The 72089-nt window shown below is 38.1% G+C and overlaps 2 protein-coding genes across 2 annotated transcripts; one reads left to right on the plus strand and one right to left on the minus strand.

Annotated features, from left to right (window-relative positions):
* Positions 1-1542: 1542 nt before the first annotated feature.
* On the plus strand, positions 1543-6822 carry nme6 (NME/NM23 nucleoside diphosphate kinase 6). Its single transcript, XM_041804782.1, has 7 exons — positions 1543-1562; positions 1671-1768; positions 2035-2130; positions 3478-3580; positions 3842-3881; positions 4373-4533; positions 5780-6822. The coding sequence occupies exons 3-7, from the start codon at positions 2038-2040 to the stop codon at positions 5929-5931; spliced, it is 549 nt and encodes a 182-aa protein (XP_041660716.1). The 5' UTR covers positions 1543-1562; positions 1671-1768; positions 2035-2037; the 3' UTR covers positions 5932-6822.
* A 67-nt stretch (positions 6823-6889) lies between these two features.
* baalcb (BAALC binder of MAP3K1 and KLF4 b) lies at positions 6890-16712 on the minus strand. Its single transcript, XM_041804783.1, has 5 exons — positions 16509-16712; positions 13960-14156; positions 13160-13381; positions 9512-9711; positions 6890-7058 (listed from the first exon to the last, which is right to left on the minus strand). Exons 3-5 carry the CDS (start codon positions 13338-13340, stop codon positions 6894-6896), a joined length of 546 nt encoding a protein of 181 aa, XP_041660717.1. The 5' UTR covers positions 13341-13381; positions 13960-14156; positions 16509-16712; the 3' UTR covers positions 6890-6893.
* Between the last annotated feature and the right edge of the window lie 55377 nt (positions 16713-72089).

Genomic DNA, 72089 nt, shown 5'->3' on the forward strand with positions numbered 1-72089 from the left:
CCTGAGGGGAGAGTCTCAAAGGTCTGTCTCCAGGGTGGGAGATGTCAGCCACAATTTTATCTTTACACCTCAGGGTCCTGGAGGTGAAGAGGTAACGAAGAGGTGGTAGACTTAACCCTCTCTGTAACGGATGAACAAGTTAATTTCTCCTTTCAACATCTCATTCTAGTTACATTATTTCAGGATTTTAGAGCTGAATTTCCCCATGGTAACCATCTTATTTCAGTTGTTTGCGCAAACGTTCAAGAATATTAGTACCACTGTAACCAATGTTGTCATCTTGAGATAACATTTTAAAGGCGAGATCTTGAGGAAAAAAAACTGCTTACTTGTATTCAGAAAGTATTCAGACCCCATTCACTTTCTTCAGTTTTGTCATATTGCAGCCTAATGCTGCAGTAAAAAAAAGCATCAATTTCTCATTAATCTACACTCTGTACCCCACAATGACAAAGTGAAAACAGAATTTTAGAAATGTTTGCAAATGTATTCAAAATAAAGAATGGAAATCATGTCTATGACCAATTTACCACAGGTGGACAGGTCAATCAAAGAGTACAAACATCACAGCAAAGATCCAGAGAAATGGGAAGCATGTGAACCAAGTGTTTTTGTTAAGGGTCTGAACACTAATGTCAATTTTTTAACATTTATTTTATTATACATTTGCATACATTTCTAAAATTCTGTTTTCACCCCATAATGGGGTTCTGAGTGTAGATTAATGAAAATAAAAATGTCTTTTTTCAACTGCCACATCAGGCTGCTATATTATAAAATAGAAAAAAAGTGAAGGGGGTTGGTGAATACTTTCCAAATGTACTGAATGTCATATTTGGCCAGCCATGAAGGGCTGGTTTGCTCCAAAATTGCCAGGGCTAAATTCTCTGCTGCATCTGAATGAAAGTAACACACAAAAAACCCTTCAAATGTAAATGTGCAGATTGTTTTCGAGTAGCATAATTTGCTCTAAACACCTCCAGGGAGAGTGAGGATCCCCAGTCTCTGACACTGCATATTTGGGGGTCACAGGCTGAAAATCTGGGAACTATATTTGTCAGTGTTTTTTTTAAATCAGTTTTTATATCCATCTTAAAACTATATAAACTTTGAGACTGTTTCACAGGGAGAAACTCCAGGAGATAAATTCATGGGAAAAAATACGGTGAGGGTTTTGGGTGGAAAATGAAGGCATTTCCTTACTTTAAAATGGCAGAGAATGACACCACAATCACTATTTATCAAGTTAATGATATGTTAAAGCACACTATCGGAATTTACTTATAGAGCCACAAGAATGTCTGAGACTGTCACTGTAAACATAGAGTAAATTAGCACAACATAAACAGCTTCATTCATTCACAGCTTAATTTTAGCTGAAATGAATTCTAGTAATAATCTGTTCACTATGGTGAAAATTGTATTAACAAATGTTTTTCTGCTGTGACAATTAGCATATTAACTTTACATCTATAAAGCTTTTCTCTGTGTTTTTAAAGTTGTGTAGGAACACAATGCGCTGCTTTAGTTTCTGGGGACACTATTTAGGAACGGACCGAGTGGTACGAGAAGTCATTCAGCAAATATTTGCACATAACGTGAAAATTATGTCCAATATTTATCATACAGCTATTTACATCCATTTACTTTAACGTGCACTCTCATACAAGGTTTAATGACGTAATGTCACCGTGACGTATGTGTGTTTTCGGCATGGCGTCGCTGTCCTAAGAATTGACCAGTATTTCGGAAACAATTTAAAGCAAAGGTCTGTATATTAAAAAAATAACCCTAAAGTAAATGTTTCTGTGCCTTACATTGTTTATCTTTCTTAGGGTCAAGCAGTAGCAGCGATGTTTTCGGGTTGTTAACGATCCTCTATTTAACATAAAGTGCCATGAAAAACTAGCTAGCGACACCTTTGTCCTCGTTAGTTAGCATTAATTTCCATAGCTGGATGTACTTTTAGAATTAAGCAAGTATGTTTTATCTAGTTTGTTATTCTGTGATGTGAGATTTGTGTCTTTCCTTTAGGAAATGTTGCTCACAGCTCGCCGTCTGTCCAAAGTGCTGCAGCTCACCCTGGCGGTCATTAAACCAGATGCTGTCGCTAATCCTATCATGTTGGAGGTGAGATCATGGCAGTCCACCTCTGTCAGAGTCGTATTCATCCTTCATCTTAAACACACAGAACAACCCAGACTATATTATTCTGATATGTAGTCTGAGCCACACTGCTGAACTTCTCATTAACAGAAATATAATCAACTAATCACATGGCAGAAACCAGTGCAGAATAAAGGTGATTCAAGTAGTGCTGCACTATTGATCTGCAATATCAGGCTGTGCGATTACATCGTTGCAAAAAAGGCTGCTTTTTCTATGAAGTAATGCTTGAAAGGTCTACAAAAAAGCCTGCACAAAGGATTTCAAGTTTACAATAGTGCCACTATTGCAGTTTGAATGAGTGACTTTATTTTAAAAAGGGAAAGACCTTTTTTGAGGGGAAAATATGAAGTTATTTGGAAAGCAGTAGTGTAAAAACTCCAGGTTTTGCATTTTTATGCTGCTTAATATTTGTATGTTTAGAGTTGGAAATAAACACGTATAAACTATCATTATTATGTAATTTTCCTTGATAATTAAGCATTTAGACTCATGATACCATTCATGTATTGCAGGGGTCAACAACTACATTTGTACAAGGGCCAGTTTTTCCCTAAACAGGCCCTCTTGGGGCCAAACTTACACATAAACTAAAGAACTTTTTAAAATGGTTTAATAAACATTTTTGTCTAGATATTTTTTATCTTTCCAATATTTGTAATTTTTAGGCTCTATCAGTGAGATCAGTCCGATCAGCCACAGGGGGGCGACTGATATTTTAGCTTAATATTTGTATGGCTGTCATGCTGTCTGTTAACTGGTTTGATGCTGATGTACTGTGAAGTGATGCGTGAAAAACCCCAGCAGGAAAATTGCACTCCCAAAACACCTGAAGCCAAAAGTTTCCACAAAAAGTGTCATTTTGTATCAAGAATGGCCTGATAAATAACATGAACTGTAAATGCTAACAGGTGGATTTCTGAAAAATGGATGAATCATACAGTAATTCCTGATGGAACGGTTTCCCAGATAGAACAACACTTAAACACAACACATACAGGGGTTGTCACAGTATGATATATTAATCGCAACGGCTAATTGCAATAGTGTACACATTATTACCAAATCATGTGGCACTAGTTTAAGTGACTTTAGAGACCTTGGCTGTTGGTGGTTATACTTAGAGGAACTCCTATATGAGCGTAAGTTACTGTTATGTCTGATCAAACAATCCAGTTAAGAGAACTTGATGTGGCGTTCAGTTCTGCAGCTGGGGTGGGTACTGCCTCCTGCATTCCTGCCTCTTTTGTTTATTGGTTATAATTATTTACAGTCATAAAAAGCTAGATGCAATATTTGTTTCTCTGTCAGGCTCTTCACCAGAGAATCCTGGACGACAACTTTTTGATTGTTCGATGCAGAGAAATTGTGTGGAGGAGACAAGACTCTGAGAGATTCTATGCTGAACACTCAGGTGAAGAAAGTAAAAATCTCTATTTTTGTGATCCTGACTAGCCGAACAAGTGAGTCAGCTGCCCATTTTAAATGAGCCAATCCTGCTTGTGTTATGTAATCAGTCTTTGAAAAGGAAAACAGACTGTTGAGGTCAGAAAGATGCAGTATTTCTCATTGGATCATTCATTCTTCTTTAGTTGCTGGGGAGTAGAGTATTTTAATCAATCAGGAATATATATAAAAGTGGTCATTTTGATCTTATCTTTTGTTTGGATTATAGGTCGATTCTTCTACCAAAGACTTGTTGAATTCATGTCAAGGTAAGCTGCAGACGAGGGTGTGAAATGAAGGAATTGTCCTTTGATGGATTTGGTTCTTTGGTTAGTATTTGCAAGGATATAACAAATCAACTTCACCATTAACCTGCCTGGATTGACCCAAAAAGACATGCCTCATTACATAGTGCTCAAATTTCCTGGCAATCATGTTATCAAAGTTTGCTTTCAGGTCCATCAAGAGAGAGCCTGAAATTATCAGTAGCCCTCTAAATGCAGCAACAGTATTGACAGTGAAGCCTGCTCAACAATAGCTGAGCTGCAGCTCCATTCTGCCGCTGAAGATTACAAAGAGTGCTATTGTTATAGGTGTTGATTTCATCTCCTTACAACTGTGAATCAGCAGTTGCCACGACAACCTTTGTGTGGATGTTCTAAGTGTTTGAAAGGATCCAATTTGAAAACATATCTGTAACAGCCACACACACAAGCTTACCAGGTTTATCCCTGTTGAAGTTGTTGAATTTCTCCCACAGTGGTCCCATGAGAGCGTATGTTTTAGCCAAAGAGGATGCCATACGTAACTGGAGGGAGCTGATGGGACCGACCAAAGTGTTCAGAGCCAGATATACCTCGCCTGCCTCCATCAGAGCTCAGTTTGGACTCACAGACACAAGAAACACCACTCATGGTTCAGGTAGAAAGTGTGGTCAATGTCTACTTTTACTCATCTAAAAGGTTAACATCTAAACGAAAAACATCTACGTGCATTATCACTGAGGCTGTGCAGTCATAAATCAAAAAAATGCAAATGACAGTACATTTAAACCTCATTTGAGAAGTTGAATAGACTGAATTTTAAAGCTGACACTGAGCTGACATCAGAGCCTTATGTTGGAAGAAAGTCATGGGGCAGATGTTAAACCCTGACATTTTAAGGCCCTCCAAACCTGATATTAACCTTGCAAAGCAAATGGACTGGCCAGATTCCATGTCTGTCATCAGGCAGGTCTGTCCTATACAGCTTCAATCTTAAATGCTTTACCAGTCAACACAACCGCACCAATGAGCATCATTTAAGGAGAATGAGGAGCTAGCTACGGCCGTGGTTTAGTTAAAGCCTGAAATTGCAAGCCTGTTAACAGCTGATTAAGAGTGGATGTAGCTAAAGCAGTAGTTTTATCAGAAGTGGGCATTTCTTTATAAGAAGTGGAACGAAGAACTGCACTGACAGCTTTTCCTGGTGGAAAAGTTGTTTTTTCTCTTCTCCTGACTGGCTTCAGCAAGAGTTTAGTTTACCAGTTGGCTCTACAGAAAGCAGAGAATCTCATATTGACATGTAAATGACTGTCAAGCTTGCGCTGTGTAGTTTACTCCTTGATAGCATTGCACGCCTACTATGTTGGATGTTTTGTTGATCTGATTGGCTTGTATTAAATCCAGTCACCCTCCACAGTCCATCTGACTTTAGGCCAGATTTGCTGACCCCCATCCCACATAAAAACCAGATGTTGGGCTTATGTCAAAACTTTACATAAGGAGGATCCCAAAACATGATGTGAGGAAAGTCAAAACCTTAAGTTGCAGTGATGTCAAGACTAGGCGTTTTGATGATTTAAAATCTTGTATTGCATTAAGAAAAAAATTGAAGAGAATAACTAAAACTACTTTCAAATGGCCAGTCTTCACTTTAGTGCATTGCAAAATTTTCTATAATTTATCTCGTCATTCTGTATTAACCTCCTGTGGACTGCTCTAAAAGGAAAAAGGGTCATGTTAAGGGTGTAGTAAAGAAAGAACAAAAGGGAACATTATGAAATAATTGCAAATTTAGGATCCCTGTAGGTCTTTCGTTCAGTTCAGCCAGACTTATTGGAGTTTGATCAGAGTACTGACAAAGTAAATGTTTGAAATGTTCATATTCTAATCTTCCTTCTCTGCAGATTCTGTCGAGTCAGCACACAGGGAAATCCATTTCTTCTTCCCAGACTTCTGCATTGAAGAGTGGATGAAGAGAGAAGAGCCATTGTTTAGATCAGGACAAATCTGTTACAACCACGAAAAACAAATTCACACACTTTCAGAGCAAAGCTGACCCCAGAACTGCTGTTACACTGCTGAAGCACTGCTTAGAGACTCTGCAGTCATTCAGTGATTGGTCATACAAAGTGCAAGGTGTCAGAGAAGATGAGACATGATTCAAAATGTGCAAGAGTCCTGAAAAAATGCATGTGTAGTGTGTGTTTTTTTTTTTTTTGTTTGCTTTTGGTGTTTGTCAAAGTGCCAACATGTCTATCTCAAATTTTTGTCTGTAAACCTTTTTTACATGTGTAGAATTAGAACTTTTTTAAAGTACAATTAAGCACTGAAAGTATTTTGGTTGAATTTATTGTCATTATAAAACACAAATGCCAGATAAGAAAATGTTACACAGTTTTGTACAAAACAACACAATGAACAGACATTTTTCTCTCACTTTATCATCTCAAACTGTTTTCCAGGCATCACTGTAAAAAGTGCAATCTTCACAATCTGTTTCCTGAGCCATACGCGTTGCAGCACAGCATGTGATGTGCAGCAGTTTTAACAATTATGAAATTAAATCTATTATGAGATGTTTAAATGTTAAAATGTACTTTAAACATATCTCTAGGTTTAAATGCCTCACATAGGGGTTTTAAATATGCCAAATATTTTTTTCATTGATTTAAACCATTCTGCTGTGCTCTACCCTGAATTATTTTTGGTCTGATAATCTATGTAAAATGTTGTTATTTACGTTTTCTCTTAGACAGTTTGACATTTCGGTGTCTTCAATGTGTCAAAGTCTGGCAAAAAATTGTAACAGGCACTATAGAAATACATTTTACATTAATATACAATATATTGTAGTTTAGCTTTGTTGTTTTTGTTTTTGTTTTTTTTTTCAAAAAGGAGCCAAGACAATCACAACAAATCGGAGCTGTCCTTTTAGCAGCCATCCAACCTAATTAAACCTTATAAAGTTTCACAGTTCTGTTCTCTTTTTTCTTTGGCTTCTATCAGTCCCTTCTGCCCTCAGGTGTTCTGTGTGGCCACCTGTTTGAGGGCCTCCACAGGTTTCATGACCTCGTAGGTGGTGAGGGATTTCTTCACCTTCCCATTCTTGTCCACCTGATGGATGCTCTGTGTCACTGTGATGGTCACCTGCTTGGTTGACATGCGATTGTCCTGCCATTTTGTCTGAGAATAAGGAAGAATGAAAGATGGGGCATTTAAACGTGACATACCGTACCCCTTGTCCACTTTTAACACGGTCATTAAAATAAACATCTGTGCTGTGCTTTGGTAAAAATACAAAATGTATGAAACAGAGGAGGTTCTAGACCCGTAAAAAACCAGCTATAAACAGCCTGTCTCAGAATTCTTGATTTCGGTGTGTGTCTCTTTGGACACTAAAAGTCTGTCTCTCTCCTCTGCATGGTGAGCTGACATGAGTACAGAACTGTGCTTCTCGAGGTGGAGCTACCAGGTGAAGGGCAGCCATTATTTTAATGATGTCAAAATTAGTACAGTTTATGAATAGACTGTCAGATTTCATGTTTTCAGTCATAGGTGGACTACAAGCAAAAGAATTTTTGTCTTATTTCAAATTTTTGTGGGTCAGTAGATTCTCAAAATACCCAAACATAAAATACTATAACAATGTTCTTTCATGATATGTCCCTTTAAAGCCAAACAAAAACAAACGTAGCATCATTTCCAAAGTGAAGCAAATGCTTAAGTGCAGAAAGAGGACTGCTTGTATGGAAATTAATGTAAAAAACACAATACCTCATGATTTATGACCTCAGTGAACAATTTCTATAGGAGTTTATGGGCTCATTGTTAGTTTCAAATCTTGGACACATGATAAGGTTTACAGTGCCTATAAATGGTATTTACTGGATGTTTTATCCTTTTTCTCAATTTTATAAATCAGCCCTTTTCAGCCACAAATTCTCTATTGGATTGAGGTCTGGCCTTTGATTCACCACTCCACAACATTCACCTTGCTGTGTTTAAACTGTTTGTGTGTAGCTTTTGCTGTATGCTTCAGGCCATTGTCTTGCTGGAAAATAAAATGTCTCCCATGCCTTAGTTCTCTTGCTGACTGTATAGGATAGTCCTTCAGGATTTTCCTATATTTTGCCACATTTTACCCTTTACCTTAACAAGCCTACCAGGGCTGGCTGCTGAGAAGCATCCCCACAGCATGATACTGCCACTACCATGCTTTACAATAAGGATGGTGTGTTTGTGGTGATGTGCAGTGTTTGGTGTCCGCCAAACATAGCGTCTTGTCTGATGGCCAAAAAGCACCATTTTGGTCTCATCAAACCAAAACTAACTCCAACTTGACCATGGAGTCTCGCACATGCCTTTTGGTAAACTCTAGTTGAGATTTAATGAGTTTTCTTCCACAGTGGCTTTCTCTTTGCCACTCTCCTATAAAGCTTTGACTGATGAAGAACCCCGGCAACATAATGGATTACATTATGTTGGCTACGCCCACTTCTTAACAGAGTTTCTGTACATTTAAAAATAATCTAATTTCAGACTTTTTAATGCCTGAACTTAGAAAAATACTGTAATACCACCTTTGTTTGACAATTGGTCAAACATGAAAGGTGTGCCAGATTTGATGGGCACTTAATGCCTCTATTCTATTAATATACTGTATAATAATATTAATCATAACACATTTTAGCTGTTTTGCTAATTCTAAACAGTTAATTATCAAAAAGAAGAATTAGCTTTTTTGTCAGGGAGGGGCAGTCAAAATATGGCTACACTTTCTAGCAGGTAATGTGGCAGGTCAGAGGTTAGAGAACTGGACTAGTAATTTCATAAGAGTACAAGACTCATTTAATCACAGGACTAATAAGGGGGTCCTCCCCAGGACATTTGGAGCGTCCAGCACTCAATGAAAAAATCAAGGGACGATGACGGCTCATAGACACAGACAGGCTATGTGCAGGTAGCACAGCTGTAAATGCCATTAACTGTAACATGAAAAAACATATGCACAGAAGAATGATTGAACTTGAATAAATTTAGCCTCAAATAAAAAGACTGCATAAAGAAATGTCTTAGTCAAAGTGCCTTCTCAAATTTAAGACCTCTGGAAAAAGTAAGGCTTTCGAATACTTTTTATGGTCTTAAGTTTCCATAAAATGTTAGAGTTAAGTCTTTTCGAGGATCTGCTGGAACCATGTCTTTAAGTCTCTGCTGTAAAAGTGTTTAGTTTGCTGACTGAGGCAACAGAAGTGGGGTCATTACATCAATTCTTTTCCTTCTAACTATACATTTAAGTCCAGTAAAACATACAAAATCCTTATATTCTTCTGTTTTTTGGTTTTGGTCTTGTTTGACAGTCATAAAGTTATTACATTTTAAAAAATGATGGAGGGTGATGACTTGAATAAAACAAAGTGACAAAAAGGATAATTTAGATATCAACAATCTACCATTTAGTCATTAAAATAATAGCTTTTGCCTTCATTGTGAAATAAAAGCAAGACAGAATTTGACAGCTGTGGTCAAAGATGCCTCAAACCACAGTCAGAAAATCGAAATACTTAAGTATTAAGTAAACGAAAGATGAGTTAATAATCGAAGTTGAGTCCTACAGTTTAGAAATTTCAACGTCTTACAATCTCCTCAGTGTGAAGGACACTTCTGCGCTGAACTGTGGTGCCAGCTGATGGCGTGGTCACCTCCTTGGGGGGCGAGCCCAGTATGGCCGGGGGACTGCTTGGCTTCACATCATTCAGACTGGCTTGAGACACAGCCGAACACACCTTCAGGTACGCCTGAGCGGGCAGAGGAAGGCTGTCCTCGAAGAAATCTGGAACTAGAAAAAAACAGACACCTAAACTTCAAAATAAAAGACTTCACAATCACAGATAGGAGAGAAAATCCTCAATATGGTTCTTTCAGTTTTGAGCTGGCTACAAAGACACATGAAAGCAGCAGGTTCTATTCTCACTGGATGTCATCCTCTAAACCCAGTGAGGGTCTTGTACGGATCATGGACTTGAAATACAGAGGACCCACAGTGACCCGACAGGCTCCCAGCAGACCAAACCAGCAGATAGTGCATTGGTGTGTTATTCATCTTTCTAGTCACAGCCAACAGCGATGTGGGATGCCTGTAATAGCTAACATTTCAATGGATGATGGAGCATTGTCAGAAATTAAATGTTTTAAACGGAATAGGAAAGGAGCAGACATTGTTTTACATTCAGGTACAAGGAAACAGCTTCACACCATAATTTTCGTGCATGTCTTGATGTGTTATTTTCCAGCTGTAATCACTATACAAATGGTATTTTAGGGGTCATTTGGGAGGTTATCCATACATAATAAAAAATCACTGCAATGCTAAAATGACATTTTTTGGCATATGATGAATAATACCAGCTGATAGATTCTTACAGGATCTATGGAACAAACAAATCAGGAGTTTTTATGAATCTGACTCCTGCATTTGTATGGTATGTCTAATACTTCTTTTTAAAAGCTAAGAGCCAAGCCAGGTACATTAGGTATATCAGAACTAGCCATGACTATTTTTCCTTTAAAGCCAACAGTTAACAGTATACCTTACTTTTTCCATTTTCATGGAGAAATTTCCTATATGGAGGAAGAAAAGCTGTACTGTGTGGACTTCCTGGTAATGCTACAAGCAATCCCAGAATACTTTGTGAGTAGTGCCAGCATGAACCAGGAAGGCCACATTTAAAAGCTTTTTCCCTCATTGTGAGAAATTCATCCATGAAAAAAAACAGTGGTTAACTGTTTAGTAAAAAAACATAAGAGCAGTTTTTACTGAGAAGATTCCATTATTCGAAACAAAGTAAAGAATGAACATGTTATGTGTTTGAAAACAGAAACATATTTGCATATGCAATGAGCTTTAATTCATCACTATGGTTTCACTGAGTTTTTTTCTTTTAAATAAACATTCAAAGGTACATCTCAGTCCTGAAAACACACTTATTAGTATGTTAATTATAAACCGTACAGTATAAATGTGGGTTATTTGTATATCAAACAGCATTAGTCACAGGTCAGAGTCTGCAGATAGCTTGCAGGGGCATTTCCACCACAGCTGATAATGTGAGCGCAAAGAGGATCAGTAGGCAGTGATAAACAATAAAACCACTTTAAATATCACTCTGATGCTGCAAAATAAGTGAGGGTTAAGTGAACAGGATGTTAGCATTTTAAACACATTGATTTGGTACTATCATTTATTGTTTCCTGGCAGCTGATTGATTTCTGCGTCCTGCTTTATCTCCACAAAGTTGAAGCTTCACTGGATTTGTCCTCACAATCACATCAAGGCTCCTTTCCTCAGCCAGCCTGCTCCTGCAGCAGTATCTGTTGCCATGAGAGATGAGTGCTGTGTGAGGACTTTTGATGTGGCTTTGATCTGATTAAAACCATTTATAGATTCATGCCCTTGTGGCTTTAAAGAAAACACACACAGTTGAACACAAAAGATGAATTAGGAAGTAGCAGCTAAATTACAGCCTGTAAATCTGTCTGTTGTGACTGTACACTGAAGAAGAAAGATTATAACAGTGTCCTTAAATCACACAGCAACAGGGCCCTCTATACAAATTTTCAACTTTATTTCAGAGGGAAATAAAGAGATTTTTTTTTCTTTATATTAAACATGCAAAGTCTCTTCAGATATTAATTACTGTGATACATTTCTAAGATTTTGTCCTGCAGGGGAAAGCCCACACAGAAACGGCATGTGTCATGCACTTCCTATTGATTTAGCAGTATGAAAAATGACCACTCATTGCTACTCCACTTCTATGACTGACTGAATGATTTCGGTTCTGTGTAAAAAAAACACTCAGGAAATTACAACCCATAATGTATTCGTGATTCAGCAATCAGAAGAAATGGGTGAACTTTTACTGAGACCTGTAAATGTAACTAAAACAGGCATTTAAACTTGGTATATAACACAAACGGTCCACATTAGGGGTAGCAAGAGACAACAAACTAAGCTTTAACCCATTCAGGGGCAAGGAACCATAAATGATCACTTTGGTCAGCCTCCTTCTTGGCCTCTTGACTTAGAACTACTGTGATACAGTAGAACTACAATGATTTTTCTCAACTAATCAGTGGAGATCAGTCAACATTATAGAAAGTAACATCACAACATTCAACCAATCGGTGATGGCCCAGAATGTTTCAAACTTCCTGTTTCCTCCAGAACTAGCAAAATGCAGTTTTACATCTTTTGGTATGACACAAATGGCTCTAAAATTGTAATTAGCCTGGATAAGTTAATGAAACTCACACATTATAAAAGTGAATAGTAGGGTTAAATGTCATGATATGTTTGGTTTGTATAGGATTTCTAGCAATTATTGAAATTTTAGCATGAAAAATGGAGGAACTGTATTTGGACATATGCCTGTTTACAGGTGTAAAATGTCTATATTAAAACATATGGCCAACTCATCTAGCAAGCCATACTATGGGTATTTTCTTGACATGTATCTTATTATAATGGAGGTTTACTCCATAGCGTGGTAAGATATTGCCACAAGGTTTAAAAAAATTAGAGTGATCCAGTGGTAAATTGTACTAATTTATAGAAATTTTCAAGGTATAACTAGTAAAATAGGTATGATTCAGAGACAGCTTTATTGCCCTTAAGTGGTTTGCATCAGTTGTTTTAATTTTTACTCTGGTGTCCTGTTGGAATTATAAGCTAGATCTGGTCCCACCATGAACAGTATTCTAAAGCTAGTCATGTCTTGCCTCTAAAAGAGGTCCAAATCTAAAGGCAACCATGTCTTGTAAAATTAACATTTTGTATTTAAATAATATTTAATGAGTAAGTGAATAGCCACTGGAATCTAAATGTGTTTATTTTCCATTATTAGCATAGAGTAGCTTAGTGTAGATAGAAAGATAGATTAAAGAATGGATGGATGAATTGACCTTAATTTTTACCATGGTAATGAAAAATATGTATGTGGCAAAAGTAAATAAGTATTGACATGTCCACCAATAATATTCTAGGGCTTCAATCTTGAATTTCTACGTATTTCAATCAGTGCCCCATAAAGTTTAAACATTTCAAATAAGATTAGAATTTCCAACAAACTCCATGTGATTTATAAATGTACAATCCCTTCAGGTAAGTGATTCATTCATCTGCCCACTAAAAAGGTAAGGATTTTAAACATACTCTAAGTGATAACTGTACAATCCACTCAGAGCCTCATTCATCTGTCCACTCATCCATTGTTGCATTTTCTTACCTGGGCTGATGGTTTTCTCAGAACTGAAACCAGCCTCCGAACCCTCAGATGGGATGCTCTGGATGGATGACAGCGGGATGTCTGTGTCTGTGCTGGTCAGCCATGTGGACTCGGTCTCTTTGGTCCAGCTCTCCAGGTATCGAGGCTCCAGAGCGTCTGTCCTGCTTCCTCCACAGCCCATCGCTCTGCCTCTGGACACCTTCAATCTCCTGCTGGACCTCTCTTCACATAAAAATCCATGGCTAAATTAAATATCAAACAACTGCACAATGAATCAATCAGAGGCTAACAACAAAATGATAATCCATTTTTTCAATTAATCTTGTTTTATACCTGCAACCCTTAAGATCCCCAACAAAAGTAATGCAATGCTGACATACTGCCTCACTTGTAACCTTATTTACACATAAATCCTTTTTTAAAATAAAGAAAATTTGAAAGGAACACAGCTGATTGAATCATGCTGAATCTATGTTTTCAGCCTTTTTTATGGATTAAAACGATCTCACTGGACTTGATAGAATTTGCTGTTATGTTCAGAAAATGTCCAAAAAATTGTCCAGCACATTATCCATAGGGGTATCTAATGATCCTCTATTCATTTGTTGTGTTTGGCTTGCCAATGGAAATGAACAAACAGTACTGTGACCTCAACTTGGGCTGTAGAAAATTGGGATCAGTTATTTTGAGAATTTCTGGCCTTTTTTATATCAAATATAAACAAATAATTGAAGCGTTTATGAGCTAAAGCCATAAAATAATAAACACTTGTCTCTCATAACACCAGCATAAACACTTACAGCACAGCACACAGCTGCAGGAGAAGCTGAGTGTCCTCATAAGATCAAATCTCTTCTGTCCTTCAGTTCATCAGTCTGTCTTTGTCGGTCTCAGTCTTATTTACATATCTCCATGAAAACCTGATGGCAGCATCTTATGTTGGGCATGCAGACCATGTGACAAGGGAGCAGATTGATCATCCAAATAAGGGACTCACCTGAGTGAAAAGAAGTAAAGAAATATGTCATTTTTTTTCTTTTGTTGAGACAATTACTTTTACAGACCCTTTGTTCACCACAATAAATGCCTCTCTCTAAGTAATGTGGTATAGAGCCTAATATTTCTGGAGCGTTTTGTATTGATGTTACAGGTTATTTTATCAGCCTTCATGTCCATAAGCCCAGATATTTTCCAGTGGGGGTCCAGGCCCCCCTGGAGGGCCGCCATTAGGTGTTGAGAGGTTTGCAGAAAGTTGGGAGAAGGTGTGGAGCAAAATGTGACATTTTTTTTTAAATGACTTTAAAGATATGAGAAATAATTAAATATGGAAAAAGCATGTGTTATTCTGAAAGAAAATCTGTAATTTAAAGAAATTAACACACCATTCTAGCCCTTGAGAATCGAGCAGCTGCCACGAGTGTCACTTACGTATCAGATAGCTGTTATACAACTGAAAGTAGCTACAGAATACAAATATACAAAACACGTTTTTTAAATGACGATTTCATTTATTAGGAGAAAAACAACATCCAAACCTATCTGACCCTGTGTGAAAAACTAATTGCCTCTTAAATCTAATTACTGGTTGTGCCACCTTTGGCAGCAACAACTGAAAGCAAGCATTTGTAATAACTGGCAAGGAGTCTTTCACATCACTGTGGAGGAATTTTGGCCCACTCCTCTTTGCAGAATTGTTTTTAATTCAACCACATTGGAGGGTTTTCAAGCATGAACAGTCTGTTTAAGGTCACACCACAGTCCCAACTTTGACTGGACCACTCCTAAACCTTCATTTTTTTTTAAAGTCATTCAGAGGTGGACTTAAAGGTGTGTTTTGGATGATTGTCCTGCTACACAATTCACGGATGGCCAGACATTTTCCTTCAGGATTTTCTGGTATGGAGCAGAATTAATGGTTTACAGCAAGAAATCTAGGTCCTGAAGCAGCAAAGCAGCCCCAGGCCGTCATTACACCATCACCATGTTTGACTGTTGATATGATGCCCTTTTTATGAAACACTGTGTTAGTTCTACACCAGATGTTATGAGATGCACATCAAGATGTTTTTGTCAAATGTGAGGCGAGCCTTTGTGTTCTTTTTGGTCAACAGTGGCTTTGGCCTTGGAACTCTCCCATGGATGCAATTTTGGCCCAGTCTATTTCTTATTGATGGATCATGAACACTGAGCTTAACTTAATCAGGTGAGGCCTGCAGCTCTTTAGATGTTGTTCTGGGATCTTTTGTGACCTCCTGGAGTAATTCTGGTAGGCTAACCACTCCTGGGAAGGTTCACCACTATTCCAATATTTCTCCATTTGTGGATAATGGCTCTCACTATGGTTTGATGGAGTCCCAAAGCCCGAGAAACCACTTTCTAACCCTCTCCCGACTGATACATGTCAGTGAGTTTGTTTCTCATCTGTTCTTGAATTTCTTTAGATGTGTTACTTTTTGAGATATTCTAGTCTACATCACCTTGCAGTGATCAGGCCTGGGTGTGGTCAGTTAAAACTGAACTCAGCTTTCCAAAAAATGTAGTTTATCACAGTTAACTCATGATTTAACAAGGGTTATCTTTATCCAACATTAAAACGTGTTTAATAACCTGAAACATTTTAGTGTGACAAATATGAAAATAGCAATAATAATAAGAGGAAACCAGGAAGGAGAAGAAAATACTGTATGTACCTCCTCTTAAAAGTGAAAAATTACAAAATAGAGTAGAAATAAAGATATTTAAAGATACTGAATTAAATAAATAAAGACGATAAATTATTAATAAAAATGAGGGAATGTATAAAGAAGTGTTATGTATATTTGTTTTACTAAATTTTGCGAGACGGGGGTCCCTAACTGAGGCTATTTTAGGCTATATGAGGGTCCCACGCATTACATACCTATCAATTGTATGGCATGTTTTTTTTATTGATGAAAACAGTAATTCCTGTTATAATAGTTTTTGCGCCTCGCTTAATCGAGGTTCCTAAAAAGGAGAACCCCCATTAAAGTCTTCATTTTACAGATACACTGTCAATAATACACACAGGCCCACTATTAATCAAAACAGACTATCCCCTGCTTCATATTTATTGCCATTCAGCCCAAAATACACAGTTACAGTTATATCTTTAGGGTAGGCCACAAACGATGCTAACTGCGCAATATACACACACTTAAAGGTTATAGCTCCCTAACCGCTGTCATCGCTACAGGCCAGGATGAAAATAAAGATTTTAAGTACATTTATCAAAATACAAGCAGTGTAAGATAAATGGCAAACATGCTATCGATGCTAATGAAATGAAATGAATGAGACACCACAGAACAAATGAAGATGAAAGGCTCACAGGTGATGGAGAGTCCGTGTTTTGGTGTCTCCCCGGTGCTCCTCCGTGTCGTCTGCTATCTGACAGACCTGTAACATGCTGTCAATACTGAAACTCCCCCGATCCGTGACAGGCTGAGCGTCCTTCCGCTCCTTCATCCATCCTCATCCCTCCACATACAGCCGCCTTCATACAGCTTCTTCTCTGTAAGACAAGGACCTGTCGGTGCCTGTATGTGGATACAAAGGATTTACTGACGTTTTTACCACGGAATTACAAAAACAACACAACTGAGCATTACGTTGAACCCATCCTTATAAACAGTGATAAACCCCCATTTTCTATATCGTTCACAAGCATTAAAAATAATGCAAAATAAAACAGATATAAAGTTACAAAAAGAAGCAGAATCCGCTTGAATACTCATTTTTGTTGTTTTACGAGATCGTCTGAAAATACAAACCTTACACCATTAATATTCTGCCCACAAGGGGGCAGTCACAGCTCAGTCCTGCACAGAGGGACTGGACAAGTGTGGTCCTCACTATGTAGACTACTTCCTGTATATTCGTAGCATTGGTTTATATAGTACAGTCAAAAAGCTAACATTTATTTATTTATTTATATTAGATTGGTTGGGATTTTTAAATCCTTGCAAACTCCACTACTACAAAACCCCATGACAAGTATAGAATGTCTACTTTATGTATTACACCCTGACTGATCACTAAAAGTTATACCTGTCCACAGGCCTGGCCACGGCTGTGTGGGGCCCCTGGAAACCCAGTGAATGGGCCCTCCCCAACTGTGATTCACTGATAGTATTAATGCATGTGTGTTGGATCAGGGGCATTGGTACTAGCCTCTTGGCTAGCAGTCACTTTATTTCGGAGCTAAAAAGTGTGTTAAACTATTAGTGGGTTTTGATGTCAAAATTGTTAATCTGTGCCACATTTTAACCCACTTTAACTACTTTTTCCACTTTTCATCAATTTAGTGCAGTCTTGCCCATTTTTTTGCCACTTTAGGCCAAGTGTTTGCCTCTTTAACCCATTTATGCCACCTTTTCCATCTTAGTTTACCTAATTTTCCATCCATATCTGCCACTCTTAACCCATTTTTGCCACTTTCCACCTATTGTTGCCTCTGGTGACTAATTTTTGCCACTGTTCACTCATTTTCTTCACTTATTAATTTTAAGTGAATGTTACTATTATGCCAATTTTTGCCAATGTGAACACATTTTTGCCATTTGAAACTCCTTTCTACCATTTTTTCTGCTGGTTTTTCCACCATTAACCCATTTTGCAAAGTTACACACAATTTTGCTACATTAACCCATATCTGCTACTATTTAAATCCCATTTCACCACTTTTTCTGCCTATTTTTGCCTTAAAAAAACATTTTGATTCTGTTGGAAGCAAAGAGGTTTTCATTTTTTAGAGGGCTAAAATTTAGGCCTAAATAATGCTGCGTTGATAAGGGTGGTTATTATTCAGGTAGAAAAAAAATACATCAATAAATGAAATAAGGTTGTCACAACTTAACTTTACAATGGACCAAGATTCTTCAGACCCCCACTACTATCACACTTTAGCATGGTCAAACTCACTTTTCTTCCTCATTCTGCTGCTCAGTTTGGCTTCAGCAAATCTTTTTGACCATGTCTGCATTGCGAAATGTAAGTGGCTAATTAGATATTTGAAGATATACTTTATTAATCCCTCTAGGGGGCATTCAATTTTTACACACACATAGGCTGAAATACATGCACATGCACAAAAACATCTTACATGCACTAATAGAGAAATTTCAGAGTGAAGAGTACAACCTGATTAGTTGAGGGCTCTGTGCCTTGCTCAAGGGCATCTCAGCAACACTTGAGAAGTGAAATGTCACATCTCGAGCTACTTGACCTATTTCCAGACATGTTCAGACAGTGATTTGAACTGCTGCCATCTGGTTTCCAACCAAAGTCTGGTGTATATTTTGCTGCAAAAACATTTATGAAGGAGTTCTCTGTAAAAATCCTATGTGATAGTGCTTCAGCTTTAAAATGCAGGCTTTTAAGAGGTTTCAGGAGTATGTTACCAAGATGTACAAACATATCACAGGAAATCACACACTTCCAAATAATCAATTTATAACATGTGCATACAGTGCCTGTAAAAACACCCCCTTGGATGTTTTACCCTTTTATTGATTTTACTGACCATGGTCAGCATGATTAAAGATTAAAGTGACATAATTCAACGGAGGCCCAGCCAATTGGTGCTAGTGTTCTCATGATGAGTGTAATGGGGATCATCTGAGTGCAGTGAATGTGTCTCAAGTGAATGCAGAACAAAGACACCTGTCCAGTCACTGGTTAATCAGTATTCCTGGCTACCATTACACCGTGAAGACAAAAGAACACTCCAAGCAACTCAGAGAAAAGGTTATTGAAAAGTATAAGTCATGGGATGGATACAAAATAATTCCAAAGCACTGAACATACCCCAGAGTTCAGTTGAATCCAACATCAAGAAATAGAAGGAATATGGCACATGTGTAAATCTGCCTAGATCAGATTGAGAAGAAAGTTACAAGCTTCAGCAGCTGAGATGGGAGACTCTGCATGAAACAACTGTTGCCTGGGTTCATCACTAGTCAAAGCTTTATGGAAGGGTGGCATGTTGAAGAAATCTCATGTTGAGTCTTGACTAGAGTTTGCCAAAAGGCATGTGGAAGACTCTATGGTCAAGTGGTCAAAACCAAAGTGGTGCTTTTAGGCCATCAGACAAGACACTATGTTTGGCAGACACCAAGTGTTGCACATCACCACAAACACACCATCCCCATTGTGAAGCACAGTGGTGGCAGCATCATGCTGTGGGGATACTTCTCAGCAGCCAGCCCTGGAAGTCGTTTAAAGGTAGAGGTAAAATGAATATACAGAATATACAGAAAAATCCTGGAGGACTATCTTATTCAGTCTGCAAGAGAATTACAGCTTGGGAGAAAATGTATTTTTCCAGCAAGACAATGACCCATAGCTTACAACAAAGGCTATACAGAAATGGTTTAATCATTGTTTGTTTGAAGTCGTGTATTTTGTTTCAAGCAGATTGTTTTCTGATGGACAAGGTGAAATTAGGTACGTTTTCCCCCTGCAAACCTTCTGCAAGTCACTGAAGCAAAAGCACAAGGATTACTAAAACCATGAATAAGTACCCTGTGGTATTCAAGCACCCCTGTAAATCATGACAGCAAGGGACTATTTAAACACTAGTGCTTGTACTTTTATGACAAGTCAAAGTGTCCTTTGTGAAAAAGGAAAATTTACATTTTATGAAAGCAATACCATCAAACGTATGCTTTAGAAAGTTACTGACTTTTTTCCTAAAATGCGCCTCATTTAGTGCTATTCAAACTCCTCACTTGGCAGCAGAGTGAACATTGATCCCTGCTCTTTATTTTGGAGTTTTGAATTCCACAACGAGCCAAAAAGACAATGAAAAGCATCTCATTTTCCACTTTACTGATGCCATATAATATGAATCCACAGCCGCAATGCAGGAGAGGTGAGTGAAGCTCATTTACTCCTGATGTGTCAGCTGCCAATAAAGCACATTACAAAAACCAGAAGAAGAATGGAGCTTCAACTGTGAGATCAATTCAACAATGAGGAAGTTCAGCGCTTGTTTCTGTCATAAAGCAGACTGAAAAAAAGATTTTATGGGCAAAGACTTCCTCCTATGCATAAAGTTTTCATCCGTTTCCAGCAAACATGGTCCAGCTTAACTAGGTGCACAGGAGTGCAAAATCTGATTTACAAATGGTAAACTTCTGATTTGAGCATTATCACCATGTAAACTCTGGCCTTAACATTTCAGCTGAGAACTAAACACAGACATCTCATTTATGTAGGCACAGATCGGGGATTATCAAAAACCACTATCTCCTAATTGGAGTCTTGCCCTTTTCATTCATGATTTGGAGCAGGTCTGGCAGCATCTGAGCCCAATAAAATCCCTGTGACTTCCTGAGCTCATTGCTCGTCTGCTTCCACCCCGTCACCTCGGCGAATGAATCTTGCTTTCTGCGGACAGTGTGGTCAATATCAGGCTGGACAGCTTTGATTTGTATGTCCTGCCCCTCTGTCCTATTGGACTGCTGGTTCAATAGGCCTGTCTTCCCATTACCCAAGCGATTAATGTGGCGGGCTGCCAAACGCTACACTGGAGTGAATCATGGGTAAGAGCTCTCAGTGGTTTCAGCTGCAAACAAGGAGACGTTTATTAGAAACCTGCTTTAGACTGAGCAGGCATCATTCTTTCTGTTTCTAATGCATATACACAATAGTTTAATTAGTCTTTAAAAGTTCCAAAAAAGGTAGCAAATTTAAAATCCAAGTTATGGAGGACCATAATCACACAGCCTTATTTTCTGATTTTGTATTTGTGTTTAGCTGAAAGTTAAAGAAAGTTTAAATGGAAGAAAGAAAATAACCTTTTGCATGGAGTCAATCCTCAAGACAAGTTCAAATAACGTCTTGCATCCTAGGTAGTTTAGTGACAATCCATGCCCCATGCTCATCTCTGGGCATGGCTAATATGACTGCATGCTGGAACATTGTCCATTTTTGTCAGGAGGCTAAAACCTACTCAGCTCCACCTCTTACTGTTTACAATACAGCAGCAGCTGCCTCATGTTGGTTTTAAAAGCCTACTTCAGTAGCCAAATAGGTGACTGCATTCAGGCTTGTCCAGTATTTTCTATATTCAATGTTCCTGGTTAACACTGGGAGCTCCTCGCACAGCATTCTGGGATTGCCCACAGCCTGGGAGGCCAACCTTTAACAGCTTTTCTCCCTCATTATGTGAAATTCATTGATGAAATGAAAACGGTGGCTTACTGTTTGGTAAGCATATCCTATGGAGTGTGTGCTTTATTGCTGAACAATCTTCAATTCACAGCAAGCACAGCTTACATACTTCTGTTAGCTGACTTAGGCTATGTAGCTCACATAGCTACGAAGCTAACATAACTAACATAGCAATGTAGCTAAAGCTGAGCTCACAAAGCAGCTATGTAAGCTGCTCAGTATGTTCTCTACATAGCTACAGTAGCTTTAGCTATGCTAGCTTTTGTTCTGCTAATTTCAACTTTGCTACATTGGCTTATGTGATAACTTTAATTACATAGCTAGCATAGCTATGTTAGCTTTAGCTAAAGCTAAAAAAGCTAAAGCTAACAAAGCTAAAGTAAGCCACCATTCATATCTACTTCTAAAACAGGTCCATGCATAAGTCCATCCCAGATTAAACCTCTCTTTTTTTTTTCTGTTTCATTCATGAAATGTTGCTTGGTCTTTGCCCATCATGAAGTTAATCTTTGATGACCATATTTTATATTCAACCTAAATAAGAACAACTCTTGTCAAAGCAACAAAAATAATTCTATTTATTTATGCTGTAGTACAACACAGCATTTTCAAAATTAAACCCCTTTTTTTAAAACGGAATTATCTTTTCATTTGTAATGTCCCCTGTCTGTCTTTATCACTGTGAAAAGTAATGTTGTGTTTGTGATTTGGCCTTCCTGTGCCTTAATCAGAAGTCATCCAGTTGCTCACTCAAATATGTGTGAGTTTGTGAGTGTGTTGAGTTGCTTTTCCAGTCACCCTCTCCCTCACCCTTCATATTTAGCAGCTGGTCAAGGTTGATAGCGAATGAAATTCACTCTCCATTGATTTGCAAAGTTTTGAAGGAGGGAGAAGAAACTCTTTCTGGCATATTCTATCAGGAGGGGGAGTGAATGATCCAATGTGCAGGAGCAAGGCAGCCAAATTCAAATTGTCACTGGAAGTTCAGAGTTAAAGAAGTGGAAAACTAACTATGATGCTGGTTTTAAAATGATTGTACATTTTTTGCATCTGTACAACAACCTAAAAATCAGAAATATATGTAATTCTGATAGATATTGTGATTTCTTGGCTGTGCTATCTGGGAAAAGAAGCAAACCACTCTGTAAATGGTACTGAGATGTTATCGTGTTTGCTTGTCCAGATTCCATCAGTAAATTGTCGATATTGAAGCTTCCAGCAAGACAACGAGCGGCTTATCCAGATTGAGCGCTGCCTGGAGGTTGTGGTTTGGTGGCATCAATCACATCTCTGGTGCTTTTTTCTGGCAGAGATGCACCTCCTCTCCTCTCCCCTTCCTTTTCCTCTCTCATACTGGCGGCGGCAATCTCCCCCCTGTGTCGAGTCGAGCCTGAGATCTCTCAGGAGGTTGTGTTCTTTCAATCCATCATGGTGTGAGCAAACATGACACCTTTTCATTAGAGCAAAGAGCTCAAGAGGAGATGGAATACTATGGCCTAAGATACACACGAGGTGCACATAATAAAGTATTTCATAGGCAGAAGTGCTAATGAGATGTAAATGGGTTTATTGCTCTTAAGTTTAAGCTCTCGGGAAGACAAAAAGATTTTTGCAATAAAGAGTCCCATTTTCTGAGCAAACTCAAAGAGCCTTGTTTGAACAGTTAATAGGGATTATAAAAAATCTGCTTAGAGCTATATTTTTTTTGTCAATGAAGGAGGCTGGAATAAGAAACTGCACAACACAGCATCATTTAGTTAATACTGTATAAATCCTCCTTCCTATGAAAGAGTCTTAAAGTCAGAATGTATAATTAATGTTTTATCATATCTTTACGACACAGCCTTTATTTCTTTCAATTACATAAGTAGGCTGCTAAACTCAAGACTCTGAGCTCAAAGCTTGTAAGAAATTTTTTAAGAGTCAAATTTGATGTAATATTGATGAATACAGCCACCATGACCAATTCTGCATCAATGATTGATTTGTGAAATTATCCTTACTGTCATTTATATTATGAAAGGAAGTGCTAAAATTGATCTCCAGCTCCTCGTCTGGCCTCAATTGTTATTTCCGCCTTTTTAAATTCTGGTGAAGACTGGCCGATAAATGCAGCCTTTGCACTTTATGTGCTTCATTCGTTTCATCCCTCTACACACAACCCTAATCCTATCAAAGGCGGGGAATATTCCAGAAAGGGGCATTAGTGGGGGAGAGAGAGTGGGCATTAGTATTCATGGAATTTCTCGGGACAAACTTTTAGTTTTAGAAAAATTATCTGGGGAAACTCTCTCACAAAAAAACATTTAACTTTGAGTGTACAGAGCCAAGCTGGAGTGTTGGAGATGAAACTAAAATAAAGGCTTAAATGGGTCATGAAGTTGGGAGGATTACTATAAATGGACAACAAGCTTCAAAAAGTCTATCATTAGTACTCTGCTGAATGACAACATTAATATGATGTGACTGACACAACATGACATGGCATGACCAGACATGATATAACATGACATGACTTGATACTTGATATGACTAGACATGACAAAACATGACATGACATAACATAATGTGACATGGCATGACCAGATGTGAAATGACATGAGATGACATGAGATGACCAGAAATGACATGACATGTCATAATGTGACATGACATGACCAGATGTGACATAAGGTGGCATGACATGACATGACTAGACATGACATGATATGACTGGACATTACAAGACATGACATGACCAGACAGGCCATAACATGTGACATGAAATTACCAAATCATACATGACATGACAGACATAACATGACATGCTATAATGTGACCAGATGTGATACAATACAATAACTTTATTTTTCCCCGTATATATGACAAAATATGTGATGTAATGTTATATGATATGATAGAACAGAAAAAGTTACAGTGTAATAAGACATGATTCAATACAAATAGATATCCAAAAAGTTACAATAGGATACTATCAATATAAGTAAGACATGATCTCATGATATGGTGCAAAACAAAAAGATATAAGACATAATGATTCATTATTGTATGATACGATATGATATAATTTAACAATAGTATAGGATAAATGAATCAACACAATGAGAGTAAAATGAGGTCAGACGTCTGGTTTTGTTGGACTGGAACTTCAAGTGAAGACATATTGTAAAACAAATGCTGATGTGTGTACTGTATGCTCTGAATGAGTCTGATTAGTAACACAATTATTTCACAGCATGAGTGACATTTTGACAGTTTAATTCAAGCACTGAAAAAAGTGGTAGCAGTGTCAACTACTTTCAGAAGCCAATGAGCCTATGAGATTACCTGGGTAATTAGTCGACTTTGAACTCATTGAGGAATGACAAAATTCCCCTCAGGGGATCAATGAGACATTTTTTACAGCCAATCAGAGCAATCAAAGACATATTTTAGATTCATTTCAAGCTATTTTTAAAAATAACAGACATAAATTAAATGTACATACCCAAGCAGCAATTACATTTTAATTCAGGATTCAAATGAGCTTGTTGAAGTTATAGCCATTCAAAATCATATGAGAGGGTTGATGCAAAACTATTCTATGACATGAAATGGGTGTTTAATTATCCTATAATCATAGTCTGAATGCACACATGGAATATGTCATAAAATTAAGCACTTATCCGCTGACATAAACATATTAAAGCTTTTCATATGTTTGTGTCTTTGTGCAGATAGAATATGTTTTCATAAAAGTATACAGACATATCAACAAACCTGAAGGGTACTGGAGGAGATTAACATCTGACTCCATGCTCTTCACTATCTCATCCCTCTAATTAAACTATGAGTGGTGTTGCTAGGTTACAGCAATGATTTGTTGCCACGACAGGGCACAACCCGGCAACACTTGAGCGCATCAAGTCATCTTTTTCTATTGTTTGTTTTACTCTGTGCTGGAGACACATGCTGATTTTCAGGTTTTATTACTTAGAAGTGATTTTTTTTAACCAGAAATCTATTTCAATGCAGTCTTAAAACACTTTGTGCTTTCTCTCCTGAGATGAAACTGCAAACAGCTACATCTCTCACAGAGAATCAATACATTTCAAAATGAATCCACATTACGGGGTGCAGAAGTCTGTGTAACGATAAAGAGGCGGCACACGGGGTGCAGCAGATGGGATTGTTTCATACACTGCTGATTCACTGTAATAGGAACAGGGAACATCCTCAACTTATAACCTGATGTATGCTTTCCACAACTCAAACAGACAGGAGGGGTAACAGCTACAAGTGAAACACACTGAAATAATATTACACTGCAAATGCAATCTCTTAAAGTTAAGGTTTTCTCATTTATGAGGCCACAAAAGCCTCGTTAGTTATCCCCTTGTATTATATAACCCATCTCTGACAGACCGTAATGACACATCTAGCTGCACAAAACAATATTTTGAGCTGCAAAAATGTCATAAAAAACCCCAGTGGAGCTATTTAGCTTAATGAAACATGTGAAGTGAACACAGATGAAGTCAGAGAAATACAGCAAGAATGAAGGAGGCGTTGGGGAGGGTGTGAGCCTGAGCAGATGTCCTTTTTAATAACCCTGTCAGAGAAGATAGGTCCACTGCTTTACAGTATATCGCTACAGCTCAGGTGTTCAGAGGGTATGGAGGTATTAAAAAGGGACAGTACACTATGTGATGCTGCTGCTGAGAGAAGAAAATCTGGAATTTGCAGGACGTGGACAATGCTACTGCTGCAGCTCTTAAACTATAGTTATACGAAATGCAATCATTATTCAAACTATCTTGAAGATTAAGACGGACAGAGAGAGGACTTTTTGGTGTAAGATGTAGTAGTTACAGTATGTAACTACTTGTGAGCTCATCTGAGACACAACTTAGGGTTAGATCAGCTTTATCCAACCTTTTTCCTGTCAGTGCAATCTTAAAAATAGGAAAAATCTGAAGTCACCCAAATTAAAACACCTCACTCAACAAACACACGTTTGCTCTATGCCAAGAGACTATTTGCATACCCTGATGTTGATGTGATTCCATGTTAAGAAGAAATGTGACTTATTGTTTCTATTAAAGGATCTTCCAGTAATTATAAAGCAAATAATCCCCCTCAGTATTATTCACCATGCGTTTAAGTGTGGACACCCTGAGTCCCAGAGACACATCTGCATAATCTGGGGACTATTTTACTCTAGATAAATGACTAAATCAGAAGTGAGATGCTGAAGTGTAACGTTGTCCCTGTGACTGAAGTGGCTTTTGCTCTGTCTGTTCTCACTCTACATTCATCTGATGTGACACAAGTGTCAACCTTCAGCAGCTTAAACTGTGTTATTGAGTGACTTTGTCATTCATCCTGGCAGACTCCATACTGCTGATTCATGTCTGTCAACAGAGCAGTTTGCACCTGCTGACAAAATCAAATTTCACACACCAGTTCAAAGTCAACAGTCACTGCTTTGACTCTTAATTTTAATGATGATCTGACTGCAGGTGATGATGCTAATTAACCTGCTGCTGACACACAGTCAGCCAGCTGTGATGAATTACCACATGAGGATAATTATGACAGTTATATGCTGTATTATTAGACACTTATTCTTTTTTAGTTATAAATAATTCAAGAGAGAATATCAACTGGTGTAAATTAATGATGATGCTTGTCATTTGTTCTCAGCAAAGACAGCTACAACCTTGCCTCCAATTTTTTATCCTACATAATCCTAAAAGTGAACATCAAATAAGAATTGTAGCCAAGTTACAGGTCTGGAAGGCTGCACTTGATTAAGTTCTATCCATCCTTAGATAGGCTTTTAAACTCAGTTACATAATTAGTACTTATACCAACAACTGTCAGCTAGAATGCCAATGCTAAAACCATGCTTAACAACAATTCTGTTATCTCCATACTGTTTATGTAACAAGAACTAGCATGCTACCACCCACAAACTAGCGAAGCATGCCAGGGCAAACAAGACTTTGTGGGTGTTTAAGAATAAAACAAAGAAATTGAAAAATTGTCCCTTTGTATTTACTTCTTTACAGACTAGTCCTATGGCTGATTTGTGGGCTCTACAACAAACCTTGCAAAGCAGCTGGATTAGCCAGTTTACATGTCTGACATCAAGCAGATCTCTCTTACAAGCTTTAGTCTGATATCCTTGCTCCCAGTCTAGCTCATTTGTCAGAAAATGGGTGTGGTTTAGTTGAATTGACAACAAGCCTGTAAAAAAACAGTGGCTGATGAAGAGATTAGCAAAGATGTAGCTAAAGCAGCTATTTTATCTGAACTCAGAAAAAACACACTGAAAGTCTTGGTGGAACAGGTGCTTTTGTTCTTCTCCCAACCCACTCCAGAAAGGGTTTAATTTATTAACTGGCTCCACTGATAGCTCAGAATCATGTAATGACTAGAAGTAAATGTGACAGACAGAACATTCGCCCAATCACCCACCAAGCTTTCTTTTTTGTTTAAAAGGGGTCCGGCTGCAGCCCGTTCATTTCTGACAGCCACAGACTGTTCATCTGACACACCGTATATCTCAGAATGGTAATACTGTAATTTGCTTGTACAACATATTTCCAGTTTATGATTTTTAATATGCAACTTCATTCATAAACAAAGTCTGGCAGTTACATTCATGAAATAACCACATTGAAAATGTTAAAGATTAGAAAACACTTCATAAAAATATAGAGAAGAAAGTCAGCGGTCTGATTATGTATTAAATTATGCAGAGATCCGTTTAAGAAGTTGTAACATGAAGAATGGCTAGGTTAGGTTAGATATGTAGCTGTTATATGTGTAGCTATGTTAGCTACATTAGCTAAGTAGTTCTGTTACAAAGCTAAGTTAGCTTTAGCAACATGAGCTTTAGCAAATGTAATTTAAGCTAACTTAGCCATGCACAAAATCTTTATACGCAGCTTACATAGCTTAGCTGAGCTAGCTTAGCTGTTGAGAGCTTAGCTTTAGTGTTGTTAGCTATGTAGCTTACAGAGCTATATAAGCTTTGGAATTTTTTGGAATGTTTTTATGGGGCATGAGCTTTTTTACTGTAAGCAGACTGTTTACTCTATTTTTAATAAATGTTTTGTATTTAGATTTTGAGGTGAGGTTTTTGACCTTTAACTTTTAGAATCCTAAGCCTTTCCTTAACCCTTACCCTAACCCCGAATGGAAGCTAAATTCAAATTTATTTAATAGTTATAGAGTGTATTTCTGTTCTGAGATATACAGCGTCTCAGATGAATGGTTTGTCAAAGTGGCTGTCAGAAATGAGCAAGCTGCAGCCGGGTTATGCCCTTCCCAAATGCTGTGTTTGGACTGTTGTCCAGATGGATGACAAATATATCCCATGCCATGGATCCATATGTGAAAAGGTCTATGTGGTGTGTCAGGTTAATCTTGGGTGGCTATCATGAATGTGGTGGCAACTGCCATTTTTTTTTTATAGTATATGTAATTTGTAATAATAACATGCATACCCTAAAAATCACAAACAGAGGCAAAAATAATCATACTATTCTCAATTCACATCTGAAAAAATTCTAATCCTCTGTGCAGTCAGTGAAAATATGCAGAGTCCACTCTCTCACAGGATGACTTTTCATGAAGTGATGGTCTGTGTACTGTGCACTTCCAGTTTAAACCACTGTATACATTTTACTATTTTTAGCCAATTTTAGAGTATTAAAGCATTAGATTAATATATTTGTTTCAGTAAGGGGTGAAATGTTTCAATTAATAATGATAAAGTCAATACACAGGACTAAATGGACTAGTTGCAACTCTACCAGGTGATGTGGTTTGGTTGTTAGGGCAGGTGGTTCCACACAATAGGACAAGATGCCCGAAGCAATCATGTTCCTTGAAACAGTTCACCCTCTTAATTACCAGAGACTCATGACAAAGCTTCCATTTGTTCGCTGAGGTCGTTCTCTGAGAGGGAGGAGAAAGAATGAATAAAGACTCCGATAAGAAAGATGTATGGTGTGTCAGGGCTGAGGGTGTGATTAGTGTGAGCATCGAACACGGGGGGAGGGAACAGTGAGGATGACCTTCAGACCCTACCTCGAACTCAGCTGTCCATCATGCTGCAGAAACCATGGAAACGCTCCAGTGAGAGGTCATTGGTCAGCTTGGACTCCCTGCTGTTTGTCTCCTGGAAAAAAAAATCATATGGTATATTCAGGCTTCTCCAGCATAGTCAATACAAACATTAACAGCTGGAACAGTAAGTCAAAGGACAGGGAAATACAGCAATATTCAGAATTTAGCATGACTTTTATGGAAATTTTACAGTGAAAATTGTTGACTGTCAAAATAGGGAAACAATGGACTTTGCTTTGTCTTAGGAGATATTAAGATAATTTTTTAAGTTTCCAGAAGTTGATTTGATAATACAAGACACTTGAATTTCTTATTCTGAACTGTTTTCTTACAGTTAAAATGGTTGAGTGAGATATCAGCTCTACCCTTTATCTTGACCCACCACTGTACACTCACTGTCAGAAAAGTATTTATCTCATGGAGGCTGGATGGTAGTTCTAGTTTACAATGAAATAAACCCCTTCAACTAGTGTGGGCAGTAAGCCGTAATCAGTACCATTACTGGAACAGATTTTTGCAACTGTCATCACCAGTTTAAACATGTGTTGTGTTGTAGTGCACATTAAGGCTTAAGTGATGCTAATAGTGTAGCAAAGAAATACGTGACAAACAACCAGAGGTAGAAAAAGTACACCACTACTGTGCTCAAGTAAAAGTACAGTTACTCTGGTTAAATGTACTTGAATAGAGGTGGTCTATTAATCTACTCGAGTAAAAATGAAAAGTGTTAAACTTAAAGTTTACAAGAACAAACAGAATAGATCTCCAACCAGGTTGTTTAGAAAAAGTCACACCTCTATAATAAAATAAAATACACAGAAAAATAGACAGTATTAATTAAATTCATAGAGTTATTCAACACTTTAGCAGTGTTTATATTAGTCCACAGTACATACAGTACAAACTACTTCTTTAAAGTGTTGAATATTTTACAACATAACAGAGCTGCAGTAACTTTAAAAAACCTGAGGTAAGGGGGATCTCTCTGGCAAGAGCAAAGCAGAGTCAAACTCATAGCAAGGCAATGCATACTGATGAAGAATTTGCATTCTGTAAGAACAACTAAAGTCACAAGTAGGAACTCTAATTCGATGGATAACTTCACTCATGGTGCATCAAACACAACAACAATCCACCAGAAACATGAGCAAAGAACCCCAGCAGGGATCACTGAGTGTTCCACTCAAGTAAAAGTACAGTCACTCTGGTTAAAACATAAGTAGAAATAGAAATACTGATTTCAAAATGTACTCAAACAAGTGCTAGTACCCAAAACCACTACTCAATTAAAGTTATCAGAGTAAATGCAGTTACTTTCAGCCCCTGCAAACAACAGCTCGGTCTGAGTCTTCAGAGTGTTTCACTCCAAAACTAACAACCAGGTAACAGGCCAGATGTCACCCATTCCAGTCAGTATAATAAATGTGAAGCAAAGCAGCGAGGTAAAACCTACCTTTTCCTTTCCTGTTTTTGTAATAACAGCAACATACTGCTAGTGTGCTCACTTTGGATTGGCTTAGTTGGTTTTGAGCCCAAAGCTGCATAGGGTTTGGTATCATTTGGATTTTTTCTGATAACCTGTGTGAAAATCAATACTTTTTATACAGTGCCAGTGGCTAAACAGTGCCTGAATCATTACTTTTGAGAGAAAAAGTATGTTGAAAATGAGCAGGAGGATTAAAGCTATCTAGGTATTGTAAATGATTTGCAGAAATATCTTTATGATCCCAGTCAAACATGGGATAAGAAAAGGAAATCAGTGTAACCCAACATATCAATCAAATGCATTCCATAATGTTTTTCTTGCCTTTTATTTGGGATGGCAGGGTATCGGAATGAAGTATTGATACTTTTGTTGTAATTCAGTCTGGTATTGGTTGATAAAAGCGCTATTTGCAACAAGTTCTTTACAATAAAAGTTTGCAGTTCTTATTCTGCTTGAGAGCTTTTCTGTGAACATCTATATCAGGAAATGTGGTATTGTTAGTTGGAGCCTGACGCACCTCAAAGGCCATAAAAAATAGAGGGGTCTGGCTGCAGACCAAATATCTATGACGACTACTCTCATGGACCATTTATCTGAGATGCTGTCTCTGTCAGAATGGGAAGACATGCTAAAACTTTTGAAATAAATTGGATTAAGCTTCTGTTTAGGGCCAGGATAAGGGTTAAGGTAAGGGTTAAGATACCCAAAGATTTAAAAACCTGACCTATTTACATAATGTTTAATAAAGCACAGTAAACAGTCTGAGTAGAGGAAAAGAGCATGTTCTCCATGAAGACATTCTAATGAAGCCAGCATAGCCCACTTAGCTCTCTTAGCTACATAAGCTAAGGTCCATTCTTTACATGGCTACGTGCGAAAGCTCATGTTGCTAAATCGAACTTAACTAAATATGCTTATGTAGTATTGTTAATTATGTAGCTGGCTTAGCTAAATTGCTTAACAAATTTGTTAGAGCACCATCCAAAGTAAGGTTTATGCTACAGCTGCCCTAAATTAACAGCATTGGTAATTACCAGAATCATTTTTTATGTTTCTGCAATTGTTAACACACATATGTACAAGCTCTTTAACCCAAATAATATTTTTAATGCTAAAATATCATTATTATTGTTATCCATGAATTTTCAAATTACTGATTAAAATGCATCAAATGGAAACATTTATGTTTTTTATTGTACATGGTCCCTTTACAAATAAACAAATAAATAAAAAAAAAAAACACAGAAAAAATAGTAAAGCACATTCATATTTCTTGATTAATATGTCAAATTTAGTTATTTACTTGCATTCCTGAAGAGAAAAATGAGTTTTAGTGGTTGAATGTTATGCTCAAATTTGGGTATACAAAGGTGAATTCAGTTTGAAATTCCTCATTCCTGTTCAAAATGGTGAAACGTGGAGAGCTCACTGAAAATGAAAGAGTCCGCATTAAAGCACTTCATGACGCTGGATGGACTCTGAGACAAATATAACAGGTGGTCTAATAAATTTGTTAAGCACTGTATATTAGTTTTAGCTAAAGCATACAAAGCTAGCATTTGTGTAACTACTTCTAAAATGTGTCTAGACATAATTAAATCCCAGATTTGACCTTTGATCTTTTTCTCTGTTTATTTGTGAAATGTTGAGTCTGTAATGTTTGCAATGTGGTTATTTCATGAATGTTACTGCCAGACTTTGTTAAATATTGAATTTAAAAAAATGTACTGGCAAATCACAGCACTTCTGTTCTGAAATAGAAGGTGTCTCTGTGAGAGTGGCCATCAGAGATGTGTGGTCTGCAACTGTCTTGAAAAAAGACAGTCGGGCCGGGATTTGAATTTCCGGCTATATTGTCCAGCCCTACTAGTTAAGTACAATGCAAGTTAGAAAATAATCCGTAGATCGACTGTCTAAATCTTCACAATGACGGTTTTGCTGCATTAAGATTGGTGCAGAGAACAGTGACATCAGCCTTTTCTAGCCAGTGAAAAGAGCAAAGAAAAAAAGTATTAAAAGAAAATCTTAAATGTAAAGCAAGCAAGACTTAAAGCCAAATCTGTCCACTTAAAAAATAATTGTATTCAACAGAAATGCTTGAGGGGCTTGAAGTTAACTGCATCTTTAGCCTATTGTATTTCTCAGCTTTATTTTACTGGGCAGCTTTGTAAGCAGGTGGTAGAAGTATATCAAGAGAAGAGCAATAAATTTGACTGTACAACAGATTGCTGAGAGCTGCTGACTTCTGATAAATGAGCTTTGTGTTCTGTTCTGCTTGAGCATAATGTTTCTCTCTGCACTGACAGCAGAGGCAGGGGTATACTCAGAGAAAGTTTGACCTTGTTGCCTGGCCTTTTGCTGATTTACTTTGAATCACCACACTCAGAAATCATCTGGAAGTGTGCATCTTATTCTGTATGTCACTTTACATTTAAGAGTTTTCTGCTGGTAGGCTGGCCAGCTCACACAAATCATGGGCATTATGGTTAGAGGCCACTTGGTGGCAACAGTGTCTCATCTTGTCAAGGCTTGCTTTTATGAATACATCTGATTAGGAGTAACCAGTGAGACAAGATAAAACCACTAAAAACAGGCTCTTTTGTTTTTGAAACTATGGTGGCTGATATATGAGTACACTTTCACGTCAGAGTTTTTCTTTACACTTCTGTTAAAAGCATAGAACATGTAAACCTGATTCAAACTATGAAAACCAGTGCTGAGCTATTGTAGAAAACTGGAACCACAATAACATGAGAGTAAACTTTAGATTTCAAAGTATTCCACTACTCTGCAAAGCTTAAAAATAGGTTATTCACTTTGGCATGAAACTCCTGTTTCCCTCTCCTTATTCTGAGGTCTGAGGATGATGATGGAAGCAGGATTGTGCTGAGAATATTCATGTTTGTGGTACTTGGTCACAACTGGAATATTTTCACATTTCTGTTTGCAGTGTTTGTTTTCAAAGTGTTTTTGTACCCAGAGAGATATCCTTAAAATGGCTCTGCTTCTCTCTGTTTTGTTAATTCATTCTTCTGATAAGAAAAAGTACTATACTGGTGTAAAAAGTTTTCACAAAAATGTTGAATTTAGGTTTTCATAATTATAGCAGCAATTTGTTCTTGCTGATTAATGAACAAAAACAAAACTCAAAACTAAATCAACTACTATGGCACAGTGAGATCGGACCAAAGCATAAAAATCCTTTCATTCTTTCTTACAGACACATTTGTGTCCTCCTGTTTCTCCTGGCTTCCTGTTCAAATAATCCACCCATCCATCCTGTCTCACCTGCCTGTCTGCAGTGTATTCAGAAAGTTTAGACTCCCTTCAATTTTTTCAGTGTTTTTAAGTTGCAGCCTGATGCTACAGTTGAAAAAAAATCTCTCTTATTCTCATCAGAATTTTAGAAATTTTTGCAAATATATGAAAAAAATGAATGGCACATTTACAAAAGTATTCAGACACTTTGCAAAAAAAACTTGAAATGTAGCTCCCATTTCTCTGCATCGTTGCTGAGATGTTTCTACACTTTGATGGGATTCCACCTGTGGTAAAATTAAACTGATTGGACATGATTTGGAAAGGCCTCACAGCTGACAATGCATATCAGAACAAAAAGGGGGAAGCTATTGAAATGTGCTATTTCAGTTTTTTATGTTTAATCAGTTTGCAAAAAATCCTAAAATCGTGTTTTCACTTTGTCATGATGTGTCACTGAGTGTGGACTACTGAGGAAAAAGGAAAGAATTTAAGTGATTGTAGCATCAGGCTGCTGCTGCAACATAACACAATTGAAAAAAAGTCAGGGGGGTCTAAATACTTTCTGAATGCACTGTAGATGTCAGCCTCTGTCAAAACCAACAATTCTTTCAAAATAAAATCATTAGCATCTACTCAAATATTCAACATTTCCATGTACATTCTACATGAAATTAGCAACACTGAATGTAATCCTTGAGTATTTCCCTTAAATGAAACAACAGTTTTGAAATTAACACAAGACACTTTTGCCCTATGAAATGATGAAGGAATCCCTAAACTCAGGTATGCCTGAAATGCCGACCCCCACAAGTCAACTTTTCTGACTGATGGGCAGCAAGAAGGCAGCACTTCACTAAGGTTTTTAATTGAGAACTCCTTCATTGGTGTTTTGTTCAGTTAGTCCCGTGACATTTCTAGAGGGCTGAGCAGTGATTGTAAGCCTCACTGTCCATGCCAATACATGGATCCATACATAATACAGCCATCTTACCTAGCCTACCACATGGACATCACAACTGAAAGAGCATTACATAAGTTATTACCCACGCCGATGAAATCGGCAGGGGGTTATGTAAAGAGTTCCGTTTCTTTCTGTCTTTCTTTCTTTCTTCGTTTGTTTGTTTGTTTGTTTGTATGTGTACAAGATAACTCCAGAACGGAAAGTCGGATCTTCACCAAACTTTCTGGGAATGTTGGGATAGTGACAGGGAAGAATCGATTAGATTTTGGTGATGATCCGCGCACCCGTTCGGTTTTTCTCGGACTTCGAAATTTTGAACACCATAGTAATCAATAGGAGCATCAGTTCCTCAGTGGCGCTGCTTAGGCGTGGGTCTGCCGCCTCAGACGGCCATTCTAGTTTCAAGTGAAATTATCAGTAATTTGAAAAATGATGTGACAAAACTCCACACAAATTTGGCTGAATGATTTTGTTATGATTGATTTTCTTCTTGTTTGTAAGACTAAAACTAGCCCCATCATCATAAAAAGCATACGGTCAATGCTTTTAATACAATCAAAGGCTAAACTCTTACACTGCTCTTTGTAAACTGGGCCAAAATGCTGCTACAAAGGACATGAAAAACTGCAATTCAGCTACAAAGGTTTGGGAAATTATTTAGTGATCCCTTCTTGAACCCTTTATTGAACCGCGGCAGTTCACACTGAGAATATCATCAGGCTAATAATAGAGCTCAAATAGCTGCAGACTCAAGATGTGAGTAATTAACATCCTCTGGATGCAAACAATTCAATTATTCCCTCTGTCAATTAATGCATGCTTACCCAGCCTCAACCTCTCTGACTCAGTTTCCAGGAACGGATCTGTTGTTAATGTGGCCTAAATGTCAGCTCATGACATTTATTTACACTTCGCAACACATCTATGATACATGGCAACCATATTATCCAGTTTAAGGTCACAGTCTCTGGAGTTACATCCTTTTATTTTTCTCATACTTGTTCTTTATCCATTATTCACTTGGATCCTGTTGGTCTTTACATGTAATGTGATCAGATGTTTGAGTTTATTCATTATGTTACTGTCAGTATCCTCAAAGCAAAACTAGACACGGCTTGGTTTGTGTTAACCAACGGTGCACAACTGGCCCAAAAGTTTAAAATACAAAAACAATGCAAAGTAAAAACCAAGAGAACAAATGCCCCCAAAAGCTTTGTATCCAGTTACTATGATGGAAGGATCACGCTTTTTAACAGAGCATGTTTCTGTTTTGGATTTCTGTAGGGTTGATCTGAATATGAAGCAACTTCAACCAGGAAGACTGTTTCATATTCACTCATACTGCTCACTCTCCATCTCCTTGTCCCCTCCTGCTTTGCAGATCAGCTGAGTATAGCCGTTTTATCCTTTATTAAGCACCAAAGCAACCACATCTAGACATGACCTCAATTAACCAATCATCTTGCCACTGCCAAACTTTAAATCAGTTCTCCTCTCTGCTGCTGTCAGCTTGTCTACAGTGTGGATCTGTGTGACCCTCTTTCACCCCAGTCGTCCTCTTTCCAGATTATCAGTTCAGCTCTTCCTACATCCTTCTTCACTACTGCTGGAGTCTAGACTCCATAAGGGGGGACTGCCTATCCTGGAGTGCACACGGACTTGCTAGGCACTGTGACTTCATAATGAGAGTAAACACCCATGGACACAGACGTTTCCTTCTTCAGAGGGATGGTGGGTCACACAGTAACGTTTGTGGGAGCGGACAAGAGGTTGGGTTGTTTCTCCAAGTGACCCTAAACTACAAAGCGAGTCACTTTCAAAGGGAAGTTTGATCGTATAAATGTTTGACTGGGGGTAGGCAGAAAAAAACAGAACTTGTGAATCTGCCTTTGTTGATGAAGTCTATCCACTCCCACTTGACTGTTGACTGGAACTGTATTAGCTATTTGTAATTAAACCTACTTGGGTGTGGCTATTAACAGGAACAATTATGCCATTTTGTGAAAAATCTACGTCACTTAGTTATTGACTGGAAACACAATGCCCATTCATGTCAAAGTCTACTCAGGTTTGCCTTGTGGCTGGAACCATAACACTCATTTGTGTAAAAGTCTACTCAGATGTAGCTACTGACTGAAATCATAACTCCATCTGTGAAAAAGTCTAGTCTTGCGTGGTCATGACTGGTACTTGATGCCATTTTGGAGAAAACTCTTGGGCAAAGCTACTGCCCTGAACCATAAAGCCCATTCATGAGATGTGTACTTGGGCCTGGCTATTGGTTGAAACCATGAAGACCATTTGTGAAAAAGTCTACTCGAGTAGTTAATTAATGTTCATTTGGGAAAAATCTACTTTGGTTGGGCTTTTGACAGCTACTATAACACCAATTTGTCAAAATGTTTACTTGGGCATGGCTATTGACTGGAACCATAATGTTGATTTGTGAAAAGTCTATTCAGGCATGACTATTAACTGGAACCACGATGGCTATATGTGAAAAATATTTTTGGGTAAGGCTATTTACTGGAACAATGATGGCTTTTTCCAAAGAGTCTATTCCAACAAGTCTACAGAATGGAACAATGATGCCAATTTGTGAAAATTTCTTTTTGGTGTGGCTATTGACTAAAACCACAATGCTGATTTGTTAAAAGTCTACTCTGTCAAGGCTAATGACTGGAACCATGATGCCCATTTGTGAACAAGTTTACTCCGGTTTGGCTATTGACAGAAACTATAACGCCCATTTGTGGAAAGTCTAACTTTGTATGGCTATTGATGTAATAAACTTTGGAGGAAACTAAATGACACTGCAAATGGTGACATTTTCACAACTGATTATTCTGGTACCAAATAATTCCTGTACTCAGATATCTAAAATGCCTTTGTCATGTAATAACAACAAAAATGTATAGTGGCAGATGTTTTGGATGAAATCATTATCAGCTTGTAAACTTTTCCAGAGTCAGACGTTTCCCTGTTTTTAGTCTTTTTTTTGCTAAGCTGGCACCGCTGATAGAGGCTACCATCCATTAAAGATATTCACATCTAATGTTGAAATGAGTTTCCTGAAGAGTGAACTACTTCTATAAGGTGTAACTGCAGATAGAAGTAGGGTGCACAGCAGGATGTGGGTTATTCTGTTTGAGACAGAAGCCTTTTATTGTTCCATTATCTTTACCCCCTGCTGGTTTCACGTGTAATATGTTTTCCCTCCATTATTCACTTTAACTGAAGCTTTCCCTTTGTTAGAAAAGTAATCATAAGAACAAATATTCACCTTGAACACAAATCAAACCTCAGATTGGATCAGACAACATTATTCTCTCATTACACTTCCATGCAGCGAGCTCATAACAGGAAAGAAGCTGTTTTTCATTTGTGCTTTGATTTCAGCACAAGAGCATATTAAAGCGAGAGGATGTGAGGGAAAGAATATGACAAAGCAAAGGGTGACACAAGGTAACTCAGCAAAATTATCCAACAACATCCAGATCTACTGCAATCAGCTCAGTTGGCCTCAGTCTGAAATCTATAAACTATCTGGAGAACAGAGTCTGTCGGCGTGTATCGATGCAGATTCAGGAATATCACTGCACCTTTGCACCTTATCAGAAGTCAATAAAGAGCAGCATCATTGTTCTGCTGAATACTTTCTGAATCTTATCAGAGCTGCCCGTAACAAGAGTGAGGATGCTGAGACGTGAAAACAAGAGCAGTGATTACAAAAAAAAGACCTTTTTGCTTGTTAAAGTTCAGCCGTCTCTGCAGAGATTACAACTTTCCTGAAGTTGTATGTGTGAACTTGTGAGTGAAGATGCCTCTTGTTTATTCAAGCCTTGCTGTGGGAGATTCTTTTAGTTAGTCAGCTTTATTGATTAAAGCTTGAATCAGGAGGCCAGTTTTGATTATTTTGATGGGGGGCAAAGGTGGGGCACGGACTAAAAACGTGGCCTCTGGCTGGGAGCCAACAGTGATGGAAGAAGTATCAAAAGCCTGAGCTTATACATCAAATTATGCGATTTTAACTGGTCATAAAACAGGCTGTAGTTTGTGATGCCTTCTTATTTATTTACAGCTTTTATGCCATCATGCAGAGAATCATTTTCTAGAGACGTAAGAGTGGAATGATTTCCTATACAACAGAAAATCTTTGCAGTCTTAGTAGCTGATGCAGGTGAATATATCATGTCAAAAGACACCCAGAGAGAGGGCAATCTTTTTGATCCATCTCTGTCTACAGCAGGTGTTAAATCCAAACAAATATACCTGACAACTGCTTACTGATAAGAAAAACACACCCTCAGGCTTTTGTGATATTTCCATCTAATCAGCATAAGTTTTTCATGCAGACACAACGTACTTTAAATCGATTTGAATCTGAAGCTGCAATCGAAAAACATCATCTTATCGTAAGAGAAAGTGCAGAATCCTAATATAGGGCACATGTATTGCTAAATTAGGAAACGGGACGATTTTGGAGGAATCTTAAAGCATGCTGATTTTCCAGAGCGTGATAAATGTTTTATCAGCAGATACTGAGATGTCAGAAACACGCTCCTGCTATGGTTTAATGAGGCTGCTTTAGATGACTGTGAAGATAATTCAGTGTAACACCTCACTGCTGTTAATGCTAATAAGGATGAAGTGTATCCTAGACTTGTTACACTGTTTTTTAAAGTCATTGGTGTCTTCAGTGTGTAAAAAATCTCTGAGTAGCCTTCAAGCTCACTCTCGCAGTAACACATGGAGAAAAAAGCTTTTTTAACCTCCTTACACAGATGAATCACTCATCTTTTTTACTTTCTCTGCTTTTGAAGGACAGATCCACTCAATTCAAAAGGCCATTTAGAGAAATGATGGGGACTTTGTACTTCAGACTTAAAGGCACAATGTGTCAATTTTTTGCACTAAAAAGTCTACATTAATTAAAATATTACCTATGTTATGTTATCTTAGTCGATGACTTACATAACCTAAAATATTCCCAACAGTTTCCAAAGCCAGAGATATTTTAGATTTCTAATGTTGTAACAGGATGTGTCTTGTCCCTTTTAACACTGGCTGCTATGACAGACACAAATATCATAATTATCATGAAAACACCAGTGTAAAATAATATTAAAGCGTAGACTGGAAGCTGCTGTTCTGTGGCTGTACCTCATGGTTTGTGATGCTTATCTGTGATGGACCACAATTATTCTCTACCATTGGCTGCAGGTTCTGTCACTCAGTTATATATATATTTTTTTCATATTGTATGTCAATTTTTTTATATTCTAATGTCCCTAATGATATTATTATTATTATTATTATTATTATTATTATTATTACTATTATTATTATTATGTTACAATGTCATTTAGCAGACGCTTTTCTCCAAAGCGACGTACATTCGAGAGCAAGAACAACACAAGCAACGATCTAGACAAGAGGAAACAACACCAGTAAGTGCCATCAAGTGCCTCAGGTCCAACTGGACGCAAGTGCTGCCATGTAGAGTTTAAGGCAGAGCACCTAAAATATACGTTGTTGTTTTTGTGTTTTTTTTGTTTTGTTTTTTGTTTTTTTTTTTGTTTTTTGCACATTTATCATTAATAATAATGCCACTCTGCACGGGCTGCTGCCAAACTACGCCAATTAACAAAGAGCAGATCAATCCAAACAGCTGAAAGAATGTGCAAAGTATCCTGTCAACTTCAAAATACAACACAATACATAAAGTCCTCACAGTAGATCCTCACTTTATTAACATTGCGTCTCATCCTGTGGAACAAGCAACAGATCATCAGGAGGTTAGTGGGTCAAATAGCTACTGTGGTGCCATTGACAAGGAAAAGTTAACTTTTGAGGAAGAAAACAACTGAATTTCTCCTTTGTAGCCAACATAAACCTTTTAACTTTCCAATATTCCAACCCATGAAAGAAGCAAAAAATCATGGAATCATGTTGAAATTAAAAACAAATCAACACAAGAATGGCATAATAATCCGCTTTTGATATTCTATTCTTGCGCTATGCTGCACTGGCTGCTCTGGGTCTGCTTCCAGCATGTGAGGTCAGTCACCTTTGCTGGAGCAAAGCAGCTGTGTGTAAGAGCGTGGCACAACTGCTGTATGTGGACATTGGAGAAAAGCAGCAATATATATCCCAACTTTTTTAGCTGTCACAGTAAATGATCATCGTAAACAAGATTTTTTTGCAAACAAGCAATGCTTCTCACTCACCATGTGGATATTGTTCATTCTCTAACACCACTATCATGCAGTCAAATGAAACTAAAGTGAGGTTTCAGCTCACTGCCCTCAGCAACTCCCAGATGAGATCAGCAGTATGGATAACGGATGGATATATATTTTTAAAAAACATGTTGCAAATAGCTAAATCTAATGTCAATACAGACATTATTTCTCATATAGTATGGGTTAAGGATACAAATACACAAAGAGACATTTTTGTATCTTTAAATTGGGCGGTAAGAGGTTCTCTGTGATAATAGTGGCCTGCAGTGATTTCAGAGAGCATTGCCCCTTTACACAGGAAGTGCTTGGAGAAGCTAGGCTAAACTATGTAGCAGATGGGTACAGTTTCTCTGTGTAATTTAGTGAATTTAAGGTAATAATGGGCTAAAAATTAATTGTGAAGTTCCACTCATGACAACGGTGGCTTTTGTGGACATGGGCTCACAGTTTTGAAACCTTAACCAGCAGGTAATGCAGGATCTCTCCAAACCCGTCTCATATTCACAGTAAATGTCACATTATTGTCACTGAAGATGAAATTGCCTATTGCTCATTTCAACCACTGTTGTGTTCCAAAGACACATTTCCCATAATGATGGAGAAAAGCTGTTAAAAGTGGAATACCTGATTCATGCATTACCATTTTCGGATTGCATGCAGTGTGAAGAGAGACGTATAACAACTTGTCCCCCTAATTATGTGACATTCATCCAGAAAACCAAAACAATGGTTTAAGGTTTAGTAAATATAACCTATGGGTGCAGTTTTTTATTGAACAGAGTTCTCAGTTTTTTAATAAGAAGTAAGCAGTGGAGGCTGGTGGAGCTGAGCAGCTCACCTCTACTCATCTTCTTTGGTTACTGTTTTGATTGAGAGCCCCTTAGTGGTGGAATTTACATGTATTATTTTTTTTACCAATGTAATGGCATAGTCCGCTTGTGTAAAACATGTGGGTCAGTCCGCTGTGAAAGATGACATGTTACTTTTTTCTCTAAAAGATAGCTAGATGTCATTAAGGCATGATCTGATTTGCAATATTGTTAAGAGTAAAATGAATATACATCATTCAAATAAATCCACGAAACACAAATGAACTGACAAAATATTAAACAGTCATAACAGGAAAAGAAGGCAACAACAACACAAAATAAGCAGAGGAAGCAGAGCAGTAACAGACATAGACAGTTGTTTGACAAGGTATCACATAGATACTTAATAAAGTTGGTAAAACCAAACTTAGTTTGAATGAGTTTCAGTGTTTTTCTGTCCCATTACTCTCAAACCAGTTACTTTTGACAGTCAGTACTGAACTGTGAACTCTGTAAAATCCATTCCTGCAAACTTTAACATCCTCAGCGATCACAGCTGTCATTCAGGAGAACAAAGTCTCTTCAAATGTAACATTTTCTTTTAAGGCCAACACAATCACACATCCAGTTCATCAAAAGAACTCTTTGGAAAGAAGTTTGCATAAAAATTCCGCCATCAAATTGGACTCCACTCTGGCACATTTGACTTTTCTCGGTCGTATTCAAACTTTGAGTGCACTGCTCGCCTCTCTGAATGTTTCATATTGAAAAAAAGCCATGAGAAAAAGAAAGTCACAGTGCAGACAGAGGGTGTTCACGCTTACTGTGCTGCAGATTTCATAGTCCTTCAGGCTCTGCTTTGATTTGAGGTAGAGTAGGGCAGCATCTTGAGGACAAAAGCAAAGATTAAAAATATTGTTGATTTTCACACATATAGCCTCAAATCACAACAACAGTCATTTCAGAGAAAAACAAATGAATAAAGAGATTTTTATTGAACTTTTGAACTAGGATGAAAGGGATAAAATAACAAAGAGGAAAGTGATGTATTGCACTTTTGCTCTGTTTTCTTATAAAGGCAAAGAAAAGTGTAGACCTGTCTACACAAGAGGATAAGATGATCCATCTCTCTTCATTCATTTATACTGTATTCAGGTACTTCATTGTCACTTTGATTTGTGCTTAAAAAAAGATGAATCGTCCACCTGATAGCTTCTGTAATACGTATCTAACGTATAATGAAGCTCACTGTAACTCCCCCAGAATTTCATCACATCACTCTGCTTTCTAATAAAGGCCATGACTAGTTAATTTCCATTACAATATTCCAACTTAAAGCATATGAGAGTAATGTTATCACTTGAATGCACCAATGTAAATGATAGTGACTGAGATAATAATAGTAATAATGTTATAGTAATGATGCTAATACACAGGGAAACCTGAAACAAAAATTAAATCATACTTAAAACTAAAAAAGTCTTGATAAGAATGTAATATGTAAGCTCAAGCTGGATACCAAAGTACTTATAGGCTAATATTTATCAGCAGGGATGTTCCTAGGCATCTATTTCCATATTTGGCTAAATGCCAATTTAAATTGCATTCAACGTCTAGTCTAAAGAGAAGAAAATTCTTAGAAAACAGTCAAATTTATCACAGCATCATTGTGTTAGCCAGTGTGATGTGACCCTGACAGAAACTGTTCAGCAAAGCTAACATTAGCAGTTATCTCTGCTAGCCTTTGTTCCTCTTTGCAGATTAATATCGTGCTTTGATATGTGTCCTCTTTTCACTTTGGTTGAGTAGTTATATGTGAGTTCAACTCTCAACAGTCGACATAGCACTTTATGTACATTTATTACTTAAAAAAACTGTCACACTGTGCTGCTCCTACTACACGCTAACCGCGCAGCCTCTCATATTTATGCCCAGGGAAAGGTCAGACAGGAAGGCAGTGGCCATTAACTGAAGCTACTGCGGCTTCTAGCAGTGGGAGGTTCATGACAGTTTCAAAGAGCGTTATAGACCAGGATTTCAAGTTCATGTTTATAAAAAACATATATATATATATATATATATATATATATATATATAAAAGTATATAGGTAATTAGTTTAACTGACTCGTAAATCTCGCACCAGCTTATTTGATGAACAGATTTAACCATTTCACCACACTCATCCCTAAATATCAGAAGATTGATAATGGTGTGATAAAAATGACACGGCCAGGCTGTAAATCTATAGCCATCATTGATGACAGCGTTTTAGGAGTGTGGGTCTTTCATATGAAAACTGATGACAGTTCTCTTCTGTCGGTCCGGATTTGAATGGCAGGCGTTTGACATGTTCATGAAGTACACCATTTTCATTTAGCAGACTTAGCATTGTGAGTGAGGTGGTCAGGCTTCCTCTTCCCCAAAGGGTTCCAATGGATCTTAACGTTTTTCTTTAATGAAAACAGGACAGGCTGAATGTCTTACTGCTCCATAGACTGTACAGACAGTGCAGTGATACATGCTGACGCTAAGAGCTCAGTGAATAAGTCAGGACTGACACAGCCCCTGCAGCATCAGTGAACTAAGGAAGGTGGAGACGCTGGCAACAACAGATTAGCTTTGCTTCAAGTTGATGCAGATGAAAATGCTCATATGTCAATGACTATATTTAAAAATATCATTCTTTTGGACATTTTGAATCAACTTTGGGCATTGAAATGAATACTTGTGATTCTGAAATTAATATGTTTTTCCAACACCTTTACATCTTTACCTCTGCCAAGGAGGTTATGTGATCAGGTGGGTTGGTTTGTTTGTTAGTTTGTTTGTTAGCAACAAAAAAACTCAAAAAGTTGTGGATGGATTTTGATTAAATTTTCAGGAAATGTCAGAAATGGCATAAGGAAGAACTGATTAGATTTTGGGAGTGATCCAGATCACCATCTGGATCCAGGAATCTTTTAAAGGATTCTGTACTATTGGGAGATAGGGCTAATGGTGGAGGTCGGCGCTCTCTGAGTGCTTTTCTAGTTTTAGAAGATTCTCTTCTCTCATGACTAATTTTTCAATCCTCACAAATATTTTGGGTTTAACCACTCCTGCTTAGGCTGGATCCAAAACACTCTTATAATGTGGCTTTTATGTGAAAATGTGTACTGTTTTTGTTCAAACAAAATGTGAACACACTGAAGCAGTCAGATGACTAGAAAAAGCACCATACAGCTCAAGTCCATTTACCATTTAGTACATTTACTTGAAAAGGAACACTTTCTTGCTATCAAATAATTCAAATACAGTCGTGTGCTTGAGTTTTAAGGATGTAAGGATTCATCACAGGCCTGATGTGCCACAACCCGGGGCTGGGGCAGCTAGAGTCAAACTCAACAAATGTCGACAGTGGCAGCTAAGGTCAAGCTTGATGGCATCTCTTTTGTCCAGGCCTTTTCAATACTCCCGGAGACCGCTGGTGGTTTTTGGGCTCTTGGGATAGCCACAGCAACCATACTTTCTGCCCAGACGGTATCCTAGGCCATGCTTACTCACCACAACCAACCCCTACTCCACTCTGAAGGAGTGGCCTTGTTAGTTTTTCAACAGATTATTATATCATGCGCCTGGTAATAAGCAAGGACATCCAGAGCATGGCCAGGGTTGTGTCAATCCTCCCTCCCACCCGATGGTGCCCTCTGGCAGCTTACTCACCACAAATACGCCTTAATTTAGCCACAATTTTTGGCCCAAACAGGCCTAAAAGTTCTGCACAGTGCTGCATATCTAAACTACACGTGACAAATATATTAAAATGGAAAACTCAGCTTAATGGTTTATGTCTAGACAAGTTGCAGAGCAAAACGATAAACTTTTTAAGTCATTAAATTGAAGACGTTAGACTGTACTCTAATAATTAACATGACTAAATGAGAGATGCCAGAATAAAGGCTACTGCAGTCTAGGATTTCTTTGCGTTGCTCAAGGGCCCCTTGACTGTACTCAGGAAGTGGTTTGGCACCCCACCTGCCACTGGAAAAATGTTCAGACTTGGTCCAACCTTGTATAACCCTCCCGTTCAGAACCCAAGCTCCTACAGACTGAGCTATAGCTGCCCCAGGATAATGCAAAGTTTTTCTGATTTAGTTTATCAGTTGGATTATTTCTGTAGGACAAAAAAAATGGGATTGTGAAATAACACTGAAATCGACCACAAATATTGAGTTTCTTCTTCCTCTCTGGCAGACAAAAAACTCTCAGATGACCCTCTGACTTACTGATATTTTCTGTTTTTGTTATTTACAGCATTCTGTGAGTGTTTCAGCATTTGGCTGAATTTAATCAAGGTTTTCTCCTCCTGAGGGGTTACAAATTAAGATGCACTCTACTCTGTCTATATGCCTGATAGACTGTCCATAAAAGTTGACAAATTTGACAAAAACTTGGTAAATCATTGTAATTATTTACTTTAAGGGAAAATTACAGAACAAAAATAAAGTTTTTGATTTTTTTTAAAAGCTAAATAAATGATGATCATACTTGGAGTCAATATAAGAAAATTCATCAATTTTAACTGAACTTTTATTTGTAAAATATAAAGTTTAATCAAAGGAAACCAACCTAAACTTAATATGTGATTGGTTGGATATGAAACTGAAATTTGTCGTTTATACAGAGTCAAATCTTCAAAAAGATGTGTGCTATGATAGTTTAAGGGGAATAAATGAATGTAAATGCCAGGATCTTGTGATGCTGATTTACGAAGTTTACTCGTCCACACCTGCTCAGAGATTATATGTACAGTTTGTGTCATTGCACATTTTTCTACATCAGTGTGGTTATATATGGTCTTATAAAAATGTGTCAAAGTGCCCGCCTTCAGCTGTGATTTATACAGCCATCAAAATCACATAATCCTGACATTTACATGAACTATCTTATCTATACTGCTGTTTCTAACTGAAGGGTTTACATCACAGTGATCCAGTAGGAGAGATAGGTTAGCAAGATCAGCACAGAATAGTCAATAGTTGCTTCATGTTCATCATTTACCCTCCATGTTGATTTAAGTCCTGTCATATCATATGAAATACTGCCTCATGAAATCCTCCATGTGACATGAATGTAAATTAAAAAATGAAGCATGACATTTCATTCCGCACTTGAGTTTACAACACAGGTAAAATGAAAATTTAGGCTCCAATGGGTAACGGAAAAAGGAAGGAAGGAAGGCTGGCTCAATAAATCTGGTATACTGACACAGACAATCCAAATGTAGAGGAAAAAAACGAGAAAGTCAGTTAACTGGAACCTGTGTGAGTTGGGTTTTCTCCCCCTGCTGTCACTGTCTGACTGTCCATTAGTGAACCAATTAACAGTAGCCCACCTGTGCTCTCCTGCTCCATCACCAAAACATGCACATCTCTCTTCCACAGAGTAAAAAGTAGCTGTATAAATGTACAATATATCTGTCATCAGATGATTTTACAATAAGTATGAATAAAAATGTCTGCATTAAGCAATGTAAGGAAAGTAATATTTAATGTGTGCACAAGAAGTGTCCATGTTGTTCATTTTGGAAGAGAGGGGAAAAGCCATCCTAGCTGACTCTTGTGATCTACAGTATGTTTCTTTAAAATTTATTTTTTGCTTTTATTCAAACAGGGAAGTGGATAGACTGTGGAGAGACAGAAAGTGGAGAATGACATGAAGAAAACAAGTCACAGATCAGGCTTAGCCTCAAGTACTTCCTCTGAATATGGGGCCTATAAACTAACCACTGGGCAACCGGCGCCTAGAGCCTCACCACAGATTGAATAAACATGTTTTAAACACACAAGTATGTAAATAACACCACCAGTGGGCTCTTAATTAAAACAAGAACAAAAGTAGAGATCAGCTCATTTTTAACAGCTTTTCCCACTCATTAGGTGAAATTAATGCATGAAACAAAAATGATGGTTTAATGTTTAGTAGGGCTATTTAGCAGTTAATGCATTCATCACAGTGTAATTAAGGCCCATAATTAGAGCATTCACTTTTTAAAATCCCCCTAATCTCATGCTCTATTGTCTCTTTCAATTTGGTTAACTCACAGAGAGCTTAGCTGACAAGACAAAAGTCATCTGCACCTTCTGATATCAAACAGTTTAACTTTATTTTTTTTTTTACTGTTTCCTTATTTCCATTGCATATCATAAAAAATGTCCTTTTTCTATTATTTAGTTCATTTCATGCAGTGTGTTTCACTTCCGTAAGTATGCTACATTAAAATACAATTAAATGCAGTGTAAAGCACTGAATCACAGCAGGTTAGCAGTGCTTGAAATCACACACTACTATTTACACTAAGAGGAAGTGACGATGGTAACTGCCTCTGTTTTCTTCTTTGACTTCTTTTTTAACAACAATATAAAAATAGATATTAGGAATTATAACTGAAATTTGATGTCTATTTTTACACACTGTTACACTCTTGTCACTTGTATTTTTTGTTAACATTTCTTGGGGTAGAAAAAAATGAACTAATCTTACTGTTAACTTATTAAGAAAAAAAAATAAATCTGCTGCTATTGCTAAGAAATTGTTAGTAAGCTAGCTAGCGGATGCTAACATTAGCTAGCATGCTAGCTTGCAAACAGTTACATCAGCTACATCACCAATACAGCGTTGACTGATGGTGTAAAGCGTCCATTGCTCCACTCTCAGTTCTTGCATGGTGCACTTGAGTTTTCTTCTCAGTATGGACACACTTTTTACACGTATGCACTCCAAATGTTTACTATTAAGTCCAGAAGTATGTGATTTGGGACACACTGATTAATTTCAATCTACTCAAAGTTCCTTTTTCTTTTCAAATCAAAGCAGCTCTGTATTTAACTGAAAGTCAGTTTATTTTTAGTTAAGACCAGTGGTTCTCAACTTTTGGATCAGCACCCAAAACTGTGTCACACAGCCCTTTTCAGTAGGTCACTTATGTGTTCTTGAAAGCAAATATTGTGCCAAAATTCTTTTAAAACATGATTATTTTGTCCTGTCTTTTGTACTCTTTATTGCACTGTAGGAGGTCAAAACTGTACCATTCTTCTTGAAATAAATCCAATTGGCTGAAAATATCAGAAAATTAGGCCGCAATTTCTCATTGAGGGCTCAGTGTTGGGTCCTGGAGCCTCAACTGGTTGAGAACCACAGTACTTTAGACAGTGGTCCTTAAGACCCCCCCCTACTCGCATTGTTGAAAATGGTGAGCCCATTCAGGACCAACCCGGGAGATAAATTGATTAAAATATTAGCTTCAACTTTAATCATTTCTGTGACAAAGTCCCAATAAAACAAGCTCATACACATTTGACACTACTAAAAGGCCCTTACATTGATTTTAGTGAATATATGCTAATCTTTTTGTTGACCAGAGTCCTCCAATCAGAAAAAGAAGATAGGAACTAAGATAAGTTGAGCTTAGCAGCTTGTCTCAGTCTCTACTGGACCTGGAAATGTCCGGAGAGGCCACAATATTATAGGACTGGGGGGGGTGAAGTAACACATTATGGGGATTCTTGAGTGGCAGCTGTGGGCAGAAAATAATCCTAGTCCATCACAAGTAAGCAGCACGAACCATAAATGAGTGGGTGCAGATTTTGGCCTGGTGGTTAGGTGCTACCTAACCACCAGGCCAAAATAATAAATGAGATACGACAACAGAATGACAGCTTCCAGTAGCAGTTCATGCTCCATATAGCAGTCTTTGCCCTAACATCCAACACTTACACAGCACTTATAAATATCTTTCACAGGGCTCTGCCTTGACAGACTTTGTCTCATCCATAAAATGAACAATTTCTCTGGCTTTGAAAAATGTTGAAGATATCTGTTGTAATGCAAGAACTCAAGTAAAAATAATCATTCGACATAGGAGTAGTTATTTTTAAATAATGTCGCTATTTCAGTGCTTAAAAACAGATGTGACCATGTGCAAAGGTTTGACAAAGCCTAGTATAGATGGGCCACTCAGGAAATACTGTTTTTTCCTTTTTTAAATTATTGATATCTTAAGCCAAAAACACAACACAATCCAAACCACAAGTATCTATACACAGTTTTCATTTCAAGCGTGTGCTTGGATGGAAGGCTGAGCTATCAGCTGGTCATTGCTCTGGAGTGACTGAGGCACAGTGAGATCGATAGAAATGATCCTTCTATTATCTTTCTCAAACAGACTTATCTCACACCATAATTTAAAAAGTGAGTTGATAAAGCCTCCATTTGTGGCTGAGCACTGGGTTGGAAATAACAGGGTCTGTTAGCCATCAGATGGTCTAAAGAGTCGCTATGAAGTCCCACTATCTACTGAAGCAATGTCTGCTGCAGATCTCGTCTTTATCTAACCACAAGAAAATATGGAGCCAAGTTGTCATTCTTCTTTAGAAGTAAATGACTGAGAAAGTATACACACCACTCTGCTAAAAGATTATTCATCTACTTTGTACGGATTATAGGCTTTACAGCAGTCCAGTCTTCCTTTGGTGAAAGGTTCAGATTGCTGAAAAGTCATGAGGGCATTTAACTTCAAGACAGAGAGCTTCAAAGAACACTGGGGAAGGTCTCTTTGGTTATCTTTGGGCATGAATGATAAAATTAACAATCTACCAGTTTCTTGGACTGAATTAAAGTTTTAAAAATGTGACCATAACATCAACCTTACTGCAGAGGACATTTCCTTCTATGAAAAATAACAGCATGGCTTTCAAAGAAAAACAAAAGCTGGTTCACTGTGGCAGCGGCAGCAACATTTGTTTTCTCTTTCCATTCAAACATCTTGTGGTTATCTTTTCCTAAACACAACAGACCAGAGGACATATTGTGTTCGTGCTGCCGTGGTTCTCACGAGGAGTGTGTGCATTGTATGTTTGCCTGGCCAAACACAAAAACCTCCTCGGAAAAAAAAAAAAAAAGCAGCTTGCAGACCAGAAGACTAATGTCTCAGGAACACTCTGCACAAGAAAGGAGCAAACATGAACCTCAAAGAAGTAAAAATTACAAAAAATACGTACACCATTTTTTATATGTTGTATGAATCCTACAGTAATGGTCAGTCTTTAGAAGACAAATAATATATGGTAAAGCAAGGTACAATAAAGTTATATAAGTGTTTAATTAACCACAATAATCATATCTGTCCTCGGGGGGGAAAGAGGATCTGAAATTACTTTCTATATTATTTGTAAGACAGTAACAGGTTCATGCATGAATAAAAGGAAAAAGCGGTTGTGAAGGAGCAGAAGAAAGGAGTTCCCTTCCCCTACATAGAGTCTTTTCATGCTGTAATAGGGAATTTTAAGTGACCACCATTTAGACTGAGCCAGGAGGAAAGAAAGTCAAGTCTAAGTGTAACATGGCCACTCTTCACAATTCACCTGGTCATGAGCAGGACTACTGTAGACACAGGAACTCACACACTGTGGTGAAAGGGTTCAATTTGGTCTGGCAGCTGCCTGATGTCCTGGTAGCTTTCTCTGCCAACAGTGACGGTTTGAAACCATTATGAGGAGCCAGAGAAGGCTTCAATGAAAAGACAGAATATAGGCATGAATAAGGCAACATGGATACACTTAAAGAATAAAAGGATTTTAAAAATGGCCACTCCTGTTAATCATAGCACTCAGGTGTTTCCACAGGTGTTTAACATCAAGCGCCTAGCCATGCAGTCTCTATTTGGACACATTCGTGATACAAAATGGGTCGTTCTGATGAGCTCAGTGACTTCTTATGTTGTACTGTGAAGGATGCCACCTTTGCAATAAGGCGATGCGTAAAATTTCATCCCTGTTGGATATTCCACAGTCAACTGGAAATCATATCATTGGAACGTGGAAGCGTTTGGGAACAGCAACTCAGCCAAATCACAGAGCAGGGTCAAAGACTGCTGAGGTGCATGATGCATAAAAGTTGCCAACACTGGACAGAGTCCACAGAGTTTCTGAACTTCTACTGGCAATAATGCAAACACAAAAACTGGGCGATTGGAACTTCATGAATGGGTTGCCGTGGCTGAGACACTTTGGACAATGCTATGCTTCCAACTTTGTGGGACAGTTTGAGGAGGGCCCTTTCTATTCCAACATGACAGCGCTCCAGTGCACAAAGCAAAAACTATGAAGACATGGTTTGATGAGATTACTATGGAAGAACTTGACTGGCCCGCACAGAGCCCTGACCCAAACCCCGTGGAGTAACTTTGGAATGAGCTGGAACGGCCTTCTGACCTTCCTCATGACCAACTCCAAATTAAAATACCTTTAACCACATACCACACTGAAAGAAATTCTGAGACTTAATGATGATCTCTCAGGGAAAAAACACAGTCCAGTGAAAAATTGCCAATAAAAAAAATCTGTTTTATTTGCTCTTATTTTTGTGTTAGTGAGCTTTAAAGGCAGTCTTAATAGGTTTTTTAAACTCTGGCAAAAGTAAACTAACAGCTGCTGACAGTTGTGGTATTTTTATTGGAGAACCACATTGATTTTCTAATCTAAATTTAACCACAGGGATTTATGTATGTTCATAAAAGTTTTTCTTTCCCATTTTTCTGAAATTAAACACTTTTGCTGATAGAAACTGTTGTGTCCTCTTGTGGTCATCACTGCTTTTCTTCTTCTGCCCAGTGATGAGAGTTATAACACATACAGTCTTTTGGGACAGCTGTTGAAATATCTAGAGCTTTTACTTTCACATATATGTACAGTTTTTAATGTATTATCTGTTTAGTGATCTCACCCAGTCATTTTCTGTTGAAAACCCTTGACCTTTAAAGCTCACCCATCACAAACAAGCAGCAAGGATGAATCTATATCTGATAATTCCTGATAACGCCTCATAATCCACGATATATTCCCACCCTCTCCATACCGAAGCCCTTTATAATGGAAACCCAAAGTACTGGGCATGAATAAAAGGCCACACTCGGTCTTTAAACCCAGAATGAAAGCACTTGAGTGTGCATAAATAAATTCAGGCCGTCTGGCTGGCTGCTCCGTGTGCTATGAAAGCCAAGAGAGGCCGTTTTCAGTAATGAACAAAGGTGCGGCAGAAACGAGCCGTGCCAAGATGTGTCGGCACATTTGTTGCCGTTCTAATGGCAACACTTAAACTAAATGCAGAGTCATTTCAGACCGCTGACTCTAAAAATAGCTCATGGAGGCTTCTGGTACAGAAAATGCTTACTTGTGCTGCTTCTGACTGAAAGTTATACAACTATAGCCAGAAAAAGATACATAAAGAGGCACATGTAATTATCTAGATTTGATTAAGAATCTAATGTGCCTGTATTATTTATATAGCTTCAGCCTACTAGCCTGCTGTATATAATTCAGATCATTTTTTCCTGCTGGAAAGAAGAGGAGAGACTAGAAATAAAGGAAACAAATCCTGTAAAATGAGCCTAAAACCTGATGCAGCATCAAATCAGAGACATAATTGATCTGATGAACAGAGAATGAGCACTAATGTTCCTTTATGTATAAGGTATAATAGTGACTGATATATTATGATGGTGAATAACTCCCAACTCAATCAGCTTTGATGCGTCAAGAGGATTAATACTCAGACTCCATTCATAAGCCTCTGCCCCCTCTTTACTGTTATGCATTCAAAAATTACCTCTTCTCTGTGAGTGCTTACTTCATCACTTTTCTCTTAAGTACTTTTCTTAGGTTATTCAAAAGGAATATTGTCATAAAAATGAGGCTTTTGACTTGATACATACACTTGCTTTGAGGGTAATTTAAGCTGCTATTGTCTTATCAGGGGTAAATGCACTTGCTTGAATGTAGAAATGTAAAACTTAGCACAAGAAGTTAGGAAATTTGTGTTTGGTAGATTATTTCTTTGTAACAATGCTTCTTGTCAATAAATCTTAGACCGTTGGAAAGCCTCCAAGAATCGGCATGCCACGTTTGACTGATCTGGACAGGGTCAGGTGATAGGGGAACTTCAAGCTGGTGTCTTGTAAAACCAAGTTGTGGAATTATTCGGAGTGAGCTCTCGTATCAAACTGAAGACCAAGCTCCATACACCAAGGGATGTCAGTCATTGGAGGCAACCTCAATGCAGAGAAATATCAAGATGAAATTCTGCAACCAGTGGCAATCCCATATCTCCAAACTCTGGGACTGAACTCCATCCTCCACGATGACAACACTCAACCTCCCCTGAGCGATGTTTATTGGACTACCACCAGAATTAGGGAGAGGAGAGGATGGAGAGTAGTTGGCAGAGGCACTGACCTATCACCAATCAGTCACTCTGATGACCACTGAAGAGTCAGAGTTACTCTGATGAACACTCAACAATCATAGAGTTCCTGCTGCCAAAAGCATTCAGATTCCTTCTAGCTAACTGGGGAAGGACCTCATATTCGTCTTTGCCTGGTCTTTGGCACCTCAAAATTAACAAAACTCCCCTTAGATATATGTGACATTTTCTGGAAATACTGTGGGTGTTTAACACAAATGTCCATTCCCTTGTGCCAACCAATCCTTGCAGCGTTGAATTCAGTAGAATGTAAGCCATGTCTTTTATTTTGAAATTTCACATGTAAAAGAATCCCAGAATTCCTCACGGTGTTCCAAGTGTCAGGTGAGAAGAAAAGGAGATATTACCTTTTCATGGGCAGCATTAGATTTTACTGGTGGGGAGCCACAAACCGGGTCTGATCCTGGGTCACCCTCTTTATGGACAACAGCCTCTATATAAGGTATGTGCTGATATAACCAGTAGACTATCAATGCACCATGAAGGATTATTATCTGCATTTCACATATGTGGTTAAATTGGTTTTACTGTTGCAGGGAACTATGACTAGCTGTTAAACAGCAGCTCTTAAAAATTCCAATTTAGGCACGATATAGACAAGAAAGACCTGATAACTATAGTATACACTATTAGTATGCTTTAATGCTCAACATTTATGAGAAATCTTACAATTTTCGAATACAAAACGAGAACTGTAACCTGTTTTTTATAATTTGAAAGCTTAGATTACTGTTTAAATCTTACTAAATATCCCCAGTCTCAACAGCAGAGGCATGAAAAAGCTGATTGTGATCCCTTCATCTCCACTGAAGTGTTCAACAGAAAAAACCTGTATATTAATTTTACCTGCTCCCTGAAACCCTGTGGGAGTGCTTAATGAATGCAAATGACAGAGCATGTGAGAGGCTAAAGATTGTCACTTCATTGGTTAACTGCTCTGCAATTACACGGCTCTATAAAAAACAGGGTTCACTCACCTGTGACATGAATGCTCTTATAAAGTTGCCATGTGACTGTGATTTACGACCCGTTTACGTGCAGATGTGAAAAGAGCCATCACTCAGTGTGCTTCAATTAACCTACGCAAAGTGGAGACGGGGCCAGAGGCACGGGGTACGGAGAGATGGAGCTCAATTAACCAGGCGTGTGTGCACAGGAGGTGCAGTTTGCTTGGTGTCCACATAATCCATTACACCAAGAGTGATCTCCCGTTCATCACAGGGATAACTGGGTACAGAACACAGGGTACTATTTGGCTTCCAGTGTTTCAAAATATAATATATATTTATCTCACATAATTTGAAAGACAGTCTACGCAATGATTTCAGATGTTCGTGTTGTGTTTGCAGTCCTGCTATCAGCACAGTAGTTTAGTGTTTTATTTCTAAGGATCAAATTAAGCATAAGCTTCATTCTGCTTTGGTAAGGTTGTAGTATTTATTTTTATACGCCACAAATCACTCCATATCAGGAGCTACAGCTAAAATAATACAACTTAAACTGTCAGACACATCACAAATGGGAAATAATTAAAGAGACTATATTCACATGACCTACTGTGAACCAGACAGTAAAGCAATATTATAAGCTTTCATGCAGTGCAATCACACTCTCAGGATTTGCTGACAGCAGCCTTTCTTACATATTAAATCGGTCATATGCTGTTAACTCTGCCCCTTTCATGCAAAGTCACTAGTACAGGTGTATTGACCCTTCTCATACAAAGAAGGATAGTTCAAGACTTTTTTTATTTGATGTTGATGATTACAACGTATAGCTCCACTTTCTCAAAACATCAGTCCAAAAAAAAAAAAAAAAGATTTGTAATACCTGAAAAATGTTCCTCATTTATGCACTCAGTAATTGATTGGAGCTTATTTTGCACAAATTACTGCATCCATGCAATGTTGCATGGAGGCAATCAGTCTGTGGCACAGCTGGGATTTTATGAAGCTCAAGTTGCTTTGATAACAGCCTACAGCTCGTCTGTATTATGTAGTCTGGTGTTACTCGTCTTCCGCTCGACATATCCCAAGAGATTGTCTATGCAGTCCAGATCAGTCCAGTTGGCCAGCCAATAGTACCATGGTCAGCAAACCAGTTTCTGGTAGTTTTGGCTTCACTTTTGTCAGGTGCCAAGTCCTGCTGGAGAAGGAAATCAGTATTTCCTTAATGCTTCTCAGCAGATGGAAGCATGAAGTGCTCTAAAATCTCCTGGTAGATGACTGACAGCGTTGACTCTGGCTTGGTAAAGCACAGTGCACTAACAGCAGCAGATAACATGGCACCTTAAACCATCACTGACTATGGAAACTGAAAACACTGGACTTCATGCACCTTGGATTCTGTGCCTGTCAGGTCTTCCTCCAAATTCTGGGATCGTGATTTTTAAATGAAATGCAAATCTAGTTTCATCTGAAAACAGGTCTGTGGACCACTGAGCAACAGTCCAGTTCTCTTTACTCAGTTTTTCTCTTTACTCCAGGTAAGATGCTGACGATGTTGCTCTTGATCCACTGACTCCAGCCTCAGTCCACTCCTTGTGAAACAAAGTTTTTGAATCGGCCTTGTTTGACAATCCTCTGAAGGCTGAGCTGCACCTTGACTCATTACACTTTTCTCTCTTCCTGTCAACTTTACATAAAAATGCTTTGATACAGCCTCTGAGAACATCCTGCCCTTTCAGCAGTGACCTTCTGTGGCTTACCCTCCTTGTGGACAATGACAATGATTGTCTTCTGGACAAGGGTCAAGTCAGCAGTCTTTCAAATGATTTTGCTTTGTGTACTGAACCAGAGTGAGAAAATGAAGGCTCAGAATTTTTTGTGAATTTACTTTCAAACATTTTAAGAGAGTGGGTTTAGATTTTTGTGAGATGTATCAAGATTAAAATGAAAAAAAAAGTTGTAACATTTCATTTTGTATGAGATGATTTATTTATTTTATTTTAGTGCTTTTAGACACACCTGTAACAAAGTGTTAACTTCTATCTTTGACATCATTAGTGACACCAGATAATTCAAAGATACCCTGAGTATTTGATGAGATGGGTTTTTTGCTCAATTTGCCTGCCAACGTGGCGTTAGATTGAGCAAATTCACCCAACACTGCACAAAAACACATTTGATGGGTGGTTAATTTCCAACCCTGGTGTGGATACTCCCAAATGTGATTGCCTCTTTACTCCACTGAGATGTATATGATTGCATGCAATTATCAGTGATGTCTGAACCATGACGGTTCTGGGTGAATATAATTAAGTTAAGCCTCTACTAAAGAGAATAAAGTGTGGAACCTCCTCTCAATATGAAAAAAATGTCCTGTCCTTACTCACATACTCCCAAAGAGTGTTCTAGATCACAGGTGTCAAACTCAAGGCCCAGGGGCCAAATCTGGCCTGTGGTACAGTTTCACCTTGCCCACAGGATCACAACTTATTTTAATTATAACTGGCCTGCAGGTCTGAGGTCTGCAGATTTCCCCCAGAATAGAAATGTAAATTTAACCTTGAAGATTTAAAATATCCTTTGTTAAGTCATGAAAATCTGAAACAGTAAAGAGTAAAAATAATAAGATAGAAAGTAAGGAATGGGGGCAGAGAAAAAAACCTTGCAAAGCAGATGGATATGCCCATTTCCTTGTTTTTCACTGGCGAATCCATCTTCCAAAGCTCCCATCTGAACCGTTTGGGCCCGGTTAGAAAGTGACAGGACCAATCAGCAACACGGGGCAGTACTTTCAGGCGCAGCGGAGTCATGACATAAACAAGTAGCAGCAAGAGCTGGTGCAGTTATGGAGGAAGAGATTAGCGTGGATGCTGCTAAAGCGTAGGTTTTATCAGAACTTGACAACATTCCTTTGTTAAAAGAAGAACAAAGAACAGCAGTGAGTTGTTTTCTTTTCAAAAATGACAAAAGTCGAGTACTTACATGTCTTTAGTCGCCATGTTTCGCGTTATTCCCCAGTAGCTGTGCACGCAGCTACGTCACCCAATCACACTCTGAGTTTTTTTTCGAAGGCTCTGTCTTTTCTCAAACTTTTCCTATTGAAGCTTTCTGAGATGGATGTGTGAAACAAATCCATCTGGCGTGTCAGGTTAGCAGAGCATTTGATTTGTGTTAAATTTAATATTTTCAAGTAGCATCTCAAAATTCTGAATGAAACTTAGCATTTTGACTTTTTATATCATATTGTGAACTTTAAGATTCCAATTATAAATTTCAAGTCATATTTTGAATTTTCAAGATCATGCTTTTAGATTTAATCTCATATTTTGCCCTTTAGACTCCTAACTTTGAATTTTAATCCCATATTTTGACTTTTTAAACTCACAATTTAGAATTTCTTCTCATATTTTGACCTTTTAGATTTACAATCTTAAATGATAAGTTATATCTCGACCTCTTAAATTCAACATTTTGATTTTTATCTCATACTGTGACCTTTTCAACTCTTAACTTTGATTTGTTATCCCATATTTCAACCTTTCAAAATCTTGATTTTGTATTTTATCTCATATCGTCACCTTTAAACTCAACTTTCTGTTTCATATATTTGCCTTTTGAAAACATTATTTTCACTTTTGATTTTTTGTTCTTAACTTTATAACTAATATTTTGACATTTCATTCCAGATTTTGAGCCCTTAAACTTATCATTTAAACTTTTTTTAAATCTCAAAATCATTTATCATCAGTTTTTCTACCCCTTAAATGTATTACCTGTGAAAATAAGGTTTACAGTTTATGGTTAAATGTTGACCCTGTTGGGCCCTCAGGTTGAACCTAAATTCAGATTTCGGCCCCTGCTGTGGTTGAATTTGACACTCCTGTTCTAGATGATAACCTGATGAATATTAGCTCACTCTGATACATGGATAGTGTACCTCAGGGCTGGCAGTAAAACTCTGTATATTGTCAGGGTGTGGCTGCATCCACACGAGCAGCCTACCTGAACAACGAAGGAAAATATTCAGGAGTGCAGTGCAGGTGTGCAACGGGTTAATGTCTGATAATTTAGAGTTGGTGTGAGACTTAATTCATGGAATTGAATTTGTTAACAGGTTTCAACATCAGGCAACTTCAGAAAAAAGCTGTGAAAAGAAAAGTTCCATGTATGATTTAAAGAAGAAATAGCCAGGGGAGTCATGACAATGTAGATCCAGCAACACAGGGAAATAGTTTTAAACAAAAAGAGACAGCCTGAAATGCTAAACAACACTAGAAAAATACATTTTCAGCACACATGCAGTAACACAGAAAACAACCCTAAACTAAAATGCTGCTCATCAGTTTTTTTCAACACTGAGCTCCTCTCTTCTGGTTGTGTTTGTGTTGGGCTTTTGTGTGTTTTTGAATTTACATTGTCTCTGAAATTGCAGCCTGTTTCTTTTAAAGGAAATCATTGTCATTTGAAAGGCCATTGCAGCTTGTTTGTTGGTCACCACAGCATGAAGACGTGTGCATCCAAGCTACAATGGTGCTATTTGAGTCCTATTCACACAGAGGGTTCAGTTAGACTCCGTTTAAGTGAAACAGATTGAGGGACCATGATAGACGAGTCCCTTCAGTGAAACACACAATATTCACCCCCTTGGATGTTTTAACTGTTCGTTGATTTAATAAACCAATCATGTTCAATAATTTGGCTTTTTTGACAAAATAAAAACCCCCTCTTTAACATCAAAGTGAAAACAGATTGCTACAAAAGTTAAGTCAATTACATAAAAATACATAACATAAAATGAGTGACTACATGAATATTCACCCTCTTCAAATCAGTATTAGATACACCTTTGACTTTAATCCCAGCTCTGAGTCAGGATAGGTCTCAATCAGGCATCTGAACACTGCTTTTTTAGTCCATCCTTCTTTGCAAAACTGCTCAAGCTCTGCCAGGTTGCACAGGGATCAGGCATAAACAGTCATTTTCAAGTCCAGCCACAAATTCTCTATCGGACTGAAGTCTGGGCTTTGACTCAACCACTCCAAACATTCACCCTGTTGTCTTTAACCCATGTCTGTGTAGCTTTACTGTATGTTTTTGATAACTGTCTTCTCAAACACTGTAATTTGTTTTTTGTATTTTGTTTTTTTATTTTTTTGTAATTTGTAAATTGTCCTCCAGGATTTTTTCATAATTTACTGCATTCATTTTACCCTCTACCTTTACAATAGCCCCTTCTAGTCAGTCTCTGTGTTTTTAACAGCATGTGCCACCATCTGTTCCTGGTGTGTGCTGGAAGTGTCACTTTGCTCTGCTCAATTCAAGACGTGCCAAGTCTATTTCCACTGGAGCCCACTGCAATCATGCCAGTCCAAGTAAAGCAGATCAACCCAAACATGAACGAGAACACACTTTTTCAAAATACAAACATAAAGCATGGTCAATCTCATCACTTTATCAACATTACGTCACAGCTGGGGGCACAAGCTACAAGTCATCAGTATGTCAGAGTCCCAGTGGTAACATGACACCATGGATGAAGAGAAGTTATTCTATAGGAGGCGGAAAAAATCATAGGATTTTACATGACGCCACACAGCCTATCTAAATAATAAACCCCCCATTGATTACCTGATGTACTCACCCATGGCACAAGAAAAAAAAAGGAATATCATCAAAATAAACAGCAAATCAAACTCAGAAATGCTCAGTAATCTGTTGTAAACAGCACTGTCTATTCTGTCATAGTTGTGTAATCTTGCATTTCCTGCATGAATTTCCTGTTCTTCCACGATCTAATGTCTCAGCTCCTCTAAGCTGTGCTCTGCTTCAAAGGTAGATTAAATGGGTGAGGGCGTGTGCTGACAGAAAGAGCAAAACCCTGGCATGGACGCAAATCTGTAACTTATGCAGAAATTAACTGTAGGAGGCTTGTGATGTTTCTTGGCATTTTGACATAAATTAGACATCTGACATTGAAAATACAAACAAGAAACAGAGTAATATAGCATGCAGCTCCCCGCAGGAAGGACAAAAACACTAAAATTGTTATGTATCACTTAGATGTGGAGTTCTTTCAATAGGTATCAAATTCTCAATACTGCAATATAAATCCAAACTTTACATTTATAGACATGATGTATGAAGACTTTTAATGGAAACTAATATTTTTTCTTATTCTGCCCAACATTTCATTTAGATCAGCAGGTTAGATCATGAAAAATTCTAGCAAACATAACACTCACCCTGAAATGCCTCTGCCAGTGTGCTTATGGAGTGCTTCAGGTGCTCCACATCTGACAGAGCTGTATAATGTCAACCTTTGGTGTAACCTGCAGCGACAACATGTAAACGGCACATCCAGATTCACGTCTCTGATAGAGAGGATGAGATGTTGAATCACATATCACTCACAGCTTATCCCTGTGCCCATATACTCTAGATTTGGTCTGCCTTTACATCTTTAAAAATTCTCTTTTAGTCCAGTCAGTGGAAGGTAAAAATCTAGTGTTAAAGCCTTCCTACTAATTTGAATTTTCTTGCCTAGTGTAATCAGTTTTGGCCTTTAAACTTGAGATGCTTTTTCATGTACAATTTGTACCCAACCATAGCAGAGACAGGAATATTTGCATCCTATAATGCATGCAGCAAATCGTTTGCTCCCTGCTTGAAAGTTAAGAGCCTCTTCGGTCTGCCTCAAAATTACTTTTGGCCTAACTACACTAATAACAGAGTGTCTCAGCAATCAGTGTGATGCAATCAGAAGGAAAATCAAGGGTATTGAAGCTCATCATGTCTTACCCTAAAACTCAAATTACACAGTCTCTGTGTGCAAAAAAGGGGTAAGAGTATGATAACTAATAACCTGTATTTTGGGAGGCTTATGAAGATGAACTTCCACACAGCAGGGATATTTGGAATGCAATTACAGTAATCAGATCTTGTGATTTAGGTGAGAGTTTGGACTTCTCCAAATGACAAGGAAGTAAGTAAGTAAGTTAAATAATTAAGACAATGAACATTTTTATCTTCTCTGTCAATGTGCCACTAAATTTCAAGTGAAACTTTTTCTCTGAAAATAAAAAAGTCCACAAACACCCCAGTATTCCTTGGTTGCATAATTATGAGTAAAAACACGTCAGATTCTTCCTGCTATTTCTTTTTAAAATGACAGAGATCTTTTTCAAACTAACCTCTCTTTAGGTTGACAGATTATTTACAAGGTTAATGATCAAATAAAATCAATCTATCACTAAGTCCTGCCCTCCAATGCCACAAGCCAATCACATTTCTTGCAGCTCCACAACATTTGGCTGGTAGACCTCCATTGAAAAGAATTTGATTTTTTAATTTTCCTTATCTTTGAAGAGATTTACAGAGTTGTTACTTAGTAAAATGGTCAAACACGAATGTGGTAAAGGCAACACTGATATACAGAGAAGCTAGAGAATTAAATTATTTTATCTCACTCCCTATTCTCACATAGACACAGCAAAGGTTCTCTTTGGATTGAGTTATGACCACACAGCTTAATGTAAAGAACATCAACAAGGATGTCTACATTTGTTCTGAGGCAAGGCCACATAGTTTTAGTAAAGTGTGCTTTAAAGTGGTTGACACTCAAAAAAAATGATCCATTGCACATTTCTAGCTATTTTCTAAAAAAGTAATGCTTACAGTACTGTGATACTCATGGCTAAAAGTAACTAGTTACATTACTTTGTGTTACCCCTTGCCTTGTTACTGATCTGTCCTCTAATGAGAAGGGCTTAAACAAGACCTCTCCTTTCTGCTCAAGAAAAAAGGTGACAGCAAAGTTGTGAAATCAGACCAAAACAGAACCGCAGCTTTGGCTGCTTGGTAGGTGTCAGCATGATGCAGCTATGTTGAGACTCACTCGGAATCTGGAGGTCTTTAGCTTCTAGCTTTCTGTTAGTATGCAGCCTTTGCAGATGTTTGGATTTGGATTTGATGTGGAGTTCACAGTAGTGGAGAATAATTCTACTTTTTTAGCTACTTCTTTTTGCCACTTTTAACCAATTTTTGCCATTTGACACCCATTTTTTGCCACTTCTAGTTGATACTTTTAACCTATTTTTGCCAGTTTTCTCTAATTTTTAACCTTTTGTTGCCACTCTCTGCTCATTTATACAACTTTATTGCAACTTTCCCCCATTTTTGCTGCTTTTCACTTATGGACAGCCTTGTGTCTTAGCAACTGTTAGCCAATCTAAACCTTTTTTGTCTATTATTGGATACATTTTTGAAGTATTATTTTCTGACTGACCTGCTTGAATGAGTCAAACATTGTTTTCATTCTGTACTAAAATACCGAAAAGAACTCAGACAAATTGTTCCAGCAAATTCATACTTTGGAAACACACTAAGAAGTGTGTCTTATCTCCTTCAAAATATATACAGTGTTGATCAATTTCCCACTGATACATAAAAAACTCAATTCATCCGCCCCCACAAAATCAGCAACAATGTGTGTTATTGCAGCCTTTTTATACCATAATCCCCACTGAGGAGTGGGGACACAGCTCCATACTGCTGCTGCTTATACTGTTTACTCACAAGGCTGTGACTCTCAGAAACAGGCGGGTTTTATTTCGGAGAACTAGAATGACTTCTAATTCCCCTCGATTGCCCGATGGGAGAGAACTAAAGCTGCTTTGAAAGGGCACTGATCTAAAGAGGCTCTCTGATAAACATTCTCAGGCTTATTTCCTAGTTATGATCTATCTGTCGGTCACAGAAGAGCTCTGTAAGGGATTTTCTTATTGTTTGAATTGACTGACCAAACACTGCCCTCAAGGCATTGTAGCATGCTGGGATGGAAATGGAAAAAAGAGGCCATTTTTCATCTTGACTTTTTGTGTTAGAGCTATTGAATTTCCCTCTTCAGCATAAATTTGTGTCTGAAGTCAAACAAATGGTAGCTATGTTTACATGGACAAAAATATTGTGGATCAAAGCCTGATCAGAATAAAAATGTTTTAAATCTGTCAGTCTGGAGAGACTAGTTCAACTTGTTAAACATGAACATTACTTGTTTTTTCATCATAAACAAAGCCGATCACTTGTGTCTGCCACTGTTCACTTTGTTGATGTGAATATAGAATAGAGATCAGTTTCCCTAAAGTTAGAGCACGCTGTTACGCTGACGAGAGTCAAGGTCACATCATTTTTATAAACTACCTGTCAAAATAAAATGTTGACTTTCAACAACTATCAGGTCCTACTGATCCCAAATAACTAGGAAAAAAATCAAAAATGGCCACCAAATAAAAGCTTAGGTCTCAGAAGGTTAAATATGTGTGTGCACATTGATATCATAACATTTTTCTTTGCTTTTCTGTCTCTGCTAATCTTGTATTTGTTAACCACTAATATTAGTCTGTTGTTACATTCCTGTGTTAAACTTTTTCCATTTAAAAATTACACAACAGAGTTGCAACATAAAAATCTACCATGCTTTTCCTCAAAGATGGATTTCCAGAAGTCACAGTAGAGAGTACCAGCAAAAGCGTTGTGCTGCATTAATGCCGCCTGCACTTTGTTGCAACACAGCCCAAAAACTTGGTTTGAACTCAAGTCTTGCCTCTAAGTGAGCTGAGAGCTTATCAGAATTTAAGTTTCTGAACCTGGGGTGGCCAATCAGTTTTCAGGAAAGCCATCCCATGCCCTCTCCTGCCCCTATGAATCCTGGCAGAACTCAGGCATCATTAAGACGTATCACTTTAACACTTATGCATTGGCAAGAGATACAGCAGAGACTGTAAAACGTGGAATACAAGCTTTCCAAAACCTCATATCTTTCCTTCCTGATTAGATTATGAGCCTGACTTGCTAATCAATGATGAGTACAGGACTATGTGATAAATGCCCCCCATGCCCACTCATTCTTAAACTTCAAAGTGCATTATCCCAAGGAGACTGCTCCTAAAGTTCAGTGGCAAGCTTGATGCAGAGGTTCTCAGTTTGACTCCATGAGTTGGCAGTTGTGGGCAGCGTCGGCCAAACATCAAAGAACTGTGATGGGATGGACTCTTGATTTTTTTTTAAGATGAAGGAAAATCAAAACCGCAGAGGATATGGACCATGTTCCTGAGATGCCAAGCTCGGAATTGTAAAGGGACTAAAAAGCCAGTTGATACAAAAAGAGATCAACTGGACCACATCAATGTTAATAAACATGTCTGATTACATATTTAGCTACCATGACATCATTGCTAACATTAGCATTCAGCCAGCTCAAAGTTATTGATCAAGCAATGAATCAGTCAAACAGTCTTTATCTGCATAGTCCCAACTTATTCAACTATGGACCACAAACAGAAATATCTTAGGATGATGGGGCCACTCATAAACCTTGCCTTGAGGATATTAAGGCTAGTAAAACCAAGCTAAGGTAGGTTAAGCTATGCTTAGTGATTGAGTATGCCAAAAAGGCTAGTTAATAGCTGACAAGGCAAATAGACAATCATTTTAAGGATTTCTGGGAGGTCAATCAGATTTAAGGGAACCTGTTTGGCCCTAGCTACCACTGGCTCCATCCCTGGAACGTTATTAGAACTGCTACCCAGCTGGAATGTCCATGTGACCCCTATTTGGGTTATATGCAGGCTCCAAATATACAGTAGGTTCCAAGTGGTTTGTCCATGGGTTCCATGGTGGCTGCACCTGTGATTGCCCATGTGGACTTCAGGTGGAATAAACCTGAGTTTTGGATGGGACCTATCTGGACAATTTATATGAGACCTGAATAGGCTTCATCTCTAGAGATCCCAACATCCCAGTTAAAGTCCACATGGGCAATCACAGATGCGGCTATCATGGAACCCACAGACAAACCCCCTGGTTTGCAGCCTGCGTATGACCCATATGGGCCCCAAATGGATATGCTGACTAAGTATTTGTTGCCATAATCCACCAGGGGAGTCCTTGTGCTGAAACTACGAAGTACAATCCCAATAATCCCATCCTGCTGTTGGCCTCACTACCCCTTCAAGTACATAAAAACATCATGACGGCCAAATTCACCAAACACATTTCACATTTTCAGACATTACCAAACTTGTTAAATAAACCATTGTTAAACTCATATTAAGTCTGTCCTGACTGAAATGCCTACATCAAACACTTTTAAACTAAGAAAAAAGATATTTTTAAAGAATGAAAAAGATTTATCTATTTGACAACAACTACTCGACTGTTTCCTCTGCTTTTAGCCAATACTTGTATTTATCACAAGACCTTGTTTTTTTTTATTACCAGAGATAAATATTGTACCCACTGTAGGATTTATGGCAAAAAGCTGGCCAATCTTCAACTGCAACAAAGGAGATGAATGGCAATATATTTATCTTTATAGCTCAGCTGAAGGTTCTTGTGCACTGTACTGCTTGGCTGCGTTTAAAATAATTTATTTTCATCAACCTGCCAAGACCATTTTTACATGAATCTTTGAAAGAAATGAATATTAAACCTAGATGATTCGTGGAAAAAGTGGTCTTCTACTCGCTGTGTAGCCCTTAACAATGTTGTCTGGCTTTAAAAAAGGACTTTGATGTTTACAGGACATTTTATAGCTGCACAAAATGTCCTTTTTCCTCATGTTTTGTGGGGCTGACAAAAGTTTATCTGTTTGCTGTCCTAATCTAGTGTTCCAAGATCAAGAAACAAAGTCCTGAAATAAAGCAGCTCATAGTTAATTGGGTTTATAGTTAATGCTCAGCGGTTCAGGCTGAGGGCAGACGATGATTCACAAGGCCTTTTAAGTCTGTCAACCTGTAAACTTTTTACAGTTCTGAGTCACTCCAAGACAAAGCCTTATTTTAAGTGGTCCAATAAAGCATTAATACATTTTCAGACTGTATAAAAAGCGCTGAATTAGCAACAGTGACTTCATCTTCTGTTATTAAAGCTTCAAATGTATTTTGGATGGGCCATCATGGTTTTCTTTTAGCCCAATCTCTATTTACAGGTTTTTTTTCATAGAAATATTGAATCTGGACTTTGAGGTCTGGATTGTCGTCATGGAACGAGTTCTGGTTTCCATTTGTAGAGCAGCTTTAGTATGAAAGCCTGCATGGACAACAAAAACAAAGCTCAAACCAGCTCCCATCAGCAGTAATCTAACACTGGATTGATTGATCTCAGTAAAGATTTTCTGGATTAAAGTGCAGTTTACAACTTATTATGGAGCGAACATTTAAGCAAGGGCCACAAATCATATTACTGGTGTCATAATAGCCAATCAGCATTTAACAAACCACCTTAAACATGCAATGATTCTTCAGACATCCATTCAACAATCAAATATGTTGTTATTTTAGCTAACTAAATCATAAATTGCAGGTAAATCAAGAAACTTTAAGTTTTTGGGGTCATACCAAGACAGTCTCGCTGCAGACCATTCATTTCTGATGGCTACTCTCATAGACCATTCATATGAGACACTGTAAATCTCTGAACTTTCAAATTAAAATTGGATTCAACACCTGTTTAGAGATAAATTCAGGGTAAAGACACCAAAATTTAACAGCTACATTTGCTAAAGCAAACGTAGCTAAAGCTACCTGAACCAAATTTGCTCATGAAGAAACTTTGTTTACATAGATAGCGTAGCTATGTTATCTTACATTGGATTCTGTAGTAACATTGATCACATGGTGGTGGCTTTGTTATCTTGAGTTTAAGGTTACGAAGCTAAAACACACCATCGTTCATGTAACTACTACTACAACTGGTCTATAAATATTTTAATCTCAGATTAGACCTCTGATCATTTTCTCAGTTTTATTTATGAAATGTTTCAGAGTCTGTAATATAGTTATTTCATGAATATAACTGCCAGACTTTGTTTATGAATAAAGTAGTATTAAAAACTAGAAAAGCACTTGGTGAGCGCAGACCTCCGCCATTAGCCCTATCTCCCAATAGTACAGAATCCTTTGAAAAATTCCTGAATCCAGACGGTGATTCGGATCACTCCCAAAATCTAATCAGTCCTTCCTTATGCCATTACTGCTATTTCCTGAAAATTTCACCAAAATCCATCAATAACTTCTTGAGTTATGTTGCTAACTAACTAACAAACAAACTAACAAACCCTGCTGATCACATAACCTCCTTGGTGGAGGTAAAAACCTAAGTATCTCAGATAAATGGTCTGTGAGAGTGGCTGTCAGAAATGTTTTGTTGTTCTGTGGCAAATGTTCTGCCACCAGACCCTCTCAGTCATACTGCTAAAGTGAGTGACAGTAAAGCCACTGTCTAATTTATGATCTACCACTAAACTGAACTGAGACGCAACCAATGTACAGCCCTACTCCAGGATGTTATGGACCAAGAAATAACAGCCTTTCATTGAAAGTTATAGAAAAGAAAGAATTGCTTTAAAGTTGTTCAAGGCAAACTGCTGGCTTCACTGGAATAATGAACAAATGAACATCCTCTGCCCGAGGCATATCATCTATCAGATTGTGTCAGCTGATGGTAGTTACATTGTTCTGAGATTGGTTAAAGCTAACCTTGCAGAGCTGATGGATTGGCCGGATTCCATGTCTGTCATTAGGTAGGTCTATATTGCAAAGCTTCAAGCTGAAATGCTTGTTCCTGATCAGAAAATGACCGGACCAATCATTGTCATTTAGGAGAGTGAGGCGGTAGCTAAAGGCCTGGTTGAGCTGTAAACCTGTAAACAATGACAGCTGGTGAGGTGATTAGGGTGGATGTAGCTATAGAGGCAGTTTTATCAGAACTGGACAACATTTTTTTATCTATAGGTGAGCAATCAATAACAATGAAAGCTTTTCTTGGTGGAAAATATGCTTTTGCTCTTCTCCTGATGGCTGGAAGAGTTGAATTTACCAACTGGCTCCACTGATAGTTATCAATGATTGGCTGCTTGCCGAGCTTGTGTTATGTAGGTTCCTTCACCATGTTGAGCACGCCTACTATGTCATGTTTTGGTGCTCTGATTGGCCCGTAATAAATGTCAAGGATGAAATATTTGTCCAATCACCCTATGATTTCCTTTAAAGGTTCTGCCCTTCCCAAACACTGTAAACTGGCTATTGTCTAGATGGGTGTGCTGGCCAAACATAATATATACAGGTTTGGAAAATTCTGTATTCCTTTCACCCTTTAGACAAGCAGGTTACTTACGCTTATTTCAAAAAGTCTTTGACTATCTCTGATGGTCAGACGTGGACCATTGTGGTCAGCTAAATACAGAATAGTGTGAGACTGGGCTTATCATCCTTTGAAATGACCTCCAAAGCACCCTCAATGACTTTCCTTCACCCTGAATTCCAAGCTAACCATGTCTGACTTGAATTTTCATTCTGTTAAACTTTTATTCATCCTAATTTTGACTTCTACAATTGCTGGGATTACCTAAAAGGTACTCCACCATCATGATGAAAGATCAAACCACTGATGAGGTGTATTATTTTATTTCTTTGACAAATCTAGAGCTGCTCTGCCTTCAAGACATGATCAAAGCCTGAAACTATCAAAGACCAATTAGAGTGTCCGTTGCAAACCCTGAGCTGTGATCAAAGCCCGAGCTGCATTACATGACAGCCACTGGGATGAGAGTAACTGGACCCCATTATCAGTGCAAGCACATCCACTAATGGGGCTTTGCATGGAGCAATCCATTCTTATTGTGCGGGTGGTGCCAGTGTGTGTTGAGGTGTTGTGTGCAATCTCTCAGATCAGTGGAGCAGGTAGTGGGTTCTTATTTTCTCTTTTGAACAAGACTTTTAAACTTTGTGTCATTACTAGTTTCATTATTTCCAGTGAATCAGACAAAGTGGAGCTGAGATGCATCCTACATTATAAACAAGGCCCACACATTAAAAGTCAGAGCAGATCCTGCAGAGGAGCTTTCCGCTATTGCCGTGACACCACCTGTCCCATCTAATCCAAACATGCATTATTTGATGGATGAAGCAAATTTTGTAAAAAGTCTGCAATGTTGTAAATGAGAGTGATGTAAGACCGAGGGGAACAGAATGTAAGCAAAATGGATTACAGGGGGAAAACCTTATAGGAAACATGAGGAGAGAACAAAATGATATCACTGTCATGCAATATCGTCTTCCTTGTTTCCTCTGAAGCAGGTGTGTAGGTGAGATTTGAACCAAGTCACACAAAACTGGCCACACAAAAGCAACATTATGGAAAATTTCCACCAGGAACAACAAAAGCTGTGTCAGAATAGTGCAGGCGAGAATGTAGGACCTAAATGGAGGGGATTACAGAGATGGGCTATTTATACTGAAGGAAGGGAAATGGAAAAGATGCAAACGTCTGAGAACATTGAGCATAGGATGAAGAATAGGTAGTGGAGCATAGATAATGGACCTTTAGAGGAGGGGAAAGCCAAAACTTCAATGTAAAATTGTTCTCTGGAGTGGTTTCCAAACTTTTTCTGCCAGCCCCACCCCTCACCACACTCATCAACACAAAAATGTATCTTGACATGCAGAAGAACCTATCTCATGCTGGTAGGGTATTGTGGAAGGAAGGACTGTGGCGCTCTCTTTTCTACCCATCATTGTACAGGTGAAGTTAAGGGCATGATATGACACAAGATTTTCATGGCTTTGGTTTAGCAGTCGTGATGTCTGGTGTAGGTTTATTGTTGGCCCTACATTTTCTTGGAAGTCTTCTAGCAAAATTTGACATGCAGTGCTAAACGGTGTACAGCGTTTTTAACTGGCCTTGCTGAGACCCTTCTCCAGAATGATATAGACATAGAACAGCGTACAGTTGCAGACATTAGTGCCACACGGAAAAGGAAGTCTTGCCTGCAACCCGTAATTTCACTATAATGATGGAGAAATTGTTGCTAACCCTAATCCTAACCCCTGACCTGAGTGTGCACTTGGGGGTCACATCCATGTCAGGCCCCTCTGGAGGCCAAATTTGGATTCAGCCTGAAATGAGAGCCAACACCTTGCCTAACCCTTTACCCCCCGAGTCTAATGGCTAGGGGGTCACATCCATGTGAGGCCCTGCTGGTGGTAATCTTGTCCCTCAGCCTGAACTGAGAGCCAACACCTTGCCCAACCCTAACCCTCTGGGCCTCAGGTACCTAAATTTAGGGGTTGTGGGATGAAACGTTTGGGTACCCCTGGTTTAGGTGCTCGTGGGCTTGAACTTTAATTCTGATATCGACATCAGAGGGATCCGAATTGAATCATTTAGTGGGCTAATTGCACGCATTCAAGAACCCCCAGGATTATATTTGTCACACCATAGCCAATGGGTTTTCAGAGAGTGAAGTAATGATAACAGTTTCTCTCTTCTGTTTGGCTGATAATTCCAAAATAAAGAGAAGATATTAACTGAAACATTCATATTTCGATTTCCTTTTCAAAATTGGCAAGTATCGATACTGGTCGATCTGTTTTGCTGTAACACCATATGGATTTTTCTAAAACTGACATACTGGTTTGCTCCTCAGCAGATGGTAATTACCACTAAAGCTTCTGCTCTGTGATACAACTCATTGCTTTTTTGAAATTAACATCTGGCTCCATCATTAGCTTTTATACACAAGTGACACAGAGGACCAAAGTAAGTCAGC

The sequence above is a fragment of the Cheilinus undulatus genome, linkage group 14 (genome assembly GCF_018320785.1).
Source record: "Cheilinus undulatus linkage group 14, ASM1832078v1, whole genome shotgun sequence".
In the NCBI taxonomy this organism is placed as follows: Eukaryota; Metazoa; Chordata; class Actinopteri; order Labriformes; family Labridae; genus Cheilinus; species Cheilinus undulatus.

Coding starts and splice junctions, on each gene's coding strand:
- nme6 (XM_041804782.1), top strand. CDS start 2,038: ATGTTGCTCACAGCTCGCCGTCTGTCCAAAGTGCTGCAGCTCACCCTG. Junction 3,581..3,841: donor ATTCTATGCTGAACACTCAG/GTGAAGAAAGTA, acceptor TTTGGATTATAG/GTCGATTCTTCTACCAAAGA. Junction 3,882..4,372: donor CTTGTTGAATTCATGTCAAG/GTAAGCTGCAGA, acceptor TTTCTCCCACAG/TGGTCCCATGAGAGCGTATG.
- baalcb (XM_041804783.1), bottom strand. CDS start 13,340: ATGGGCTGTGGAGGAAGCAGGACAGACGCTCTGGAGCCTCGATACCTG. Junction 9,712..13,159: donor TGAGAAAACCATCAGCCCAG/GTAAGAAAATGC, acceptor GTTTTTTTCTAG/TTCCAGATTTCTTCGAGGAC. Junction 7,059..9,511: donor TCCTTCACACTGAGGAGATT/GTAAGACGTTGA, acceptor CCTTATTCTCAG/ACAAAATGGCAGGACAATCG.